Genomic DNA, 72,089 nt, shown 5'->3' with positions numbered 1-72,089 from the left:
AAGCAACATCGTCTGATTGCCTTCAATGAGCTTCTACGATTTGGCTATGGCTTCAATCTGAGGTTGGTCACCACTGCTCATTTCCTTGCCACCTTTGTTTATCACGTCGCTGTTGTAAGCAATGCCGTTGTGCTGCCTTTAGCGAGCTTCTACGATTTGATTCTGCCTTCTCTGTCACTTCTAATAGTATACTTCATCTTTTTCTTTTGATTTTTCCTTCTTCTTTATACTTTTAGATCTAGTTCATGCTCTAGTAGGAATAATTAGAGAATGCTTGTTCCATGGAAGGAAGCTTTGCGAAAATGATCGATCGAGCTCAAAATGAGGCTAAAAGAGAAATTGCATAAAAGACCGAATTGACCTTGGACCTTCATCTTTGTCTCTCTTCCCTTCTAAGCTTCTGCTCCTAACTATCTCCTCCTTCTATTCGCTCAACCTCTTCGTCAACATGAACGAGAAGGTCAACGTAACCAAGGAGCTCAAAGCCAAGCACAAGAAGGTACGTCTTCTCGTATTCGCTCTTTCCTTTTCCTTTTTCTAATTCTGTTTCGATTTCCGATTTTGATTAACATATGTCGATGATGATTATCATCGCGTATTTACTGAAATTGCCTCTGATTAATGATCACTATTAGTTGGATTTGAATTTCGAACCACTCGATGTGCTATATGTGCATATTGTAAGATTTTGAATGCGAAAGAAATTCATTATTTTGTTTGTTTGAGCTGCAAAAAAATGAGTTACTGGTGGGTTTTTGTTTTGATCTGCTTGTTCTGATGGTTGGTTGGTTTGATTGATCAATTTTTTGTGTTTAAGCATTTTGAGGGATTAGTTCTTCAGAGGTTATTTTGTTTTCATAATTTGGATGCTTCAACAGTATTCAGGCAAAGGAGAAGGCTGAACTGTTAGTTTAATATAGTTTTAGTGTACATTATAAAACTAATAATAAGAAAGTGATCTTGAAATTTATGATTTTCACAAATAGAAATATGAAGAGTTAATAACTTTGATCCATGGTGATAAACTGATAATGGTAATAGGAAGAATTCACTTTGTCTATTCCTTTGTCTTTTTAATTCTTTCTCCAATTAAATTATTGATGGTCAGTAAAGAAGAGAAACTTCATTGATAGGAAGAGAGGACTGAATTTTGATTTCTTTTCATAAAAACTAAATTCCATCAAGTTGGTTACATTTCAAAATAATCATGCAATTTCTTTTATTTTATTATTTAATTAAATATTTATTAAACTAATAAAATAAGACATATCACACACATGGGACATCATATAATAATATAATTTTTTACATTCTCCCACTTGCCTCAGGTGTCATTATTTCAATTGATGGTTTAAGAAAATATTTATCATAATGCTCATTTCTAAGCAATTACTTGCATAGCTTAATTTATCATGGTAAGAATAGAACTAACATGAGTCATAGCGGTTGTACGTCACCTAATCGACATAGTCCCTTCTATGTACTACAAAGTTAGATACATTTTTAACATGAGCCATAATAAGGAAGTATATAACATAATTAGTCCAATAATAATGTCTTCATTGTAAGACAATACCTGATTATTCTAATTCTATTATGTACATAACAAATTGAAAATACGGTAATACAGAAACATTAATTCATTTGAGCTCAAAATATCAATATTCATACAACACAAACAATTAAACATATATTGATCCTATAAACTTATAATACCTATCCTTTCAACATGACTAGTAAATGTTTTGGGTGGTAACCCTTTGGTCAAAAGGATCAGCAACCATAATATTGGTGCTAATGTGTTCTATTGACACTCTTTGTTTCTGAACTTCTTTAACGACAAAGTATTTCAATTCCATATGCTTAGCACCTTTGGAATACTTATCGTTTTTAGAAAAGAAGACTGCTGTAGAGTTATCACAATAAATTTTTAGCAGCTTAGCAATACTATCAACAATTCCAAGCCCTGAAAATAAGTTATGCAACCATTTAGCTTGAACCATGGCCTCAAAGCATGCCACAAATTCAGCTTCCATTATGGAAGTAACAATTACTGACTGCTTCACACTCTTCCATGATATTGCTCCTCCAGCCAAGAGATATAAATAACCAAAAGTGGATTTTCTTGTATATATGCAACCGGCAAAATCTGAATCTGAATATCCAATCCCTTCAAGGTGATCAAATCTCCTATAAGTAAGCATGTATTTCTTTGTCCCTTGCAGATACCTTAAAAATTTCTTTGCAGCTTTCCAATGATCTAGTCCTGGGTTACTTTGGTATATGCCAAGCATACCAACTGCAAAATTGATATTTGGCCTTGTGCAAGTCTGAGAATACATCAAACTCCCAACAACAGATGCATATGGAATTCCTTCCATTTGTTTCCATTCTAAATCATTCTTTGGACATTGCATGAGACTAAACTTGTCCCTTTTTTGAATTGGAATGGGTGATGCTGAGTATTGTGCCATTCTAAATCTCTGTAATACTTTATTAATATATGATTTTTGAAACAATCCTAATAGTCCTTGTGATCTATCTCGAAATATTTCTATTCCAATCACATAAATTACCTCACCCATATCTTTCATTTCAAAGCTATCAGAGAGATATTTCTTTGTCTCGCTGAATAGAACAAGATCATTATATGCAAGCAAAATATCATCAACATATAGAACTAAAACAATGAATTTACTCCCACTAACCTTCAAGTATATACACCGATCAACGATATTTTTTTTAATCCAAAGGACATAATGGTATCATTAAATTTGATAAACCATTGGCAGGATGCTTGTTTAAGTCCATATAGTGATTTCTTAAGTTTATACACCATTTGTTATTTTTCTTCAATGAAAAACCCTGTTGGTTGATCTATGTAAATATCTTCCTCTAAATCCCCATTAAGAAAGGCGATTTTTACATCCATTGGTATAACTCTAAGTCATAATGAGCCACCAAAGCTAAGATAATCCTTAAAGAGTCTTTTCTAGAAACTGATGAAAAAGTCTCTTTGTAATTAACGCCATCTTTTTGAGTAAAACCTTTGGCAACAAGATGAGCCTCGTAGCGTTCAAGATTGCCATGAGAATCACGCTTAGTCTTCAAGACCCATTTACACCCAATTCTCTTGCATCCCTTAGGTAATTCCACAAGACCTCATACTTTATTTTGTTCCATTGATTTAAGCTCATCTTTCATGGTGTCTAATCATTTATCAGCATTATCACCATTAATGGTTTGTGAGAAAGAAATTGGATTATTAGCAACACTCAAGTAATTTTCTGAATCTTGTAAATCAAACATAGTCATCAGAAATAGTAGATCTTCTTTCTCTTTGAGACCTTCTTAATGTCATTTCTTATGGTTGTGCTATTATCAGCTCTTCATTAACCATGGGATTAATGAGCTGAGTTCTTATTCTTCTTGATTGTTATTTAGTCCAACAACAACAAGATCAATAATTTGTTGTTCCTATTGATTGCAATCAGGCTCAATAACATTTATAATAATAACTTTAGAATTAGAAGTACAAGTTGAAGGAACTTGTATTGTTACTTCTTTAATCTCCACATTTTGTGAAGTTGTATTCCCACTGGTCTCACCATTCTCAATGAACTGTGCATTGCCAGTTTCAATTATTCATGTACTATGAGTAGGACAATAAAATCTATACTCCTTTGATTTTTCTAGATGACCAATGAAATATCCACTGATTGTTCTTGCATCTAGTTTCTTTTCTTGCGGATTATAAACTCTTATTTCTGCTTGACATCCCCAAACATGTAGATGTCTTAAATTAGGTTTTCTCCCAGTCCATAACTCAAAAGGAGTTTTAGGAACAACTTTACTAGGAACCCTATTTAACACATACATAGCAGTTTTTAAAGCATACATCCACAATGATATAGGTAAAGATGCATTACTCATTATTGTCCTAACCATTTCTATTAAAGTACAACGTCACCTTTCTGATACACCATTTTATTGAGGTGTACCTGGCATTGTGTATTGATTACATATGCCACATTTTTCAAAGAATTTAGCAAATGGACCTGGGTTTTGTCCTCTTTCATTGTATCTACCATAGTATTCACCACCTGTATCAAATCTAACAATTTCACCTTTTTATCCAACTGTCTTTAACTTCATTTATATAAAATTTTAAAGCATTAACTGCTTGAGATTTATCATAAAGTAGATAAGCATAGTCATAACGTGAATAATGATCAATAAAGGTGATAAAATATTTTTCTTTATTGAACGAATTTACATCAAAGGATCTACATATGTCAGTGTGTATAATTTCAAGAAGTTGGATATTTTTTGTGGCTCCTTTCTTTGTGTGTTTTGTTTGCTTTCCTTTAATACAATCCATAGAAATATTAAGATTAGTGAAATCCAAATTTAGAAGAATGTCATTCTTTATCAATCTGTCCATTCTTTCTTCAGAAATATGACCTAAACGTTATGCCACAAGTAAGCAGAACGTTCATTCACTAAACCACGTTTAGTGCCAACTTTATGATGCAAAGTCATAAGTGATTTAGCATATAAATCATCAAGATTAAATTTATATAAACTATCAGAAAGTATGCCAAATCCAATCATATAGTTGCGTTTAAACAAACAGAAACAACTATTACCGAAATTAAAAGAGTATCCAACAACATCAAGTAGTTTAGATAAAGAATCTAAATTCCTAGAAATACTTGGTACATAAAAATTATCTAGCAAATCTAAATGATGTCCAGTGTTGAGAATCAACCGATAAGTCCCAACAGCTTCTACTCGAGCTTTATCTTTATTTTCCACGTAGACAATATTTTCATTTAGCCTTATGGTTTGGGTTGTAAGAAATCCCTGCATCAATTTAGAAACATGAATTGTACCTCCAGAATCAATCCACCATGTATTACGAGAAACTTCAATTAAGTTTGATTCAATACATACATAAGCATATTTAAGCTTATTACCTTTCTTTTCAAACCAAGCCTTCCTCTTTGGATAATCAATTTGGAAGTGTCTATGTTTCTTGCAAAAATGACACTTGTCTTTCTTCTGGATTTTGGAAAAGGACTCAACAGTCTTTAATGGTCCTTTTTCCTTCCCTCCCCCTTTCCATGCTTCTTTTTAATTTTCTTTCCAACTTATTGATGGTTCAGGTAATGGATTGAGTGATTTTTTTTGTTTTGATTTTCTTGATTTATTATGTCTAGTTTCCTCTTGAACCACTACCAGAAACATGAGAGTTTACCACAGGAAGATACCCACGAACGAGAAATAATGGTAGCAAATTTGCATGACCGTGGTAATCACTTATAACGTCTTGTGTCTCCGTGGCCAAATCATGCGGAGGTTTTTTACATTCTTGTTTATCCATAGCCAACTTGAGTTGTACTCTCTCAGTTGCCATAGATCCAATACTCACCGTAACAAAATCAAACTTCTCCACCTCCAAATTCGGTGGAACTATCAACGAGTTTTTCCCTCCATCCCTTTCAAAAAATTTATAATCAGTTTCTACTTTTCTCAAATTTAAACCCTAGTAATAAATTTAATTTTTCAGGGTGCATGCTTACCCAGTTTGCGATCGTTGGTTTCTTCTCTCTTCTTGCCAGTGCTGTCATCTTCAATTGATAAGGTATGTATTAATTGGAATAGTATAAAAAGAGTACATGATTATAGCTCTAACTAACTGAGAATGAATGTTAAAAGTATAAAATTAATGTGAATTAAGCACTAGAATAGTATAAAATTCATGATAAAAGGAGTACATTTTTTTTAACGTGTTCTTTCTGTCAAGATACAGTTACCGTGCCTAATTCACAATATGCATTAGATGGAAACTTGGAATAGTATAAAAAGACTACTTGCTTATAGTTCTAACTAATCATATACAAACAATTTAACTCATTCTTTCCATTTTTTTTACTATGCACATTTTTTTGTCTGTAGTCTTTCTGTCAAAATGCAGCTCCAATACTTAATGCGCAATATGCATTAGTTGGAATAGTTCAAAAAGAGTACATGTTTATAGTTCTAATTCTATAAACTACCAACTATGGTTAATTGGAATATTAACTAATTTAATTACTAATTAATAATTAAATTCATGTAGGTCCAATAGTTGAAAGTAATATATTTATGTCTATTTTGTATTGTCCCTTGCTTTTAATCCATTACTCCCAGAGTCCCGGTTTTACAGTTTTGCAGATCAACCAATTAATTTCATTATTAACTCTTAGTTTTGATGGCTACCTATGCAAAAATTGTATGTATTTTAATTTATTTTGATAGGAAGGACGATTTGAATAAGGGTATATAAAGTGAATCAAAATTAATGTTTTTTTATGTTTTGTTTAAATTTACCTCTGTTTTGCTATAGTAGATACTATATTATTTGGTTTGTTAACTGTTGGAGTTAATCTATAACAAAAAATTGTAAAGGCAAAATAACATCCTCCTGAAAAATCATGTCTATTAATTTTTTAATCGTTTATTAATTTATATGAATATGATTAATTGCTTTAATTATAAAAAATTGACTAATTATGATTTTATTCATAATAAATTATGTACTATGTAGAAGACAGTGCTGGAATCCTGATGTTAGTTACTATTGGAATTATGCCAAAGTTGGATAAAGTGACACTTCTTTAGGTTAATTTTCATGGCATCATTTTGTTTTGTATATTTCTTTTAGTCAACAATGTAAGTTAATTTTAGACCTTTCTTTTTTGTTATCCCAATATGCATTTTTTCTTTTGTTGCTGGCAATAGATAAATTTTAAACTACCAATTAATATTTTGGAAAATATTATGCAACTGGCAACTGAAGGCTACAAAGTAAGTATTATACCTTAATTTTCCTGATTATCCTCGAAGGAGTCAAATCATGGCCTATGAATTTCTTAGCTTAATTCCTGACCTCTGTCTTGCTTAGCAGATTTTATTGGAGCACACAGAAACAACTGGAGTATTGATGGGGTGTATAATTCCGTGGCAGAAGTTACGTGTCATTTTTACTATTTACCTGAAAATATTTTTGCATGTGGGTTGTCTGTGTAATAAGAAATGCAGAGCTTGATAAACTTATTTTGTCTTGGTACTTTCAGGCTTTCAATTTTCTGTATCATTTTAGCAAAGTCTGATATTTATTTTGTAATAGTTTCATTTGGATCTTTTTTTAACATTAAACCCATTTAGTCTAGGATGTTTGCTTTTCAATACTAAGTATTAGTTAATTTCATATTTTTATACTATGGATAATTGTATAGGAATATGATTTTTTTTAAATATTATATGATGTAATTTTATATTAAGGAGCATTTTTATTATGATATTTTTTTTAATTTAACTTTTATCGTTAGCCACGGAGAAAAGTGTGACAAAAAAGCCTGGCCTGATCAATTGTGTCACAGAAAAGTGTGGCAAAAATAATTATTTCGTTGTGCATCCTTTTATTTTGCCACGAAAAAAAACATGTCTAAACGTGCCAAAGTTGTGGCTAACAAAATGTCTCCACGGATGTTAAAATTGTGGCTATTGGAATAAAAAATATGGCTAATTAAAAACGTGTCGCCCTCTTTAACCACAGATGTTCATTTGTTGCAAAAGCTTAATTACCTCTGTTTTGCTATAGTAGATACTATGTTATTTTGTTTGTTAACTGTTGGAGTTAATCTATAACAAAAAATTGTAAAGGCAAAATAACATCCTCCTGAAAAATCATGTCTATTAATTTTTTAATCGTTTATTAATTTATATGAATATGATTAATTGCTTTAATTATAAAAAATTGACTAATTATGATTTTTATTCATAATAAATTATGTACTATGTAGAAGACAGTGCTGGAATCCTGATGTTAGTTACTATTGGAATTCTGCCAAAGTTGGATAAAGTGACACTTCTTTAGGTTAATTTTCATGGCATCATTTTGTTTTGTATATTTCTTTTAGTCAACAATGTAAGTTAATTTTAGACCTTTCTTTTTTGTTATCCCAATATGCATTTTTTCTTTTGTTGCTGGCAATAGATAAATTTTAAACTACCAATTAATATTTTGGAAAATATTATGCAACTGGCAACTGAAGGCTACAAAGTAGTTGTAAATTACATTCGAGAAGTAAGTATTATACCTTAATTTTCCTGATTATCCTCGAAGGAGTCAAATCATGGCCTATGAATTTCTTAGCTTAATTCTTGATCTCTGTCTTGCTTAGCAGATTTTATTGGAGCACACAGAAACAACTGGAGTATTGATGGGGTGTATAATTCCGTGGCAGAAGTTACATGTCATTTTTACTATTTACCTGAAAATATTTTTGCATGTGGGTTGTCTGTGTAATAAGAAATGCAGAGCTTGATAAACTTATTTTGTCTTGGTACTTTCAGGCTTTCAATTTTCTGTATCATTTTAGCAAAGTCTGATATTTATTTTGTAATAGTTTCATTTGGATCTTTTTTTAACATTAAACCCATTTTGTAATAGTTTCAATTTTCGTTGTGCATCCTTTTATTTTGCCACGAAAAAAAACATGTCTAAACGTGCCAAAGTTGTGGCTAACAAAATGTCTCCACGGATGTTAAAATTGTGGCTATTGGAATAAAAAATATGGCTAATTAAAAACGTGTCGCCCTCTTTAACCACAGATGTTCATTTGTTGCAAAAGCTTAATTGCCACAGTTTTCTTGGAGTTTAGCCAAGGATTTTTCCGTGGCCAAACTCCTTTGTTTTTGGTAGTGAACTAACATACTATGCAACTCATGCACATTCCATTTGTCCTTCATGGTATTATAGTTCATTTGGAAAGGACCATACTCAGACGGTAACGAGTTCAAAATGAATTGCACAAGGAAATTTTCATCTACCTCCATTCCCAATGACTTAAGTCTTGATGCAATATTTGTCATTTCAATGACATGCTCATATATAGTACGAGAACTATCAAATTTTATGGTGGTCAAAGTACCCATTAATATCCCAGCAAGAGACTTATCAGTAGTTTGGGAGCGCTTCCACAAGCTTCATAAATTTTTTAGAATTATCAGACTTGAGAAGAGCTGACTTGATGTTGTTTGCTATGCTCATCCGCATGAACATAAGACTAAGTTTAATTGATTTTTCTCAACCTTTATAATGAGCTTTTTCTTCATTGCTACTAAGAACAATAATACCAGTAGGTTTTTGAACTTGAAGTGCCAAATCAAGATCCAAGACACTAAGTTGAAATTAGACTTGTTCAGACCAATCAGAAAATTCAGCCCAATATTAAACATTTGAATAGACATAGCATGCGAATGCAATGTGACAGGAAGAATTGCTGTAATTAGCACATGCTTTGTAACACCCTAATTATCCTAAGCCTTACCTCATGCCGTAAAGCAAAGGTTAATAAAAGGTTACGATAATTCTAAGGCTTATACATAAATATATATATATATATATATAAGGAATAATAATTTTAGAAGCCCGATGGAGAAAATAAGCTCAAATACCGAATTACAAAGCACGAACGTTCAAACGAAGCTACAAACTTAAGGCACAAGATAAAGGTACAAGATAACAAAATATAAGAGTATAATGATCATAAGATACTAGCACAGGACGCAGAGTTTATGTTGACTAGTTAACTATAGGTTGTGATATCACATTGTCGGTTCAACTATCAACCCGACACATCTCCATAGAGATGTCGCCCTTCGGAATCATAATGGGAACCCCCGAGATATGGTGCTCGGAACACCGTCCAAGATTTTGTGCCTGCACACTCTAGTGATCCGAAGGGATGCGAGTGGGATACTATTGCTACGGACCTCACATCTCAACGTAAGCGGGATGAACCACCGCACTTACACCGTCGCAGCTACACGACAGGTGGGATCCAACCAAACCGTCCCTACTAGGCGCATAGCGTCTCAACAATCTCAGTATAAAACAGTGATTCAGTGGTTTTCAGAAATCATTTTTCAATATATCATGAATCAATCATTCCATCCTGAGTTCTAGACTCATCTCAACCACTGCCAATTCATAATTCCCATTCTGAACTCATTAGTTCACCGCTTTCACAATTCATTCAGAACTCATCAGTTCACCACTTCCATCGGTTCACAATTCCTTATCAATAATCACCAATACCATACGCTGGCTTCTCATTCAACCAAACCCATCCTCAGTACACTAGAAACCTAAGCCTTCGTTCTCTAACTTTTACCGGAAATACCGAAATAATTCTACCCAAGACCTTCTCTATGTTTTAACATTCAAAAATAAGCCAAAAAGTCTTAGATTGGTGTCATAGAAGTTTACAAGTTTGCCGGAAAGGTGAAACAGTTAAAAAAAAAAAAGATTTTTATTGAAAAACAGAGCAGTATGCGTACGGACAGGGGTGTGCGTGCGCATGCCCAGAAAAATTTTCAAGATGTGTGCGTATGCACAGGGAGTAAAAATTTCAACTCTGTTCATCCGCACAAGGCGTGCGAACGCTCTCAACAGAGTGCACCTTCCAATGTGTGTGTGCGTACAACTTGCAAATTTCGTTGGTTGTGTGTGCGCCCAGGTTGTGCTAGCACTCTCAACAGCAAGCCTTCCCCTGTGTGTGCATGCGCACAAGGTTGTGCGTGCGCACAGGTTCAAAAACCCACAGGGTGTGCGTGCGCACACAAACCAGAAATCATAAAATTCTGTAACATTACAGAATTCATATTTTGATACCAAACTTTGAATGATTATAACTTCTTCTACAAAAATCCATTTCTTACAAACTAGGTATCCATTTAAAGATTTTTTAATGAACTTTAATTTAAAGCAAATTTCAACAAATTTTGAAAACTGAGGCTCAAGTTATGATCCGTCAAATTTCACCAAAAATCTGTTTTTACCAAAATTTCACAAGGTTCTCAATTTTCTAATTTCACAACCAAAACCATATCAACTCCATCCCACATCAGATTTTGACCATTTGTATCACAATCCACTACTCATATTATATAATTCTCAACTCCCAATTATCCATAATTTCACACTAAACCCCTTCTCATCCAACAAACTCATCAACAACATTATATCACTATCAAGCTTCAACATCAACATCATTCATTCTCAATATCAATAATCAACATTATTTAACAACATCAACAATATTACTCATCCAAATTCATCATACATCATACATCAACAACATCAATTCATCATACATCATCAATCAACCAAATTCAACAACCATATCAATCCAAACCTATCCTATGGGTCACTAGCCTAAGTGTCCAGAAATATTATATATTACTTAGAGGAAACCAAAACTATACCTTAGCCGATTCCCAATATGCCCAAAATTGAGTCCAACCAAGCTTTCAATCACCAAAAATCTACCAACTCAATATCATTTCTTACAATATCATCTTCAAGCTATACACAAGCAATATACCCAAAATGAATATCTAGGATCCACAAAATACCAAACCACAAGAATTTTGAAGCAACTCACCTTACCTAAAGGGAATAGGGGCGAAAGACAGCAATGCTCCTGTAAGGCCCACATTGGTTGGGGAGGGGAACGAAGCATGCCTTATAAGGGTGTGGATACCTCTCCCTAGCATGACGCGTTTTGACGAGTGAGTGTGGGGGGCTTCGGCTAGCATCCCTATCGTCAAAGGCAAAACCGTGAGGCCTTGTGTGCCAAAGCGGACAATATCGTGCTAGCGGGTGGTCTGGGCTGTTACAGATGGTATGTAAGGTCCACATTGGTTGGGGAGGGGAACGAAGCATGCCTTATAAGGGTGTGGATACCTCTCCCTAGCATGACGCGTTTTGACGAGTGAGTGTGGGGGGCTTCGGCTAGCATCCCTATCGTCAAAGGCAAAACCGTGAGGCCTTGTGTGCCAAAGCGGATAATATCGTGCTAGCGGGTGGTCTGGGCTGTTACAGATGGTATCAGAGCCAGAACGCGGATCGATGTGCCAGCGAGGGCGCTGGGCTCCCTTAGGGGGGTGGATTGTAAGGCCCACATTGGTTGGGGAGGGGAACGAAGCATGCCTTATAAGGGTGTGGATACCTCTCCCTAGCATGACGCGTTTTGACGAGTGAGTGTGGGGGGCTTCGGCTAGCATCCCTATCGTCAAAGGCAAAACCGTGAGGCCTTGTGTGCCAAAGCGGACAATATCGTGCTAGCGGGTGGTCTGGGCTGTTACAGATGACAACGCCACTGCCTACTACCCGGGGTTATACATCACATTTCAACATTTCCCATTATTATCCATTTAACACATTCATTCATTAATCATATATGCATTTATACTCAGCCATAATCAATAATGGCTTTGCCGTGACCCGGCAATAACTCTGCCATCTGGCTCATGGTTCAATCAAGAACCAGCCATTTATCAATAGATATAGCCCTTCGGCTCATGGCATACACAGTACTTCTACCGTCATCCTCCATATCTCATATAATCATCGTTGATCACCATTGATCATAACTTTTCCCCTTGCTTCACTCGCAAGTTACCACATCCCCTAGCTCCTTTCTCATTACTAGGCATATCATAATGATTTAATACATAAGGGTGAGATCGGAGGCTTAGAAGTATGAGATTTAGCTTTTAAAACTCAAAAATCAACTTTGGGATGAAAACAGGGCCACGCGTACGCGTACTCCACGCGCACGCGTGGATGGCCACAAGACTCATCGACGCGCAAGCGTCATACGTGCGAACGCGCAGGTTGAAAAATAGCCAAACGACGCGCAAGCGTCAGCCAAGCGTACGCGTGGGTGCTCTTGCGCCCCAGGCACAACTCTCTGGAAAATGGCTGGGCATTTGATGCAGCACATCGACGCGCTCGCGCACACTACGCGCACGCGTGGATGGTGCTTTCTCGAAGAATGGCGCGTATGCGCCAAGTGCGCCTACGCACGGGGGGTCATTCTGCTAAAAATTTTCTAAGTTAAAAGCTGCAGAATTCACATATTCAACCCCCAATCTTCCAACGAGCATAACTTTCTCATTTTAAATCGTTTTTCGCCCGTTCTTCGAACGGCATGGACATCCCGGATCCAATTTCACTTCTAAAAAGTTTGGCACAAAACGAAGATCCAGAGTCCAAGTTATGTCCCATCAAAGTATGCCCAAAAACCATGTTTTCATACAAAACCGCAAGGTGCCCTTTTCAAAACAAGCCATTTTCAACCCTTTTTAAAATCAACCAAAACATGCTAGTTTCAACCCTTTTTGAAATTAATCAAAATATACCAAAATCAACATCAAGCCTCCTCAACTCATACATTAATGCTTTGCCACGATTCACAAAACCGCCATATAACCATCTTTACCCATTTCAAACAAATGGCTAAATTACAAACACATTAACATGTCATACATCTTTCCTCATCCCAATTTCCAACAATACTATTTTCAATCAATCATCATTACACATAATCAATATTATACTCACTGTCACATGGTTTCACCCACAAATCAACCTTAATCATTCCTCAAGCATATATCACAACATACATATCTCTCATGCATTATCATACCATCAAGGCATCAATAATCATACTCACATATATGACCACATAATATATCTCAACCAAAATCAAACATACCTCATCTATACAATTTCACCCAAAATTACCAATTTCCACACTTCAACTCCTTAAACCTCATTATTCAATAACCAACCCAATCATTCATATATTCGTTATCTGAAATTCATCCAATCACTTGTGTCATCATACAATGCACACATCAACTTACCTTCCTTACCTTTTTGCGGCCTCCGGCCCAAAATTTACGGCCTCCGGCCCAAAATTTACGGCCTCCGGCCCAATTTCATAATTTAAAGGCATAAACCACAAATCAATATTCATTACCCAATACATCAAATTTTCAATACACCAAGCATTCAAGGCCACACAATTCTCAACCCAATCATTAATTCACATTACATACCAACTATGCATATTAGCACCAACCATTTACACAATCCAAACTTAATCCTAGGGGCATCTAGCCTAGGAAGTCTCATCACACCACACGGTACTTAAATGAAACTTAAACCGTACCTCTTGTAGCCAAATCAATTGAGCCTCTTCTTTGGAAGTCTCCACCAACCTTAGCCCCAAGCCTCACCAAAGCTCCTCAAGCAACACCAATCTCCCAATTGTGCACCAAAACCATCAAATGCACTAACATAACCAATATTACATACATACATCAACCTAGGGCTCATAAAAATGACAATTCACAAAGGTTGGAGGGTTTCTTATCTTTACCCACTGAAGTTTGTGATGAATATCACCCATGGCTCATACTAGAGCGCTCCTAAACAACCAAAATCACAAGGTTTCCTCAAAACCCAAACCAAATTCGAATTTGAAGAAAAAAATGAAAACTGGGCAGAGGACAGTGAATTACTTACCACAAAACTTAGATAGAATTGTAGAGGATGAGAAGAGCGACGCGTGGCCGCAAACGGCTTGTCAATCGAAGTTCCGTAGCTCAAGTTATGGTGGTTTGAAGATCAAAGAGAGTTAGGTTTTCTCTCTTCTCTTCTCTCTTCTCTATTTCAGCGCCCCAACCTCTCTTTTTAGGGTAAAATGAGCTGAAATGCTCATAACTAATATTTATATATGTTGGGTCTTGGGCCCACTTAGGCCCAGTTCACTTGTTTTTGTCCGTTGGCCCAATTTTGGACCAAAACCTTTAAGATTAGCGCTCTAAATCGCACTTCAAATATTTCTACCTCCCCTAATTATAATTCCTCATTTCTTAATCTTATTTACTCATAATCAATTTTCTCAGCTGCAGTACTAGACAGGTCTCAGCCGGTACTGCCGATCAAAATTCCACTGCGCGCTTTTACGCAGAAAACTATGTCTTCCGACTCGGAAAAATTCACTGAATCCAAATATCATATTTAAATCATCAAATTCCAATTGCCAAATATTCCAACCATATTCGCTCCTACTTAACTCATTATTTAATTAATTTCGGTTAGACCGGGTATTACATTCTACCCCATAACAGAAATTTTCGCCCTCGAAAATTCCATCCATCCCTACGAGTACGCGAGCATAGTATTCCTTTATATCAAACGCATAACAGTTCCAAGGTCCTTTTACTCTGCGCGCTTCCGTTGCCGCGCTCTGATTTCTCTATTCCTGAGGGTCTCGGTCGTTCGTTCAACGCCGACCAACAGCCTCGTTCCTTACTTTTACCGTCTCATCAACCCACACCCTATTAAATCTCAAATCATGTCATCAATAATATTGCCATCATCGTTAATCATAGCCATCATCCCACATCACTATAATCAATCAAAGCTTTCTTCGTTTTTAGAATTCAATGAGTTTGGACTAACAAGCTAACAAACTCTTAAGAATCCGCTTTCCTTTACTAATCTATAAAAGCTTTCGAGACACATCTCTTTTGTTGAAGTTACTCAGATCAAAAATCATTTTCAAAAATATAACCAACACTCCTTCAAATTCTTGAAAAAAAAAAAAACTCAACAGCACCTCCCAAAAATTGGAGTTTACCACCCGTCACAGGTTCCCGCAAACTAATCTCAGTACCGCATCAGCATTGCAGTTTAAAGGTTTCCAAACGATTCCTCTGAAACCGATCATTACAAATTTTGATCTAAATCCAAGGTCACCATGACCAAACATCATAGCAATCATCTCTCGAACACGACAACTTGCACTCAATCATCATCTAAATCTGACTACGCACCAATGATAATTTCCTCATCCGTTTCAGAACCATTAAGGCTCACAGCCGCAATTAATTCCAATTATCGAGAATCAGTATCTGTATAAGCTCACTAAACTTTTAAGTACTCAAAGCATAAAGCATTTCTAATCATACCCCACTTTTCCTTATTATTACCATACTATGCTAACGCTTTTAGCAAGCTTCCGCTATGCCACTTTGATTTCTCGTCAAGTATTAGCTCCATCACTTATTTCCTCAAGTACCCAACCACAACTTAGCATGACTGGCATTTCAAATCAACGTTTCCAAATCCATCATTTAGGACCATTTCTTATCTATGTAAATCAAAGGAACTAAAAGTCACAGGTTCAATCCGTTTTACCAAAAATCTAGAAATCAACCAACTACATAACAAACACAACACATCATTCTCAACAAAAAATCATTTACATCACAGGCATTTATCCATTTATATTAAGGCAATTCCTTACTCGGACCATCTGGTTTGCTTCTCCGTTTAATATTAAGCTCGACATTCCCAGTTTCACTGTACAGGCAGTATTATAAAATCACACACTGCCATTTAAGCCTGATTATTGCAATTACCTCAATCTTACTGCCGCAATCGGCCCACATCCTGACTCTCTCCTTGTTGGCAATTTCTTGATACATGCCCTGGTAACCCGCACTTGTAACATACGCCTAACCCCAATCGGCATGGCCTATTTGGGTGATGACTTCCACACCTCTGACAGCTCAAAACATTAGAAGCAGCAGCTGCCCGTTTTCCCTTACCATTCCTTTGGGACTCCTCACTCGTCGCAAAGTTATTCCATCCTTGGGGAAAGTGTTGTATGTATCCTCTCTCCTTAAACTCTCGATCCCTTGGTGCGAATCCTTGGTTGTGCTCTCTATGACTTCCTTCCTCTGCAACCCTCCTTTTCACACACTCTTCAGCAAGTCTACTCTTATTCACCAACTCTGAAAAAGTTCGGACCTCCATTGGTCCCACTGAACTCAAGATGTCGCTCCGGAGCCCTCCTTCATACTTAATGCATTTCCATTCCTCGAAGTCTCCCGGAGCTCCCTGACACATGCGGGAAAACCTGAATAGCTCCTCAAATTTGTCTGTATACTCAGATACGGACATAGCACCTTGCTTCAACTGTAGTAACTCCAATTCCTTGGCTGTCCTGGCGGAATTTGGAAAGTACTTCTTATAGAATTCCACCTGGAAGGCATCCCAAGTGATAGGATCATTCCCCTGTTGTAGGAGACGTCGAGCCCCTTGCCACCAATGCGATGCTTCCCCGTGAGCAGATAGGTAGCAAATTCAACACGCTGCTCTTCAGGCACCAACTGCGCTTGCAGTGCTCGCTCCATGGCCTGAAACCAAGTATCAGCTTCAGTCGGATTGGTGGTTCCCTTGAACTTAGGTGGATTAACCTTTAAGAAAGTTGCCAGTGTCATCGGGCCCTGAACTTCCCTTCCGCCATTGCCATTATTGTTTATCTGTTGCCCAAGAGCCTCCGCAGTGGCTTGCATAGCAGCAGCCATATTCTCCAATGCCGCCATAAGGTTTACCGGGTTATTCGGGTTGACTTCCGGTTCCTGCGTGCTAGTACGATCTCTCTCACGTCCCCGACCGGGTCCACGAGGCGCCATCTGGTTCCTATACACACCAAACAATCGATATCAAGTTGATCAGTCTCAATATCGGAAGTATAGTGCTTCAAAGTACCAAAGGTACACTCATGGACTTCATGCTAGATGTATCGGTTAGATACCCTAACTAGCACAAGCACAGACTCAGAGTATGCATTGAAGCATAAGCAGTTCCATCCCTCAGTTGCTTATTTTTCAGTTGCTTGGTTATAATTGAAACCATTGTTCAATTTTTGACGAAGTTAATTTAAAAGTTGGCATGCGCTATTTTAAATGAAATTTTGGAAAGCTTCCTTGTTTAGTGGAAATCGGGTCGTTTGTAACGCACCACTTATTTCCTTTACCAAATTGTAAGCAAATTTTTACTTCGGATTTTCTTTTCTAAAAAGAGTTTAACTTCCTCTTTCGTACTTGCTATGAATGTTATACACGCTTGTTTGAATATAAACTTTGAGGATTTTTGAACAAGCATTTGATTACTTTCGAGTTTTTATGAACTGCTTTTGGTTAAGTTGTGCATCTAATTATCTTTCTAAAATATTTGAGAAAATATTTTAGCTCTTAGCCAAAGTTGTGTGCATCTTGTTTTTAGAACTCTATATAATATACTTCAACATGAATTTGCATTAAGGCAAAACCGTGAGGCCTTGTGTGCCAAAGCGGACAATATCGTGCTAGCGGGTGGTCTGGACTGTTACAGATGGTATCAGAGCCAGAACCCGAATCGATGTGCCAGCGAGGGCGCTGGACTCCCTTAGGGAGGTGGATTGTAAGGCCCACATCGGTTGGGGAGGGGAACGAAGCATGCCTTATAAGGGTGTGGATACCTCTCCCTAGCATGACGCGTTTTGACGAGTGAGTGTGGGGGGCTTCGGCTAGCATCCCTATCATCAAAGGCAAAACCGTGAGGCCTTGTGTGCCAAAACGGACAATATCGTGCTAGCGGGTGGTCTGGGCTGTTACAAATAACCCCTCAAACACCAAAATATTTACTTCCTTGCCATTTTATGGATCAAAAAGGTGTTCTTCAATGTTCTTCATCACACTCAAAGTGTTCTTCGTGTTCTTCGTAAATTCTTCAAATTCTTTCTCTGTTTTAACCCGTTTTTCAATCTTTTTAGCAACCAATTTTTACCATAATTCATAATAAATTAGTAGCCACTAAAGCCCTATCTTTTCCACTTAATTTCAACACAAAATCAACCCCAATTTGAGTCCTAGGGTTCGTTTTTCTAGCTGCACTCAAGAACATATTTCATAGCTTGAATATCATCAAATTTCATCAAAATTTCATCAAACTTTCACCAAGAATAGCTCATATAAGCAATCAATTTCAAGCATAAACAAAGCATACAACAATAACACAACTCAAACACAATTAATCAAGATTAAATTTGTCAAACCCTACCTTGATTTGCTGCTCCAAATCCGGTTACTCTTTGAAGTGTTCTTAAAGCACTTTTTCCTCCTAAAACACATCAAGAACAACTTTGAATCCATAAAACCTCAACTGACCAAACCTTAATCAACATGTTAGGAAGGGATTCCTCACCTTAAACGTGCTGGAAATTGAAGATTCTTGGCTCACAAGTCAAGCTAAGCAAGAGATCTAAGGAAGAACATCAAGAAAACACATGTTTAAGCATGTTTCCTTGAAACCGAAGCAAAAGGGAGATGGTGCAGCCAACTCACCTTGATTCTAGCCTTGATAAGTCATATGGTTATTTAGAGAAATAATAGAGGATCATTTTGGTAAAATCAGAGTTTTGATTTGAGTTTTAGTTCAGAAGAAATCATGCTTTGAAGATTAAAGTATCATGAAAGTTTCTCTCTTTTCTCTCTTCTCATTTTCGGCCAAAGGGAGTAAATGACCAGCATTGGAGTGTCTTGGGAGTGTATGATGAGTTGTGATTGGTTGGCTTGAAGGTGGATTAAAATAACATTAAAATATCTCAGGTGTATAACTACTAAAACTAGATGTATCGGAACACTTGTAAAAACATCTCTAAAAATTATTTTCTGACCTACTAACATAAATGACACTAGTAACATATTTAATATGAGAATAGAACATGTATGATGAGGCATTAGCATTGCTAAAGTCATCAAAGAGTGCTAGTGCTAAGCTGCACCAGTAAACTGTGAACCCGGTTAAACCGATTCTCTGTTTTTAACTAAAACTGACCAGGTAACCTTATAATATTATTCAAGCATCTTCTAATACTTATATAGTGATAATATTATACTATTATCTCTCTCCTCTCATGAATCAAGTCCGGTTCATCAAACATAGACTATTTACAAAAACTAGAATCAAAACTCTTAACCGATACGGTTCAAAAACTAGGTTCTTCGCAATTGCGTTGTTGGGCTTATCTCCACTAAGGTCCTAAATTAAAGATAATATAATGACAATAAGGATTGAGATTCTTGATGATATAATAGAGGTTCTCCCCTTAATGATCTTCCAGAGAAATCCGTACTTTCAGAAAAGATCTCGCGTACTCGAAAATCAAGGTTGTTACAACAACAGGTTGCAAAATGCAGCCGGGGCCATGTCGTGGTTGTGTTCATCAATAATATTTTTCACTCTCCACACCTTATCATGGACATCATAGTATATTTTAAATTTCACCTTGCAGTCCGTGCGACTCTCTAGCCGCTCCTCCCTTACTCGTTCTGGCCAATCATAATGCTTGTCACTCCTCGTGCCCTAGCAATGACAGAAGAAGTCCCGTCTCACCAAAACACCATCAACCGTCCCACATCCCCCTTGCAAACACCAAACCCCCTTGTCCAGGCAAACTCCTTGTAAGCATTGTAGGCCTCCTCCTCAGAAGTGAAAACTGTATGCAAGAAGTCCTCAGCGGTAACTAACACAGGCACATTGCCGTGAACATCCCCCTGTGAGCGATGCGATTCTTTGTTAGACTCCGAGTGACTTGTTCCCATGCCAAATAAGCCAGTACTGTCGTCGTCATCAGAGGACCCTAAAGAACCACACACACCCAATGACATCTCAGATGACTCTTCATCATTATCGCTTGAGTAAAGGTCAAAATCCATTTGGCCTGAAACTGCAAAACCAGCATATATAAAAGGAAATAAACAAAGCTGAGCAGCAATCACGAACTTACAAATAAAATTAGAATTAATAGAAATAATGAAAACATAGAGAAAACATTAAATATGCACTAATGAATAGGAGATCAAACGCCACTCAAAGTCTTCTGCTCATACGATTAGGAATTCTAAATTAAAAATATAGTCCTAAGATACGAGAAAATGGTTTTCACGAACTCCAATTTAATAGTATGAGTCATAGCCATCAATATCCATGTCAATCGAAGTTAATTTCACACAACTGAATCTCTCAGAATTAATCTACCGTTGGTTATCATGTGTGGCATCCTCATAAAATTTTAGTCTGAAAATTTAAAATTGTAACTTACAATTTTTTCTCAGTTTACACTAATACAATTATATCAATATATTTATACATATATTTAAACTTTTTAACATAATAGCTTAAATTAAAACACTAATAATTTATGAAATATCATTAAATTAAATAAACGAATATACCTAATTCTTCTTCCGAGATTGCAATGTTTTGACCTTTGCTTCCAAAAGGTTTCAACTGCTTTCAGTACGACGTTTGCTAGTTCCTTAACTTTAGGGTATGAACATTAATTATTACAATGATATTGTGTTTTATTATGTTTAAATTTGTCAAAATCCTATTCCAACCGTTATATTTAAAGTAAAACATTTGAAGTAATTGTGAGGTAGAATTTTTTTTTGTTGGTCAAGAGATAGAGTTATTAGGTTAAGTGAAGGAGATGACAGATAGTAATTATGTGAGACGGAAGAATTCAAATGTGTAATTAAAGAATACAATAAGAGAGATTCATACCAGTGTTCACGAATTTCGCAGTTCGTGCAATTGCTAATTACCTCCCAAAACCGACATTACCACAAATATCACAAGGTTGAATCTGCATAGATATAATGAATGCAAACATATCAACAATGAATGAATAACAACTAATATTATAACTTGGAGAAGTAAGAAGTAAGGATAATTGCAGAAGGCAAAAGCTGAGTATTGTTAAATTTATTTTAACAGCTTGCACTTAATACTAAAAATTGTAACTTCCAGCAACCAATTGACTTTAAAGAAAAGAATATCATTAACTAACAGAGAAGTACAAATCAAGAAAATTTAAAAAACAATTACGGTGAAAAAACACAAAAAAAATAAGAGGTCCTTGAGGTGTAACTTTTACGGGCAGCCAATGCATGAGGCTCCCACTTGGCACACATCTACAGTTTTGTGGAAGAGAGACAATTTTTTGAAGGAAATGGTGGTACACAGTTGCACATAATATACACATATTTTGTGTCTCTTCAGGAAGTTTAAACACGAATTTTTTATGTTGGACACAAATTTTTAATCTATTTTTACCTTTAATATTTTATCAATTCCCCAAATCTACCCTCCTTCTCCTAACCATTCCCTTTTTCTCCTTCACTCTCACCAAGAGGCTGTCTTTTGCTTCTCTCCCATGACAACAACTCTCTCTCTTCCTCCCTCCATCCCTCCCTCCCCTATTTTTTTTTATAATAATCTATATCCGGATTATGTTACTTCTATATTTGAGTTGTTAAAAATATCGGTAGTGACTGTGTCAATCGTAAAAGAAAAGTAACAAATTGAAGTGAGGATAATGCATGTGGTGTTACTGTAATATGGTATTCATGATGGAAAAAGAAGAATGATATTCATATTTTAATTTATTTGTGATTTATATCTTGTGTTATGTATTATTACCAAACAAACCAAAAAAAAATATATGTATTCAATGTCTATGTCTATTTAAATATAATATCTATGTCTTATTTTCTTCCACCCATTAACCAAACACAGTCATATGGAACCCAAGTTCTTGGGTTGCCAAGAGATGCTAGAACTTTAGAATCTTGTAACAAAAAAAATAACTATATACTAATATTTAGTACTAGTAAAAGCCATCTAATAATCATGGGGTTTTAAAGGACAAGAAGAACACGTATATATTATGAATTATAAAATAGTAATTTCCACTGAGAACAATTGAAATAGAACTCAAGATACAAGACAATTGGTGGAGCTTTTCTTGTTCAGTGAAGCCAAAACACAAACGGAAGATGGGCATGGAATATGTTATCATGAGACATGAAATCAAACTGGTGGTTGATATTGTTATGGGAAGTTTTTTTTTTAGAAGAATTATTAAGTAGCACACAAGCAAAATATAATAGGGACTATTAAGATATGCAAGATGATGTGGATGCCCATTAAATGGGCAGTTCACTCTTTCCACAGATGAGAATTTACTTTCTCAATACTGAATGAAGTTAATTAACACTACTATTGTACGCTTATAAATAGGCATGAACTGATGCAAATACATACACAGCAATAACAATAATTACTCTCTCTTATATACTATTCTCTTCTTTCTCTCTTACAATAAGTTGCTATATATATTAGTAGATATATATAAATTAGTTTTATTAAATTAATTATATTGGTTAATATTAATATTAGAGTCTTCTATTTACATATCTTTATTTTAGTACACCTTTTATTTTACAACACGTTATCAGCACGAGACTCTGATCAAATTTTTAGGAAGGCTAAGGTAACAAATTTTTATTATGTCAAAGCTCTCTCATCTTGAATTCAATGCTCTTGATATATCTGGAAACAATTATTTATCATAGATACTAGATGCTGAAATTCATCTTGATTCAATGGATCTTGGAGATACCATTAAGGCTGAAAATAATGCATCCCAGAAGGATAAAGCCAAAGCCATGATTTTTCTTCGTCGTCATCTTGACGAGGGATTGAAAAATGAATATCTCACATTAAAAGATCCTGTAGATCTTTGGAAAGACCTTGAAGAAAGGTACAATCATCAAAAAACGGTGATACTTCATCAAGCTCGATATGAATGGACGCACTTGCGTCTACAAGATTTTAAATCTATAAATGGATATAATTCTGCAATGTTTTGAATCACCTCATGAATGAAATTATGTGGGAAAAAGATAACTGATCATGATATGTTGGAGAAAACTTTCTCAACCTTCCATGCCTCGAATGTGCTCCTACAGCAGTAGTATCGAGAAAAAGTGTTTAAAAAATATTCTGAGTTAATTTCTTGCCTTGTTGCTGAACGCAACAATGAACTACTCTTAAAGAATCATGAAGCGCGCCCAGCTGGCGCCGCCCCATTTCCTGAAGTAAATGCGACAAATTACCCCAGAAGAGGTAAATGGCAAGGTTTTAATAACAAGAAAAATTATGGAAGGAAAAAGAATTATATTCAAAAGAGAGGATCTCACCAGAAGTGGGATAAAGAAAGAAATATCGGGCAGAATAAATCAACAGAGGATAAGTGTTTCCGTTGTGGTGGAAAGGGCCATTGGTCACATACCTGTCGTACCCCAAGGCACCTAGTCGATCTTTACCAGGCATCTTTGAAAAAGGACGACAAGGGAAAAGAGTCGAATTTCGTTTCAAATGATGCTGAAAATTCCACCACTCATTATGATGTATCTGATTTCTTTGAGGATCCTGAAGGAAATATTGGTCATTTGATCAATGATGAAATAGTTTAATGTATGAGATTGTTAAGTATTCATGTAAATAAATAATGTAAATAACTTATTGTTAAGTTTTATTTTCTATGTATTTAAGTTTCAAATACAATGTATATAAATAATGAAATATTAATGTTTATAAATTTTGAAATCATTAAATGTGTCATGTTTTAAAATAAAATTTCAGTATATGACATTATTTTTATGTATAGTATTTGTTAGAAAAATAATTTCGATCAAGTATTCAATTTAACTGTGCATACTACTCATTTTATTATTATTTGTCTTTGAAGAAAATGGCAAGGATATGTAATGAAGATGTATGTCTTGCGGATAGTGCAAGTTCGCACACTATTCTCAAAAGTGATATATATTTTACCCATCTTGTGCCAAAAGAAGAATGTGTTAATACTATAATTGGCTCCGGCAATGTGATTGATGGCTCCGGAAGAGCTATAATTTTGTTTTTCAGAGGAACAAAATTCATAATAAATAATGCACTATTGTCTACCAAGTCTCGAAGAAACTTGTTGAGCTTTAAAGATATTCGCCGAAATGGATATCATATTGAGACTATGAATGAGAGAAGTCATGAGTATTTATGTATCACAACTCATGATTTAAATAAAAAGGTTATATTAGAAAAATTACCCTCACTTTCATCTGGGTTGTATTATACCAAGATTAGTGCAATTGAATCACATGCCATTATAAACCAGAAGTTTACTAGCCCAAATAAATTCATAACTTGGCACGACCGATTGGGTCATCCGGGAACAACCATGATGAGGAGAATTATTGAAAACTCCCATGGACATTCACTAAAGAACCAGAAGATTCTTAAAACTAGTGAATTTTGTTGTGCTGCATGTTCTCAGGGAAAGTTAATTTTAAGACCATCACCAGTAAAGATTGGATTTGAGTCCCCTGAATTCCTAGAAAGGATTCAAGGTGATATATGTGGACCTATTCATCTACCATGTGGATCTTTTAGATATTTTATGGTCCTAATAGACGCATCTTCGAGATGGTCACATGTGTGCTTATTATCCTCTCGCAACCTGGCGTTTGCAAGATTATTGGCTCAAAATTCGATTAAAAGCACAATTTTCAGAAAATCCAATTAAAGCAATTCGTCTTGATAATGCTGGTGAATTTACTTTCCAAGCTTTTGATGCTTATTGTATGGCTAATGGAATAAGTGTTGAACATCCAGTAGCTTATGTTCACACACAAAATGGGTTAGCAGAATCACTTATTAAAAGCCTCCAATTAATTGCTAGACCCTTACTTATGAGAACAAATCTTCCAACCTCGGTTTGGGGGCATGCTGTTTTACATGCTGCAGCACTTATTCGTTTGAGGCCAACGAGTTACCATCAATTCTCTCCTATGCAATTAGCTTTTGGCCAGCAGCCAAATGTTTCCCATTTAAGAATATTTGGGTGTGCGATATATGTTCCCATTGCACCACCTAATCGCACCAAAATGGGACCCCAAAGAAAATTAGGGATATATGTTGGATATGATTCTCCCTCTATAGTGAGGTATCTTGAGATACAAACTGGAGATGTATTTAAAGCCTGGTTTGCGGATTGTCATTTTGATGAATCAAAATTTCCAACATTAGGGGGAGAGAATAAGCTTCCTGAAAAGGAACTTAATTGGAATGTGTCATCGTTGATGCATTTAGATCCTCGATCAGGGCAATGTGAACTAGAAGTTCAAAAGATTATACATTTGCAAAGAATAGCAAATAAATTGCCTGATGCATTTTTCGATACAAAGAGGATAACCAAATCTTATATACCAGCAAAAAATGCCCCAATTCGAATTGATGTCCCAGTAGGACAAGTAGCCACTGAAGCAAATTCGTGCTAGAAGCGTGGCAGGCCTATCGGTTCCAAAGATAAAAATCCTCGAAAGAGAAAAGAGGTAAATATTATTCCTGTTGAAAAAGACATAGTAAAGACACCTGCAGTTGTCCAAAATTCTGATATAGTTTTAACGCCAGAAGACGTTCAGGTACCTGAAAATTATGAAAATGACGAGATCTCGATAAATTATGTCTTTACAGGAGAGAAATGGGACCAAAATAAGACAATTGTCAATGAAGTATTTGCATATAATGTGGCATTAAATATCATGCATGAAGGTAAGGATCTTGAGCCAAGATCAGTCGAAGAATGTCGACAAAGGAATGATTGGCCAAAATCGGAAGAAGCCATGAAGGCTGAATTAGACTCACTTGCAAAACGTGAAGTCTTTGGACCTATAGTCCGTACACCTGCAAATGTAAAGCCTGTTAGATACCGATGGGTATTTGTGAGAAAACGAAATGAGAAAAATGAAGTTGTGCGCTACAAAGCCCGACTTGTGGCACAAGGTTTTTCACAAAGGCCCGGTATAGATTATGAAGAAATGTATTTCCCTGTAGTGGATGCGATAACATTGCGTTATTTGGTCAGTTTATCTGCATATCATAAACTGCATATGCATTTAATGGATGTGGTAACAGCCTATTTATACGGCTCATTAGATCGAGATATCTATATGAAAGTCCCTGAAGGACTAAAGGTATCTAAACCATCTAATGAATATTCACAGGGGTTATACTCAGTTAAATTGCAAAGATCTTTATATGGTCTGAAGCAATCTGGATGAATGTGGTATAATCGTCTTACTGAGCATCTGGCCAAAAATGGATTCAAGAATGATGATATATGTCCGTGTGTTTTCATAAAGAAATCTGCATCTGGATTCATTATAATTGCTGTGTACGTTGATGATTTAAATATCATTGGGACTCCTGAAGAGATTCCAACAATTATAAAAACTCTAAAAGAAGAGTTTGAGATGAAATATCTTGGAAAGACTAAGTTTTGTCTCGGCCTGCAGATCGAGCATACAAAAGGTGGGATCTTTACTCATCAAACAACATACACAGAAAAGATCTTGAAAAGATTTTATATGGATAAGTCACATCCCTTGAGTACCCCAATGATCGTAAGATCTTTGGATGTGGAAAAGGATCAATTCTGTCCTAAATACGAAAATGAAGATATCCTTGGTCCTGAAGTACCATATCTTAGTGCCATTGGAGCACTAATGTATCTTGCTAATAATACGCGATCCGATATATCATTTGCTGTGAATTTACTAGCAAGATATAGTTCCTCTCCAACCAGAAGACATTGGAGTGGAATCAAACAAATCTTTCGATATCTTCATGGGACGGTTGATATGGGATTGTTTTATCCCTATGGATCCAAGTCACAATTAGTTGGCTGTGCAGATGCTGGATACTTGTCTGATCCACATAAAGGGAGATCTCAAACAGGATATCTGTTCACATATGGTGGTACAGCTATATCATGGAGGTCCACAAAACAAACGATAGCAACAACCTCCTCTAATCATGCCGAAATACTAGCGATTCATGAAGTAAGTCGCAAGTGTTTTTGGCTCAGGAGTTTGATCCAATATATTCTGTCATCATGTGGACTGATTGATCATAAGATAGCTCCAACTGTCCTGTTTGAAGATAATACAGCATGTATTGCTCAACTTAAAGGCGGATACATCAAAGGTGATAGAACAAAGCATATTTCTCCCAAATTCTTCACTCATGATCTTCAAAATCAAGGGACAATTGATGTCCAACAGATCCGCTCAAGTGACAATCTAGCAGATTTATTTACAAAGTCACTTCCAAAATCCTCCTTTGAAAAATTGGTACATGAGATTGGGATGCGCCGATTTCGAGACATCAACTGATGTCGACTAGAGGGGGAGACTGTACTCTTTTTTCCTTGATCAGGTTTTTTCCCATTGGGTTTTTCTTGACAAGGTTTTTAATGAGGCAGTCCCCATCACAAAGGATATTGTACTCTTTTTCCTTCACTAAAGTTTTTCCCATTGGATTTTCTTTAGTAAGGTTTTAATGAGGCATATTCCTAAATGGTCATCCAAGGGGGAGTGTTAAGATATGCATGATGATGTGGATGCCCATTAAATGGGCGGTTCACTCTTTCCACAGATGAGAATTTACTTTCTCAATACTGCATGAAGTTAATTAACACTACTATTGTACGCTTATAAATAGGCATGAACTGATGCAAATACATACATAGCAATAACAATAATTACTCTCTCTTATATACTATTCTCTTCTTTCTCTCTTACAATAAGTTGCTATATATATTAGTAGATATATATAAATTAGTTTTATTAAATTAATTATATTGGTTAATATTAATATTAGAGTCTTCTATTTACATATCTTCATTTTAGTACACTTTTTATTTTACAACAGGGACAATGTTGTTTATGATAAGATTATATGTTTGCAAGTGATTAGTGGCAACAAGACACTCAGAATTTTTGAGAATGTGAGTTTTTTATGAAATGGGAAGAAGATAGTGTGGAAAAGCGGCCAAATGCATGAAAATGGGAACACTTTAATATAAAGAAAGTACATTTTACTCCATTAGATTTCTACTTATTTAACTTTAGTCCCTAACCATATAGTTCAAAGGGGCAAGATGCATTTTTCTAAAGTCTAGTTAATTTGAGATGTGCTCTAGTTAGCTCGATAGAATGGCAGGTGAAATCCATCAATTTGTATAGTTCGAATTGCATGTTTTTTAAATTCTAACTGAAATTGCAAAAGTTCAACAATTCAACAGGAGATCAAGAAGCATATTTCTAAATGTTCCAGTTATGTTAAGTAAAAAATATCAGCAAAACTTCAGCTACACATATCCAATAATTTCCCTTTCACATCACGCCTGTTCTACCAAGGAATATTAATGAATTTATGTATAAGAATTCCATTCCAATAGCTAATCTATTTCAGCAAAAATGGTGTGTGGTTAATTTACAATGCAAACACGAAAAGCATAATTATGGCATCATGCCTTATGCAACAGATAACAGTGCACTATCTTATGTGAATTTGCAATGCAATGAGAAATAAGGAACATACCAGTGGTTGTAGACTGCCGATGAGAAATCGAATCAGAAGGAGATGATGACTGCGAGTTCCGATCAGGCCTCCGAAGCCAAGAGCTTGATTACGGTTTTGCTGCTGCTTTGGGATGATGCAGTTACGGCAAAGAAGCTTCTGCTCACTGCATCTCAACGCAATCCAGCCCACCTCTACCTGTTCCGCTCAGAGAAGCCCCCTGTGTCCACTGCCATCGAGTACACTCCTATGGTTTCCGTCGAACTGGTCGTGGTGGAGCAAAATCCTCTCACCATTACTCACACTCTCACAGGTAGGTTGAAGATCCGGTGCTAGTAGCTCAATTGCAGTTGTTCCAAGTCTTCTTTCCTAACACTATCAATGGATTTCTTAACCCTACCCAGCCCCAACACCCGTCCAGCCCGAAACCAGATCCACTACTGATTCTATCCTTCAAAAAAGTCTTGCCAGCCCATAAATACAAACAGAATTTCTTTCCTAAAAATTGTCAAGCCGAGCCGCAATGGAAGGTGTAAGCGCCGCTGTCCGTAAGCCTCAGCCTGCATCTAGGAGAATATCCCACATGGGACACGCGTCGCTAGATCCCCAATAGTAAAAGAATCTCTATAAAACAACATCTGTACCATAGTGTGCACCTAAATTTTTTACTATCCTACATAGTTTTACGACTATAAATTTTATACATTCTAAAAGTTAATAACTTTTAAAATTTGTATATTTATTTTTAAATATTTGTATTAATTTTTAAATTATTCTACTAAATTTATAATTTTAAAAATAAAAATACAAAAATTAATCTTTTAAAAATAATAAAAAAATGACTTATGTCTATTGACCCGTTAGTAGATAATTACTTTGTAAATATTCATTTTGGTTTTTTTTTTTTTTGTGACTACATTTTTATCTTGATTTTATCACACATAATAACAATGTATTCATTTTTAAGTATACTGAATTTAATTTAAATTTATTTTATATATTTTTTACATTAAATAACTAAATAATCTTTTATTTATTTTTATTTTTAAATAACTTACTTATTCATTATTAATTATGAACGTCAAATTACGATTTTTAATAAAAAAAAAATTAATCTCCACATACAAGCTTTTTTACTATACAAGTCTTACAAGTCCTCAATATTCTTTATCCCTAAAACGAGCCTCTTATGGCACGTATGTTTCACGCGCTTCCTTAACAGATTTTTCAATCAATCAACGTGCGAATATATAACTTCCTTTTCCGAAAGGATTTCATTTCCTTTTTTGAATTCCTTCTGTGTTTTCTTACCTTCTCTCTTCGATCTCTTTTGTGCGTTTTTCTCTCCTTTCTCCTTCGCTGTTTACGTAAGTTTTTCTCTCTGTTCTTTTTCTTCGTTTTTCTCGTTTTCCATTATTTCTGAAATCAAGCTCTAAAATTGTTTTGAAGATAATGGATGATTCAACTTCAGATTGTCGGCTGAACCAGAGCGAAGTGGATTTTGAATTTGAATCCAATGAAGTTCCTAAGATGTGGTTTAATTCCAGTTAATAATTGAATTTAAATTTGAATCTAGTTAGTAGTTTATGATTGTGTAGCTGAATAATGCGTGAACCTTATCTGTGAAATTTGCTATTCATTATTTCTTGTTTGAATTGAATCTAATGGACTAGTTCTAATGAATTTTCTGCATTTTATATCAGACGTTTGGGTGTAAATCAGGAATATTTGGGTGTATTTTCAGAAAATTTGGGTGTATTTACAGTTTATGACTTTCATCTCACTAAGGGTGAATTGTCTTATTGTTTTAGTTGAATTATTTTAGTTTCTGCTTAATGATGATTCTTGAATCTGATTTTTGTCATTTTTTATGATGGTTTTATAGTGGTATTTGCATTCTATAGTTTATGCCTGTTTTAATATGGTATATTTTGCAGCTCTTCTGTGGTGTTTGTGAGCAGTTTGTTCTCCACATACAAGTGTTTTTCTCATACAAGTCTTCTCCTCCTTTTATTGTTTTGAATCCAATCAAGTGGCTGAGGTGTGGTTCAATTCAGAAGAAAAAAATGTAACATTATTAGAGGAAATATTTTTCTGTACAAAAATGCTATTTGTATACTAAAATCAGCCACCAATATATTTGTGCATAAAAATACATGTGTGGTTTAATTTATTTTCAATGTATATTTGTATTCTTGTATATATTTTATACTGGTGGTTGACTTTGGTGGATGATTTTAGTGTACACGTAGCATAACTCATTTTTGTATTTACAGAAAATTTGGGTGTAAAATGACGATATTTGGGTGTAACACGAAGATATTTGGGTATAAAACGAAGATATTTGGGTGTATTTTTATTGTGATAAGTTTTGCATAATTCAAAACTCTTTCTCTTTCTCCTCCTCATCTTTTGCTGCTACTTCTTTTTTTTTTGCATCATCATCACCATCTTCTTCTTTTTTCCTTATTCATCTTTTCCTTCTGTTTTACCTTCTCAAGTTTCTTCTTGTTTTACTCTCTTAACAAGAATAAAAATAAAAAATCAAACAAAGAAGAAGAAGAAACACATAATGCTCCAAAATTACTTGGAAGAGGATGAACTTACATTTATTTAACTATAAGAAAGAAAGAAATAAAGAAAAGAAGAAGAAGAAAAAAAGGCAGCATTAGAGGAAACATTTTTCTATACAAAAATGCTATTGGTACACTAAAATCAGCCACTAAAATCATACACCCGTGTATTTGTGTATAAATACATGTGTGGTTTAATTTATTTTCAATGTATATTTATATTCCAATATGTATTTTATATTGGTGGCTGACTTTGGTGATTGATTTTAGTGTACACGTAGCATAACTCATTTATGTATTTGCAGCAAATTTGGGTGTAAAACGAAGATATTTGGGTGTATTTTAAGAAATTTTGGGTGTATTTTTATTCTGATAAGTTTTGCATAATTCAGAACTCTTCTTCTTCCTCCTCCTCATCTTCTGCTGGTTCTTTTTTTTTTTCATCATCATCACCATCTTCTTCTTTTTTTTTCTTATTCATCTTTTTCTTTTTGTTCTACCTTTTCAAGTTTCTTCTTATTTTACTCTCTTAACAAGAATAAAAACAAAAAAATAAAACAAAGAAGAAGAAGAATAATGCTGCAAATTACTTGAAAGATGGTGAACTTACATTCATTTAACTAAAAAAAAGAAAGAAATAAGGAAAAAAAGAAGAAAAAAATGCAGCTTTAGAGGAAACATTTTTCTGTACCAAAATACTATTTATACACTAAAATCAGCTACTAAAATCATCCACCAATGTATTTGTGTATAAATACATGTGTGGTTTAATTTATTTTCAATGTATATTTGTATTCCAGTATGTATTTTATACTGGTGACTGACTTTGGTGGTTGATTTTAGTGGACACGTAGCATAACTCATTTTTGTATTTGTAACAAATTTGGGTGTAAAACGAAGATATTTGGGTGTAACACAAAGATATTTGGATGTAAAATGAAGATATTTGGGTGTATTGTTATTCTGATAAGTTCTGCATAATTCAGAACGATAATAAGTTGTGGTTTTCATCGAGGAAGAAGAAGAAGAGTCGTTCATAATTGTAAAGGAGCGCTTTGGAAACGTGATGCGTGTGTTAACACGCTTTTGTGGGTGAGCGTAGCTTCTATTGGGTTTGGCCTAACTTGTAAGACTTGTAAGCCAAAAAAAAAATTTGTATGTGTAGCATAACTATATAAAAAAAATCCTACAAAAAGAAAAAACATGGTTGAACAAACCTGCTATTGTGCATTAATCTGCTAGGTAACAAATTTTTTTTGTTGAGCTTCTTTAAATTACATTTTTTGACATAGTCCGGGTCAGACTAAACAAACCTTAACTGGACTCGGATTCTATGGACAACCACAATCCAGACCCCCAGCCCAATTGCAGAAACTCGCACCATCTTCGTCCTCCTTCAACGGCGATTGACGACCCTTCTTCGACGACCAGACCATCGTATCCATGGCTGCCTTTGATGACTGCCGCAAAGACAGATTGATTCCAATTACAGCTGCTCTAACTGCCTCCCTCCCCATGGATCCTCTTCCCACGCTGACACTTGATGACCAACTCTACTCCTTATGCCATGTGGAAGGTGATGACACAACGATATCAATGTAGCTTCTTCCAATTACAGCTGCTCTAACTGCCTCCCTCCCCATGGATCCTCTTCCCACGCTGACACTTGATGACCAACTCTACTCCTTATGCCATGTGGAAGGTGATGACACAACGATATCAATGTAGCTTCTTCTCAGTGTGCCTTTGCAGTTCGTGATGAGAAGTCTTGATTCGTTGTGCCTGGAAGCTAAGCATATTGGGTTCAGGATCGCTGCTCCTGCTTGCTTTTTTCCTTCTTTTATTTGGAGATAATTACTCCTGGTTGTTGATGATTATTATCTTTCAGAGGTTTTTACTAGCCTTACCGGCGTGGAGGCAACAGAGAAAGGAACTAATGAAGGAGAACGAAGGAATGAACGAAACGAGCACAAAATCCAATAACGCTAACACCGTAGCCAATCTCCTTCTCCTCAAAAAAAAAAAAAAACAAAAACAAAATTCTTCCCTTTTCCCGGATCTTCACTGCATGTAACGGATCTTCGGTGCATCAGCTGCGCGGCTCAACAGCCGAGCCATCTTCCTTCCCACTTATGATTCTGCTTCCTTGCAGCCAGGCCATCTTCTCCTTCTGCCGTATGATTCTGCTACGTGTCAACATCTCTCCCTCTCTTTAAAATAACATATGTACCGTATAATTTACCTTAATATAAACAACAAAACATTTGCTTAGTGCTTACACTATTATCATGTCAAAGTAACAAATTAACATTTTTATTACCCCAAAAAAAAAATCAACATTTTACAAATAATTTCTATCAAATCTGCATTGATGGAAAGGAATAAATTATTTTCCATCTGATATGCAAAACGCAAGTGTACTTCTGCAGTTTTATGTTGACCTAACTAAGTTGCCATTGGTAAATATTGAATCCAAACATAGAGAACCAAAATTCTTGAGCATTTTTCAATTTCTTGTTCATCTCGTTGATATAAAAAACTTGGGTTGCATCCTAAAAAAATTGATCACTTGCCAGATCTCATTGACCAAAATTGATTGCCATATCCATACAATAACTATCCTAAAACAAATCTGCTTAGCCAACATTTTCCCCTACTGCTTACGAAATTGTCAATACTCAATAGGGGGACAATAATTCTCATGGATACTCCAAAAGAGATCGGCACCAAAAAACTGATTTCACTATCATTTCCTTTCCATTTTCATATGGCATTTGGGCATATGTATCTGCTAGAGGTTTGTTTTGTCCCCCTTGAATTATATGACACAAATCTTTAAGTATGAAAGAATACTTTAACGTACCTAACACCCACTACTAATGTTGATATGTGCCATCAGATCAAACTTAATGAAACCAAACCAATTGGAGCTGAGAAAGCTGAATGCTATGTAGTTCAAACGTTAGCTACTTCTGTACTTTCCAATAAAACAACTCTTTCAGCAATTCAGCTCCTCATGCAGCTAATCAACAATTTTAGGGACATACCCTTCCCTTTTGAGCTCCTCATACAGCAAATCCATTATGCCATATATATCCGTGGCACTTACGTGCAGACCATCACCAGCATGAAACTCGTGCAATTGATTCTCAATTTCAATCCAGCTACAACCAGGAGTTTTACTGACACCCTTTTGTCTCATCAACAATCTCATCCTTGCTGAATCTTCCAACATTTTTGAATTTGCATATATTTTTGATGAGATGATATAGTTCCCAGAATTTGAAGGATCCAACTCCAGAAGGAGCCGCATAACCCGTTCACCTATATCTACATTTTTCAGCCTTTGACACGCACCATGTAAAGCTCCTAATGTGACCTTATCTGGCTTTTCAGGCATTTTCTCAATGAGATCCCAAGCTTCATACAGATGACCAGCGCGCGCCAAAAGATCAACCATGCAAGAGTAGTGCTCAATTTTCGGCACTAATCCGAATAATGTGCTCATCATATCAAACAATCTATAGCCCTCATCAACCAGGCCTGCATGCACACAAGCAGAGAGCAATGCTACAAATGTTATATCATTGGGACAAGCACCACCACCCTCATCCAACATGCACTGAAATAGTGACAGTGCTTCCTTTGCTTTGCCATGAGAAGCAAGTGCGGCGATCATTGCATTCCAAGAAACTTCATTTTTCTGTGGCATGTCATTGAAAACTCTCAGTGCACTGTCTAAACTCCCACTTTTAGCATACATGTCAACCAATGCAGTAGCCACAAAGATATCATGTTGAAATCCTCTTTGTGATGCATACTCTTCAATCTGTCTCCCCAAATCCAAAGCCCCAATTGTGGCGCATGCAGACAGCACTGTAGTCAAGGTAATTTTATTTGGAACAATTCCCTCCTCCTTCATGCAATGAAATAAAGAAACTGCTTTATCTGCCATTCCATTTTGAGCATATCTGACATGTATAAATCATAGAATATATGAAAAACATAAAATTGATATATAGGAAAACCAATTCAAAAATTAAGATTCATTCATATTGAAAAATTGTCTGCAACCATTCTTAAATCTGCTATCCACCTATATAAAAATATTATCATTATATTTGTTTTCATTGCAGTCTACCAAGTTATCAAACTATGAAAAGAAATTGAACGTGAATGAGAATATAATATACAGATTACAGAATTTGCAGAGAACATAGTTAGGTACCCAGATATCAGAGCATTCCAAGTAATAGCATCTCTTCTAACCATTCCATCAAAGATCCTCCGAGCAGACTCCAAATCCCCACACTTTCCAAACATACTAATCAAAGCAGACCCAACATACGAATTCACCTCCATCCCATTATCCACAACAAACCCATCAACCCAACTCCCCAATTCCAAGTCCCCAATCTCCCCGCACGCCCCGAGCACACTCACCAAGCTCATCTCGTCCGGCACAAACCCCTCCCTCCTCATCTCCCCAAACACCTCCACAGCCTCCCTCGCAAGACCTGCCTTCACGTAGCCAGAGATCATCGAATTCCACGACACCAAATCCTTGTCAGGAATTTCATTAAACACCTTGCGTGCAGACGAAGGCTGCCCACACCTGGAGTACATCGTAATCAAGGAGTGACAGGTATGGTGATCGGAGCAGAGGCCGAGCCTGAAGGCGGAGGCATGGGCCAAAAGGCCATGGCAGAGGGCCGTTAAGTTAGCACATGAGAGGAAGACGAAGGGGAAGGTGAAGTTGTTAGGCTTAATGGACAAAGCACGCATACGGTAATAGAGTTGGAGGGCAAACGGGTAGTTGTGCCACGTGGCAGCCAGAGCGCGAATCATGATGTTGAAGGCGTAGTCATTGGGGTGAGGAGTGATGTGAGAGAAGAGGTTGAGTGCATAGGGGAAGTTGTTGAGGTGGATGAGCTTCACGAGGAGGTGGTTGGGTTTGTGGAGGTGGTTGACGATCATTTGGGCGTGGACTTGTTGGAGGATGCTGCTGCTGCTGCATTGTTTCAGGAGCTCCAGGAGATGGAATTCCACTGAGTTTGTGGCGGTGCCGATAGTAAGGTGCCGGCGGCAAAACTGCATGTGTCACCCCCACCAAGAGTTGTTTTCCTTTTACGTTCGGATACTACAAATGAACTATGCTTTGTGATATAAGGATTTACTTTGTCCAAAAAATGGATACTTCCTATGAATATATTCTGATTTGAAGATGTTCCATCTGTTAGATGATTTAATTAAATATATTCTGGTCAAATATATCAAATTATCTAACGGCTCGTAATATTATCTTTATATGAAGATGTCTTTATGAAATTCTATGTGTACATTTAATTATATAAAACAAAAAGTATATTATGAAAAAACTCATATAGGGATTTAATTTTCATGGAGGGTAACTGTCAATTATAAAAGAGTATTGTCAAAACGAAATTTCATAGTAGTTACTTAAAAATTATTTAAATATCTTAATTTGATTAAATAATCGTATAAAATTTTTTAAAAGTGTATCAAAATTAAACTCATAAATAATTATATAACAAATCAAAAAGTAAATTATTCGAAACAAAATAAAGGTAATTTATAATTTTTTTTATTTGTATACTGTTATCATATTATGAAAGCGTTGATGATTAATCTTCCTTTTATTAACATGATCAAATGTCTATTATTTTCTCTGTGTTACTAAATAATTGGCTCTTTATGATATAGAATGCAAGTTTTTTCAATTCATGCAATGAATAAGAACAAAACTAACTTTAAAAGAAGCACCAAACAATATCAAGATTCTGGAAACCAAACTGCTCTAGCTATTAGTTTACTAGTTTACTAATTCAACTGGTTCAACCGTGGTTTAACTAGAATAACTGTTTTATAATAAAATATTAAATAAAATATAAATAAACACATCAAAACATAATTATAGGCTAATATGAACTTTAAAATGTCATCCAAATTAAAAGTACTGCATCCATACCTAAAAATTACCAGCAACCCAATAACAAAAAAAAGGACAATCTCAATCACAAGGATCAAAACAACAACAATTTAACAAATTAACAAGAACAAGACCCAAATAGAAAATCCAGCAAACCAATAACAAGAAACAAGCACAATCTCAATCTCAAGGATCACAACAACAATTTAGCAAATTAGCAAATTAACAATTTGAGAAGAACACAGCAACCCAATAATCTCAAGGACAATAATAGGTACACCACAACAACAATTTAGCAAATAAACAAGAACAAGACCTGAATAGAAAATCCAGCAAATTAAATCGCAGCAACCTAACAATTTAGCAAATTAAAACAACAGCAGCCCAGGAATTTACCAAATTATCAACTTAACAAGTTCAAGAACAGAAAATCACAATAAAAACAAAAAAAATTAAAGACAACAGAACAACAACATAACAGAATCAAGAACTTGATCAACAATCCTAAACAACAGTAATAACAACAATAATTGAAGAAGAAAAATCACAGATTAACAATCCTAAACCAATTAAAACATCAATTACAGTAAAATACCTTCTAGAGCACAGAGGTGGGGGAGCACGGAGGGCTGGACGCGGCAGAACTGGAGAAGAAGTGGCCTGCACTGCCGCGGAACTAGAGAACCCGGCCTGTACCTCCGCGGAACTGGAGCCGCGGAGGGTGGAGCGTCGCGGAACTGGAGCAGAGGAGGGTGGAGCGCAGTGAAACTGGATAAGAGGAGGATGGAGCGTGGCGGAACTGGAGCAGAGAAGGGCTGTAGCGCGGTGGAACAGAGCCGACACGGCGGAACAGCGGTTGCTCGACGGAGGAACGACGCGATGAGGACGGCGGCTTCGAGCAGTGGCGGAGACGAGCGCAATGGAGACAGCGGCTTCGAGCATATGAGACGGCGGCGGTGACCCGCAGTGACACGGCGGTGGCTGGACGGAGCAAGTGATGTGATTTTTATTTTTCTTTTGCAGAGGGAGTGAAGGAGGAGAATTGGAGAGCTCGAGAAGAAGAAATTAGGTTTGCGTTAGTTTTTGTTAGGTCTAATTATTCTATTGGTTTGGCAAAATTTTCAATTAGATTTCTATATTTTTTTTTCTTTTAATTGGTCTCTTTATCAAATTTTTTTTAATTGAGTCCTTATATTTTTTTTTCTTTTATTTGAGTTTTTATACTAATTTTTTTTAGTTGGATCCCTATACAATTAAGACAATTACTACTAAAAAGGACCTAATTAAAAAAAAATTGATACAGAAACCCAATTAAAAAAAAAAAGTATAGAGACCTAATTAAAAATTTTACAAAATTATAGAAACTAATAAAATAATTAAACCTTTTTTTAAAGGGAACTATCAAAATCTTATTAAAAAATAATCCTAAAAATCTAATAATAAATAAATTTTTGAAATATTTAAAAACATAATAAAAATAATTAAATATTAAATATATATTTTAAAAAATTATTTTAGAGATTAGATTTTGATTTAATTTTTGTAAGTATTACTAAAAAAATTATTTTTATTTTTAAAATTTGATAATTTTATATCGAACAATTTTTTTTAATTTTGTTAGTATGAATAGTCGTAATTTTTTGAAAAAATAAAAGAAAAATCTAAAGATTATATTTTATTCTGAATTTTTTTGTAGATTTTTTAAATATTTATTCAAATATTGCTACAAAAATTCAGATCAAATAAGTAAATTGCTTGCTAAATAGAAAAAAATTATTTATAAAAAATATAATACTTATTAGTTATTTTTGTGGTATTTTCAAAGCATTAAAAGATGTTTTGTTAATAATATCTTTCAAAGATTTTTTTTGGTCAATGTTTGAATCTTTTAAATATCAAATTAGTAAATAACTATTTTTTTTTTATGGTGAAACACATCATTTTGTGTCAAACTGTGAAAATTGGTCGAATCCCAATTCGATTCAACTAGATAATTTGTGGCCAATTCAGCCGTCCAATAAAGATTTTTGACAAAGACAGTTATGCTTACTAGCTAAACCATTATATTTATCAATTCTCGATTTGGTCCGATCAACCAATCAGTTCAATTCAATTTTAAAACATTGAACAATATAGGTTTTTTTTAAATATATTTAGAAAGTGAATAATCAAAATGCATATCTTATATAAAGTTGCCAAGTTACCTAACCAAGTGTTAAAAATTAAATAATTAAAAAAACTCAACTAGATAAAATTGAATGAAATATTATATGCATATTCAACTACCATGTATTTGTGATAAATGTAGATGTTATTTTTTTTTTTCCAAAATGGAGGTAATTGCATTACTTTGAGAAAGTGCTACAAAATTTAATGTGAGACCAAAAAAATAGCAGTGGATTTCTCTCAATTGAAGCTATTAGTGGCTACAGTAATAACCAATAAACTAAAGAAAGGGAAATACATTAGGAAATTAGAAAATTTGTCTTCTATTCATCTCCTGATAAATCTTTCTTACTGAGTTCGAGATCTGTTGGACAGGGGTCTTCTCGTTTTCAAACACTTCTTTATTACATGCATTCCACAATGCCCAACAAAGAGCCGTGAAGATACTGAGAGCATCGTCACCTTCTCTCCCACTTCCAGCACCTAATAGTATATGGGTCCACCACTCCACAAAGGGGAAAACACTTTGCAATGATGGCACCATCTTCAAATCAACTGCTCCCCATACCTCTTGAGTAGGGCCACAGCATCGAAGACAGTGGATGATGATTTTCGGGGATAATCTACATCTGGGACACAAAGGTGGAGTCGACTGGAAACACTGGTAGATGAGGCTCAGTACAGGTAAACTTTCATGCACAGCTCTCCACAAAAAGATTTTTATCTTTGTTGATAACTGTAAGCCCCAAATTTTTCTCCAGCTTCTTGAATTTTGGATGATTGCAGGTAGTTGATTGATCAGCTCATGCGCAAAGTCATACGCAACCACATATCCAGATGTCACATCATATTGCTTCTTGGAGTTCAAGGCCCAAACCAGAGAGTCCATGCTGTTACTATTCAGCTCTATAGAGAGGATGTGGGTACTTATTTCAGGGAGAAAGATTAATTCGATAAGCTCTTTGTTCCTTCTTCTTTCTGTGGTCAATAAGTCCTTTACTCTATTAATTGTTGAAAATATATTGTTGTTGGATTGATTGCTAGGACTAATATGATATGGGTATGGGGGCGGCAACCAGGGTTCTTGCCAAACATTAACATCATCTCCTGACCCTATACTCTACAATAATCATTTTTCACCATTTTTCTACCTTCTAAGAGACTTTGCTAGCCCCAGAAAGGGTTAGTCCCTTTGTCTGCAATCAAAGAAGATTTATATCTAAAATACATATCCTTTAACATTTTGCTAAGTAGTGCATTAGGATTAACGGCCAATCTCCAAAATTGTTTTTCAAGCAGAGCCAAATTTTGTGCACGCAAGTCTTTGAAACCCGATCCTTCTTCTCTTTTGGGTCTTGTCATTTTATCCTAACTAATCCATGACATTCTCCTTACAGTGCCTCTCTGACTCCACCAAAAATGTGTTAAAATTCTGTGAATCTCATCTAAAAGTGAATTAGGTAGCTTAAAATAAGATAGAGTATTGATGAGCGGATAATTTATACCCTTTTTGGCATTGTTTTTACATAGTTTTTAGTATGTTTTAGTTACTTTTTATTATATTTTTATTAGTTTTTATGCAAAAATCACATTTCTGGACTTTACTATGAGTTTGTGTATTTTTCTGTAATTTCAGATATTTTCTGGCTGAAATTGAGGGACCTGAGCAAAAATCTGATTCAGAGGCTAAGAAAGGACTGCAGATGCTGTTAGATTCTGACCCTCCTGCACTCGAAGTAGATTTTTTGGAGCAAAAGAAGCCCAATTGGTGCGCTCTCAATTGCGTTGGAAAGTAGACATCTTGGGCTTTCCAGAAATATATAATAGTTCATACTTTTCCTGAGATTTGATAGCCCAAACTGGCGTCTAAACGCCAGCCAGAGACCATTTTCTGGCGTAAAACGCTAGAACTGGCACCAGAACTGGAGTTAAACGCCCAAATTGGCACCCAAGCTGGCGTTTAACTCTAGAAATGGCCTATGCACATGTAAAGCTCAATGCTCAGCCCAAGCACACACTAAGTGGGCCCCAGAAGTGGATTTCTGCACTATCTACACTTAATTACTTATTTTCTATAATCCTTAGTAACTAGTTTTAGTATAAATAGCACTTTTTACTATTGTATTCGCATGGTTGGAAACACTCTTTTCACTTTTATGTTACATTTTGGAGGCTGGCCATTCGGCCATGCCTAGACCTTTTTCTTTTATGTATTTTCTACGGTGGAGTTTCTACACCTCATAGATTAAGGTGCGGAGCTTTGCTGTTCTTCATGAATTAATGCAAGTACTATTGTTTCTCTTTCAATTCACGCTTACTTCTTCTCCAAGATATACTCTCGTACTTAATTCAGTTAAGTCAGAATGAAGGGGTGACCCGTGACAATCATCCATTATCTTCGTTACTCGCTTAGCCAAGATCCGCGTGCCTGACAACCACAAGCGGTCTACATGATGTTCAACGTAGTCATTGGACGACAGCCGGAGTATATTCTCTTGGGTTTCTAATACACGGACCGAGTCCGTGAGATTAGAACCTTTGTGGTATAGGCTAGAACCAATTGGCAACATTCTTGAGATCCGAAAAGTCTAAACCTTGTCTGTGGTATTCCGAGTAGGATCTGGGAAGGGATGACTGTGACGAGCTTCAAACTCGCGAATGTTGGGTGCAGTGATAGTGTGCAAAAGGATAGAGAGATCCTATTCCGACGCTAGTGAGAACCGATAGATGATTAGCCGTGCGGTAGCTGTACTTGGTATTTTTCATCCGAGACGAGAAATCCGACAGTTGATTAGCCGTGCATAAACCATACCTGGTATTTTTCATCCGAGAGGATCATACAGCTTGCCATGGAAGGGAGCACGCATGATTGGATGAAGATAATAGGAAAGCAGAGGTTCAGAAACAACAAAGCATCTCCAAACGCTTATCTGAAATTCCCACCAATGAACTACATAAGTATCTCTATTTTAATTTACGTTTTATTTATCTTTCAATTATCAAAACTCATAACCATTTGAATCCGCCTGACTAAGATTTGCGAGATGACCATAGCTTGCTTCAAGCCGACAATCTCCGTGGGATCGACATGTAAGGTATTACTTGGACGACCCAGTGCACTTGCTAGTTAGTTGTGCGGAGTTGTGAAAAGTGTAATCACAATTTCGTGCACCAAGTTTTTGGCGCCGTTACCGGAGATTGTTCGAGTTTGGACAACTGATAGTTCATCTTGTTGCTTAGATTAGGTAATTTTATTTTATGTGTAAGCTTTTTATTTTTAATTTCAAAAAAAATAATAATAATTATTTGTTCTTCAGAATTTTTAAGAATGAATTCTAGAGTTTCATGAGATATGTTGAAGCCTGGCTGGCTGTTAAGCCATGTCTAATCTTTTAAACTGAGGTTTTCACTTTCCATTGTAGAAAGGACATGTCTGTATTTGTTATGCTAAAGCTTGGCTGGCCATTTGGCTATGTCTAATTCTTTTGGACCGAAACTTTAGACTAACATTGCATGAATCCTGGAATTCTTATTAAAAAATTTGAATTTCTTTATTTTCTTTTTCCAAAATAATTTCGAAAAAAAATACAAAAAAAAATTTAATATAATCATAAAAACCAAAAATTTTGTGTTTCTTGTTTGAGTCTAGTGTCAAATTTTAAGTTTGGTGTCAACTGCATATTTTTTATTTTCTTAAAATTTTTGAATTCCATGCATATTGTTCTTCCTTGATCTTCAAGTTGTTCTTGATAATTTTCTTTGTTTAATCTTATGATTTTCTTGTTTTGTGCTTTTTGTTGTTTTTCATATGCATTTTCGAATTCATAGTGTCTAAACATTAAAAACTTCTAAGTTTGGTGTCTTGCATGTGTTTCTTTTCTTAAAAATTTTCAAAAATATGTTCTTGATGTTCATCATGATCTTCAAAGTGTTCTTGATGTTCATCTTGACATTCAAAGTGTTCTTGCATGCATTATTTCTTTTGATCTTAAATTTTTATGTCTTGTTTCATTTTGTTGTTTTTCTCTTTCTTCATTAATTCAAAAAATCAAAAATAATATCTTTTTCTTTTTTTACTCATAAATTTCGAAATTTTGGGTTGACTTAGTAAAAAAATTTTAAATTTAGTTGTTTCTTGTTAGTCAAGTCAAAATTTCAATTTAAAAATTTTATCTTTCCAAATCTTTTTCAAAAATCAAATCTTTTTCACTTTTCTTCTTAATATTTTCAAATTTCTTAAATAAATTTTCAAAATCTTTTTCTTATTTTTATCTCATATTTTCGAAAACTTTACTAACAATTAATGTTTTGATTCAAAAAATTTCAAGTTTGTTACTTTCCTGTTAAGAAAGATTCAATCTTTAAATTCTAGAATCATATCTTTTAGTTTCTTGTTAGTCAAGTCATCAACTTTAATTTTAAAAATCAAATCTTTTTAATTTCCTTTTCAATCTTTTTCAAAATAAATTTCAATCATATCTTTTTCAAAATTTAATTTCAAAATCTTTTTCTAACTTCTTATCTTTTCAAAATTTATTTTCAAATCTTTTTCAATTAACTACTTGACTTTTTATTTGATTTTAAAAGTTTACTATTTCTTATCTTTTTCAAAACCACCTAACTACTTTTCTCTCTCTCTCTAATTTTCGAAAACCACTAACCACTTTTTCAAAATCCTTTTTAATTAACTAATTGTTTTAAATTCTAATTTTATTTTATTTCTTTTAATATTTTTGAATACTAACCAATAATTAAAATAAAAATAAAAATAAAAATATTTTTCTTTTCTTTTAATTAATATTCGAATACTCTCTCTTTCTCTCTCATCTCTTTCTATTTATTTTATTTATTCACTAACACTTCTCTTCTACTCATAATTGGAACCCTCTCCCTCTCTCTGTGTTCGAATTCCTCTTATTCTCTCTACCTCATTCTTCTATTCTTATACTCACATAAAGGAATCTCTATACTGTGACATAGAGGATTCCCATTCTCTCTTTGTTCTTTTCTTTTTCATATGAGCAGGAACAAGGATAAAGACATTCTTGTTGAAGATGATCCTGAACCTGAAAGGACTCTGAAGAGGAAGCTAAAAGAAGCTAAAGCATAACACTCTAGAGAGGACCTTACAGAAATTTTCGAAAAAGAAGAAGACATGGCAGCCGAACCCAATAACAATGGTGGAGATGCAAGAAAGATGCTTGGTGACTTTACTGCACCAACTTCTGACTTCTATGGAAGAAGCATCTCAATTCTTGCAATTGAAGCAAATAATTTTGAGCTTAAGCCTCAATTAATTTCTCTAATGCAGCAGAATTACAAGTTTTATAGACTTCTATTTGAAGATCCTCATCAGTTCTTAGCTGAATTCTTGCAAATCTGTGACACTGTTAAGACCAATGGGGTTAATCCCGAGGTCTACAGACTTATGCTTTTCCCCTTTACTATAAGAGACAAAGCTAGGATATGGTTGGACTCACAACCTAAAGAAAGCCTGAACTCTTGGAAAAAGTTGGTCAATGCTTTCTTGGCCAAATTCTTTCCACCTCAAAAGATGAGCAAGCTTATAGTGGAAGTCCAAACCTTCAGACAGAAGGAAGGTGAATTCCTCTATGAAGCTTGGGAAAAATACAACCAATTGATCATAAGGTGTCCTTCTGACATGCTTTCAGAATGGATCATCTTATGTATATTCTATGATGGTCTGTCTGAATTGTCCAAAATGTCATTGGACCACTCTGCTGGTGGATCTCTTCATCTGAAGAAAATCCCTGCAGAAGCCTAGGAACTCATTGAGATGGTTGCAAATAACAAGTTCATGTACACTTTTGAAAGAAATCCTGTGAATAATGGGATGACTCAGAAGAAAGAAGTTCTTGAGATTGATACTCTGAATGCCATATTGGCTCAGAATAAAATATTGACTCAACAAGTCAATATGATTTCTCAGAATCTGACTGGAATGCAAGCTGCATCCGGCAGTACTAAAGAAGCTCCCTCTGAGGAAGAAGCTTATGACCCTGAGAATCCTGCAATGGAAGAAGTGAATTACATGGGAGAATCCTATGGAAACACTTACAATCCTTCATGGAGGAATCATCATAATTACTCATGGAAGGAACAGCAGAAGCCGAATTAAGGCTTCAATAATAATAATGGTGGGAGAAATAAGTTTGGCAATAGCAAACCTTTTCCATCATCTTCTCATCAACAAATAGAGAATTCTAAGCAGAGCCTCTCTAACTTAGCAACCATAGTCTCTGATCTATCTAAGACCACTATTAGTTTCATGACTGAAACAAGGTCCTCCATCAGAAATTTGGAGGCACAAGTGGGTCAGCTAAGTAAAAGAGTTGCTGAAATCCCTCCTAGTACTCTCCCAAGCAATACAGAAGAGAATCCAAAGAGAAAGAGCAAGGCCATCAATATACCCAAAGTGGTCGAACCAATAGAGGAGGAAGAGGCAGTGATTTCCAGTGAGGAAGACCTCAATGGACGCTCACTAACCACTAAGCAGTTCCCTTATGAGGAACCAAAGGAATCTGAGGCTCATACAGAGACCATAGAGATTCCACTGAACTTACTGTTGCCATTCATGAGCTCTGATGAGTATTCTTCCTCTGAAGAGGATGAAGATATTGTTGAAAAGCAAGTTGCTCGGTGATGAGCGGATAATTTATACACTTTTTGGCATTATTTTTAGTATGTTTTTAGTAGGATCTAGTTACTTTTAGGGATGTTGTTGTTAGTTTTTAATTAAAAATCATATTTCTGGACTTTACTATGAGTTTGTGTATTTTTCTGTGATTTCAGGTATTTTCTGGCTGAAATTGAGGGACTTGAGCAAAAATCAGATTCAGAGGTTGAAGAAGGACTGCTGATGCTGTTGGATTCTGACCTCTCTGCACTCAAAGTGGATTTTCTGGAGCTATAGAACTCCAAATGGTGCGCTCTTAACGGCGTTGGAAAGTAGACATCTAGGGCTTTCCAGCAATATATAATAGTTCATACTTTGCCCGAGTTTAGATGACGCAAAAGGGCGTTGAACGCCAGTTCTATGCTGCAGTCTGGAGTTAAACGCCAGAAATACGTCACGAACCAGAGTTGAACGCCAAAAACACGTTACAACTTGGCGTTCAACTCCAAAAGAAGCCTCTGTACGTGTAAACTTCAAGCTCAGCCCAAGCACACACCAAGTGGGCCCCGGAAGTGGATTTATACATCAATTACTTACTTCTGTAAACCCTAGTAACTAGTTTAGTATAAATAGGACTTTTTACTATTGTATTTTTATCTATCTTGGGACGTTTAGTTCTTAGATCATGGGAGCTGGCCATTCGGCCATGCCTGAACCTTTCACTTATGTATTTTTCAACGGTAGAGTTTCTGCACTCCATAGATTAAGGTGTGGAGCTCTGCTGCTCCTCATGATTTAATGCAATGTACTACTGTTTTTCTATTCAATTAAACTTATTCCGCTTCTAAGATATCCATTCGCACCCAAGAACATGATGAATGTGATGATTGTGTGACGCTCATCATCATTCTCACTTATAAACGCGTGCCTGACAAACACTTCCGTTCTACATGCAAACAAGCTAGAATGAGTATCTCTTAGATATCTAATACAGAGGACCGAGTCCGAGATATTAGAATCTTCGTGGTATAAGTTAAAACCCATGAATGGCCATTCCTGAGATCCAGAAAGTCTAAACCTTGTCTGTGGTATTCCGAGTAGGATCTGGGAAGGGATGGCTGTGACGAACTTCAAACTCGCGAGTGCTGGGCGTAGTGACAGACGCAAAAGGAGGGTGACTCCTATTCCAGTATGATCGAGAACCTCCAGATGATTAGCCGTGCCGTGACAGAGCATTTGGACCTTTTTCACAGAGAGGATGGGATGTAGCCATTGACAATGGTGATGCCCTACATAAAGCTTGCCATGGAAAGGAGTAGGATTGATTGGATGAAGACAGCAGGAAAGCAGAGATCAGAGGAACGAAAGCATCTCTATAGGCTTATCTGAAATTCTCACCAATGAATTACATAAGTACCACTATCCTATTTTATATTATATTTAATTTTCGTCCACTATAATCCCTTAATACAATTTAATCCGCCTGACTGAGATTTACAAGGTGACCATAGCTTGCTTCAGGCCGACAATCTCCGTGGGATCGACCCTTACTCACGTAAGGTTTATTACTTGGACGACCCAGTGCACTTGCTGGTTAGTTGTACGAAGTTGTGAAACAGATATAAGATCATGAACGTGTGTATTGAGTTTTTAGCGCCGTTACCAAGGAATGGAATGATCACAATTTCGCACACCAAGTTTTTGGCACCGTTGCCGGGGATTGTTCGAGTTTGGACAATTGACGGTTCATCTTGTTGCTCAGATTAGGTAACTTTATTTTAATTTTAACCTTTTTGTTTTTATTTCTTAATTCTCGAAAAATACAAAAAAATTCTTCTTTTTTCGTTTTTCCCAATTAATTTTCAAAAAAAAAAATACAAAAAAACTTACAAAATCATAAAATCAAAAAATATTTTTGTGTTTCTTGTTTGAGTCTAGAGTCAATTTTTAAGTTTGGTGTCTTGCATGTGTTTCTTTTTTCTCAAGAATTTTTGAAAATTCATCATATGTTCTTCATGATCTTCAAGTTGTTCCTGGCCAGTTTTCTTGTTTGATTTTCATATTTTCTTGTTTTGTAACTTTTCTTATTTTTCATATGCATTTTTAATTTGTTAGTGTCTAGTTATTGAAAATTTCTAAGTTTGGTGTCTTGCATGTTCTTCTTTCATTAAAAATTTTCAAAAATAAGTCTTGATGTTCATCTTGATCTTCAAAGTATTCTTGGTGTTCATCTTGACATTCATAGTGTTCTTGCATGCATTGTGTGTTTTGATTCATAATTTTTATGTTATGAGTCTTTTTCATGTTTTTCTCTTTCTTCATTAAAAATTCAAAAATAAAAAAATATCTTTTCCTTCTTTTACTCAAAATTTTCAAAAATATGATTTGATTTAGTCAAAAAGTTTTTAAAATTTAATTGTTTCTTATGAATCAAATCAAATTTTCAATTTAAAAATCTTATCTTTTCAAAATCTTTTTCAAAAATCAAATCTTTTTCATTTTACCTTCATATTTTCAAAAACTTTTTAAATTTGATTTTCAAAATCATTTTCTTATTTTATTTCTTAATTTTCAAAATCTTTACTAACATTTAATATGATTGATTGAAAAATTTCAAGTTGTTACTTGCTTATAAGAAAGATTCAATCTTTAAACTCTAGAATCATATCTTTTTAGTTTCTTGTTAGTCAAGTAATCAACTTTAAAATCAAATCTTTTTAATTTTCTTTTCAAATCTTTTTCAAATTAAAATTTCAATCATATCTTTTTCAAATTCAATTTCAAAATCTTTTCTAACTTCTTACCTTTTTAAAAAAATTGATTTTCAATTCTTATCTTTTTGTTTCAATCATATCTTTTTAAATTTCAATCATATCTTTTTCAAAAACAATTTTCAAAACTTTCTCAATCAATCTTATCTTTTTGTTTCAATCATATCTTTTTCAAAACTACCTAACTAATCCTCTCTCTCTTATTTTCGAAAATTCCCTCTCTCCTTTTTCAAAATTCCTTTTTAATTAACTAATTGTTTTAATTTTAATTTAATTTCAACTTTAATTTTCGAAATCTAACTTTCAATTTTAATTTTTATTTTGATTAAATTTCGAAATTCTCTCTCTCATCTCCTTCAATTTATTTATTCATCTACTAACACTTCTCTTCCATCCAAAAATTCGAACACCACCTCCCTCTCTGTGTTCGAATTTTCCCTCTTCTCTTCTTTACATTACATTCTTTTCTTCTTCTACTCACACAAAGGAATCTCTATACTGTGACATAGAGGATTCTATATTTTCTTTGTTATTCCCTTCTTTGTCATATGAGCAGGAGCAAGGACAAGAACATTCTTGTTGAAGCAGATCCTGAACCTGAAAGGACTCTGAAAAGGAAACTTAGAGAAGTTAAAATACAACAATCCAGAGACAACCTTACAGGAATTTTCGAACAAGAAGAGGAGATGGCAGCCGAAAATAATAATAATGCAAGGAGGATGCTTGGTGACTTTACTGCACTTAATTCCAATTTACATGGAAGAAGCATCTCAATTCCTGCCATTGGAGCAAACAATTTTGAGCTAAAACCTCAATTAGTTTCTCTGATGCAACAGAACTACAAGTTTCATGGACTTCCATCTGAAGATCTTTTTCAGTTCTTAACTGAGTTCTTACAAATCTGTGATACTGTTAAGACCAATGGGGTTGACCCCGAGGTCTACAGGTTTATGCTTTTCCCGTTTGCTGTAAGAGACAGAGCTAGAGTGTGGTTGGACTCTCAACCCAAAGATAGCCTGAACTCTTGGGATAAGCTTGTCATGGCTTTCTTAGCCAAGTTTTTTCCTCCTCAAAAGCTGAGTAAGCTTAGAGTGGATGTTCAAACCTTCAAACAAAAAGATGGTGAATCCCTCTATGAAGCTTGGAAAAGATACAAACAATTGACCAAAAAGTGTCCTTCTGACATACTTTCAGAATGGACCATTCTGGATATATTCTATGATGGTCTGTCTGAATTAGCTAAGATGTCATTGGATACTTCTGCAGGTGGATCCATTCACCTAAAGAAAATGCCTGTAGAAGCTCAAGAACTCATTGACATGGTTGCTAATAACCAGTTCATGTACACTTCTGAGAGGAATCCTGTGAGTAATGGGATGCCTCAGAAGAAGAGAGTTCTTAAAATTGATACTTTGAATACCATATTAGCTCAGAACAAAATATTGACTCAGCAAGTCAATATGATTTCTCAGAGTCTGAATGGAATGCAAGCTGCATCTAACAGTACTCAAGAGGCATCTTCTGAAGAAGAAGCTTATGATCCTGAGAACCCTGCAATAGCAGAGGTGAATTACATGGGTGAACCTTATGGAAACACCTATAATTCCTCATGGAGAAATCATCCAAATTTCTCATGGAAGGATCAACAAAAGCCTCAACAAGGCTTTAATAATGGTGGAAGAAACAGGTTTAACAATAGTAAACCTTTTCCATCATCCACTCAGCAACAGACAGAGAATTCTGAGCAGAATCCATCTAGCTTAGCAAAATTAGTCTCTGATCTATCTAAGGCCACTTTGAGTTTCATGAATGAAACAAGGTCCTCCATTAGAAATTTGGAGGCACAAGTGGGCCAGTTGAGTAAGAAGATCACTGAAACTCCTCCTAGTACTCTCCCAAGCAATACAGAAGAGAATCCAAAGAGAGAGTGCAAGGCCATTGATATAACCATCATGGCCGAACCTACAAGGGAGGGAGAGGACGTGAATCCCAGTGAGGAAGACCTCTTGGGACGTCCAGTGATCAACAAGGAGTTTCCCTTTGAGGAACCAAGGGAATCTGAGGCTCATTTAGAAACCATAGAGATTCCATTGAACCTCCTTATGCCCTTCATAAGCTCTGATGAGTATTCTTCTTCTGAAGAGAATGAGGATGTTACTGAAGAGCAAGTTGCCAAGTACCTTGGTGCAATCATGAAGCTGAATGCCAAACTATTTGGTAATGAGACTTGGGAAGACGAACCTCCCTTGCTCATCAATGAACTGAGTGATCTGGATCAACTGACATTGCCTCAGAAGAAACAGGATCCTGGAAAGTTCTTAATACCTTGTACCATAGGCACCATGACCTTTGAGAAGGCTCTATGTGACCTGGGGTCAGGAATAAACCTCATGCCACTCTCTGTAATAGAGAAACTGGGAATCTTTGAGGTACAAGCTGCTAGAATCTCATTAGAGATGGCAGACAACTCAAGAAAAAAGGCTTATGGACAAGTAGAGGACATGCTAGTAAAGGTTGAAGGCCTTTACATCCCTGCTGATTTCATAATCCTAGACACTGGAAAGGATGAGGATGAATCCATCATCCTTGGAAGACCTTTCCTAGCCACAGGCAGAGCTGTGATTGATGTGGACAGAGGAGAATTGATCCTTCAACTAAATGAGGACAACCTTGTGTTTAAAACTCAAGGATCTCTCACTGCAGAGTCAACCAGAGCCCCCACAGTCAAACTCTAAGTTTGGTGTTGGGAGGCCACAACCAAACTCTAAGTTTGGTGTTGAACTCCCATATCCAAACTCTAAGTTTGGTGTTGGGAAGTCTCAACAATGCTCTGAACATCTGTGAGGCTCCATGAGAGCTCACTGTCAAGCTATTGACATTAAAGAAGTGCTTGTTGGGAGGCAACCCAATTTTATTTAATTATTTTTAATTTTTATTTTTCTTTGTTATTTTATGTTTTCCTAGGTTCATGATCATGTGGAGTCACAAAACAATTGCAAAAATTAAAAATAGAATAAAAAATAGCAGAAGAAACAGCACACCCTGGAGGAGGGACTTATTGGCGTTCAACGCCAGAACAGAGCATGGAGCTGGCGATGAACGCCAGAAACATGCTGCATCTGGGCGCTGAACGCCCAGAACAAGCATCAATTCGGCGTTTAAACGCCAGAATTGCATGCAAAGGCATTTTACATGCCTAATTAGTGCAGGGATATAAATCCTTGACACCTCAGGATCTGTGGACTCCACAGGATCCCTACATACCTCCACTCACCTTCCCTCCTAATAATCCTATATCACCTCAATTTCTCTTCCTCATTACCTCTTCACCACTCACATCCATCCATACACATCTCTCCCTCTCCTCCATTCTTCTTCTTCTTCTTCTTCTTCTTCTTCTTCTTCTTCTTCTTCTTCTTCTTCTTCTTCTTCTTCTTCTTCTTCTTCTTCTTCTTCTTCTTCTTCTTCTTCTTCTTCTTCTTCTATTTTTTCTTCTTTTGCTCGAGGGCGAGCAACATTCTAAGTTTGGTGTGGTAAAAGCATAGCTTTTTGTTTTTTTCCATAACCATTGATGGCACCTAAGGCCAGAGAAACCTCTAGAAAGAGGAAAGGGAAGACAGAAGCTTCCACCTTCGAGTCATAGGAGATGGAGAGATTCATCTCAAGGGTCTATAGCTCAGTGGTAGAACATTTGACTGCAAATCAAGAGATCCCTGAGATACCTCAGGGGATACATTTTCCTCCACACAATTATTGGGAGCAACTAAGGGTGGAACATCAAGAGCAATCCATCATCCCTCATGAAATTAGAGAAGATCAAAGAGCTATGAGGGAGGAGCAACAAAGACAAGGAAGAGACATAAAAGAGCTCAAGGACATCATTGGTTCCTCAAGAAAAAAAGCCACCATCACTAAGGTGGACTCATTCCTTGTTCTTAAATTTCCTGTTTTTCGATTTTTATGCTTTATGTTTGTTTATGTTTGTGTCTTATTACATGATCATTAGTATTTAAGTGTCTATGCCTTAAAGTAATGAATATGAATCCATCACCTCTCTTGAATGAAAAATGTTTTAATTACAAAAGAACAAGAAGTACATGGTTTCGAATTCATCCTTGAAACTAGTTTAATTATTTTAATGTGGTGACAATACTTTTTGTTTTCTGAATGAATGCTTGAACAGTGCATATGTCTTTTGAAGTTGTTGTTTAAGAATGTTAAATATGTTGGCTCTTGAAAGAATGATGATAAGGAGAAATGTTATTTGATAATCTGAAAAATCATAAAAATGATTCTTGAAGTAAGAAAAAGCAGTGAATACAAAGCTTGCAGAAAAAAATAACGAAAAAAATAGAAAGAAAAAGAAAAAGCAAGCAGAAAAAGCCAAAAGCTCTTAAAACCAAAAGGCAAGAGCAAAAAGCCAATAACCCTTAAAACCAAAAGGCAAGGGTAAATAAAAAGGATCCCAAGGCTTTGAGCATCAGTGGATAGGAGGGCCTAAAGGAATAAAATCCTGGCCTAAGCGGCTAAACCAAGCTGTCCCTAACCATGTGCTTGTGGCGTGAAGGTGTCAAGTGAAAACTTGAGACTGAGCGGTTAAAGTCAAGGTCCAAAGCAAAAATAAGAGTGTGCTTAAGAACCCTGGACACCTCTAATTGGGGACTTTAGCAAAGTTGAGTCACAATCTGAAAAGGTTCACCCAGTTATGTGTCTGTGGCATTTATGTATCCGGTGGTAATACTGGAAAACAAAGTGCTTAGGGCCACGGCCAAGACTCATAAAGTAGCTGTGTTCAAGAATCAACATACTGAACTAGGAGAATCAATAACACTATCTGAACTCTGAGTTCCTATAGATGCCAATCATTCTGAACTTCAATGGATAAAGTGAGATGCCAAAACTATTCAAGAGGCAAAAAGCTACAAGTCCCGCTCATCTGATTGGAGCTATGTTTCATTGATAGTTTGGAATTTATAGTATATTCTCTTCTTTTTATCCTATTTGATTTCCAGTTGCTTGGGGACAAGCAACAATTTAAGTTTGGTGTTGTGATGAGCGGATAATTTATACGCTTTTTGGCATTGTTTTTAGTATATTTTTAGTAGGATCTAGTTACTTTTAGGGATGTTTTTGTTAGTTTTTAATTAAAAATCACATTTCTGGACTTTACTATGAGTTTGTGTGTTTTTCTATGATTTCAGGTATTTTCTGGCTGAAATTGAGGGACTTGAGCAAAAATCAGATTCAGAGGTTGAAGAAGGATTGCTGATACTGTTGGATTCTGACCTCCCTGCACTCAAAGTGGATTTTCTGGAGCTACAGAACTCCAAATGGCGCGCTCTTAACGGCGTTGGAAAGTAGACATCCAGGGCTTTCCAGCAATATATAATAGTTCATACTTTTCTCGAGTTTAGATGACGCAAAAGGGCGTTGAATGCCAGTTCTACGCCACAGTCTGGAGTTAAACGCCAGAAACACGTCACGAACCAGAGTTGAACGCCAAAAACATGTTACAACTTGGTGTTCAACTCCAAAAGAATCCTCTGCACGTGTAAACTTCAAGCTCAGCCCAAGCACACACCAAGTGGGCCCCGGAAGTGGATTTATGCATCAATTACTTACTTCTGTAAACCCTAGTAACTAGTTTAGTATAAATAGGACTTTTTACTATTGTATTTTTATCTATCTTGGGACGTTTAGTTCTTAGATCATGGGGGCTGGCCATTCGGCCATGCCTGAACCTTTCACTTATGTATTTTTCAACGGTAGAGTTTCTGCACTCCATAGATTAAGGTGTGGAGTTCTGCTGTTCCTCATGATTTAATGCAATGTACTACTGTTTTTCTATTCAATTCAACTTATCCCGCTTCTAAGATATCCATTCGCACCCAAGAACATGATGAATGTGATGATTATGTGACGCTCATCAGCATTCTCACTTATGAACGCGTGCCTGACAAACACTTCTGTTCTACATGCAAACAAGCTAGAATGAGTATCTCTTAGATATCTAATACAGAGGACCGAGTCCGAGATATTAGAATCTTCGTGGTATAAGTTAAAACCCATGGATGGCCATTCCTGAGATCCGGAAAGTCTAAACCTTGTATGTGGTATTCTGAGTAGGATCTGGGAAGGGATGGCTGTGACGAACTTCAAACTCACGAGTGCTGGGCGTAGTGACAGACGCAAAAGGAGGGTGACTCCTATTCCAGTATGATCGAGAACCTCTAGATGATTAGCCGTGCCGTGACAGAGCATTTGGACCTTTTTCACAGAGAGGATGTGATGTAGCCATTGACAACGGTGATGCCCTACATAAAGCTTGCCATGGAAAGGAGTAGGATTGATTGGATGAAGACAGCAGGAAAGCAGAGATCAGAGGAACGAAAGCATCTCTATATACTTATCTGAAATTCTCACCAATGAATTACATAAGTACCACTATCCTATTTTATATTATATTTAATTTTCGTCCACTATAATCTCTTAATACAATTTAATCCGCCTGACTGAGATTTACAAGGTGACCATAGCTTGCTTTAAGCCGACAATCTCTGTGGGATCGACCCTTACTCACGTAAGGTTTATTACTTGGATGACCCAGTGCACTTGCTAGTTAGTTGTACGAAGTTGTGAAACAGATATAAGATCATGAACGTGCGTATTGAGTTTTTAGCACCGTTACCAAGGAATGGAATGATCACGATTTCGCACACCACTCGGTATCTAGGAGCAATCATGAAGCTGAATGCCAAGTTATTTGATAATGAGACTTGTAGCGGATGAACCTCCATTGCTCATCAATGAACCAAATGCCTTGGTTCAACAGAAATTACCTCAGAAGAAACTGGATCCCGGAAAGCTCTTAATACCCTATACCATAGGCACCATGACCTTTGAAAAGGCTCTGTGTGACCTGGGGTCAGGAATAAACCTCATGCCACTCTCTGTAATAGAGAAACTAGGGATCTTTGAGGTACAAGTTGCAAGAATCTCACTAGAGATGACAGACAAATTAATGAAACAGGCTTATGGACTTGTAGAGGATGTCTTAGTGAAAGTTGAAGGCCTGTACATCCCTACTGAATTCATAATCCTAGACACTGGGAAGGATGAGGGTGAATCCATTATCCTTGGAAGACCCTTCCTAGCCACAGCAAGAGTTGTGATTGATGTGGACAGAGGAGAGTTAGTCCTTCAATTGAATGAGGACTACCTTGTGTTTAAGGCTCAAGGATCTTCTTCTGTAACCATGGAGAGAAAGCATGAAAAGCTTCTCTCAATACAGATTCAAACAGAGCCCCCACACTCAACTTCTAAGTTTGGTGTTGGGAGGCCACCATTAAGTTCTGAGTCTCTGTGAAGCCCTCTAAGAGCTCACTGTCAAGCTATTGACATTAAAGAAGCGCTTATTGGGAGGCAACCCAATGTTATTTAATTATATTTATATTTATAGATATTTGTTTTCCATTGTCATGTTATGTTTTCTTTAGGTAGATGATCATGTGAAGTCACAGAAACAGCTGCAGAATTAAAGCGGAATCAAAAACAGCACACCCTGGAGGACAGGCTTACTGGCGTTTATTAAGGATAGCAGAATGGGCGTTTAACGCCCAGTTTGGCAGCATTTTGGGCGTTAAACGCCAGAATTGGCAGACAAACTGGCGTTTAACACCAGAAAAGGGTGTCTGGCTGGAGACTGGTGTTAAATGCCAGAATTGGCAGACAGACTGGCGTTTAACGCCAGAAAAGGGTGTCTAGTTGGCGTTAAACGCCAAAAAAGGGCATCAGCCTGGCGTTTAACGCCAGAAAAGGTAGCAGAGATGGCGTTAAACGCCAAAAATGGCACACAGAGGACATTTAAACTCCAGAAAGGTGCAGGGACCAAAATTCCTTGACACCTCAGGATCTGTGGACCCCACAGGATCCCCACCTACCCCACCTCTCTTTCTCTCCTCTTCACACCTTTCCATAATATTCTTCCCCAAATACCCTTGACCAATCACATCAACACCTATTCCCCAAATACCCTTCACCTATCAAATCCTACCCTCTTCCCCACAATCTCTTCACCACTCATATCCATCCACTATTCCTCAAACACCCATCATAAAACCCCACCTACCTCACCATTCAAATTCAAGACATTTCCCTCCCAAACCCAACCCCCTCATACATGACTTCCCTCTCTCTCTCTTACCCTATAAATATCCCTCCTTACCACCTTCAATTTCACACATCATAAACACTTACACCCCCTTGGCCGAATTCATCACACCCCTCCATCTCCTCTATTTCTTCTTCTTCTCCTTATTTATTTCTTCTTTTGCTTGAGGATGAGCAAATCTTTTAAGTTTGGTGTGGGAAAAAGCTCTGCTTTTTCCTTTCCATAACCATTAAATGGCACCTAAGGCCAGAGAAACCTCTAGAAAGAGGAAAGGGAAGGCAATTGCTTCCACCTCTGAGTCATGGGAGATGGAGAGATTCATCTCAAAAGTCCATCAAGACCACTTCTATGAAGTTGTGGCCAAGAAAAAAGTGATCCCCGAGGTCCCCTTCATGCTCAAAAAGAGTGAATATCCGGAGATTCGACGTGAGGTTCGAAGAAGAGGTTGGGAAGCTCTCACCAACCCCATCCAACAAGTCAGAACCTTAATGGTTCAAGAGTTCTATGCTAATGCATGGATCACTAAGAACCATGATCAAAGTGTGAACCCAAACCCAAAGAATTGGCTCACAATGGTTCGGGAGAAATACTTGGATTTCAGTCCGAAAACTGTAAGGTTGGCACTCAACTTGCCAATAAAGAGAGGAGATTCTCATCCTTTCACTAGAAGAGTCAACTTTGATCAAAGGTTGGACCAAGTCCTCATGGACATATGTGTGGAAGGAGTACAATGGAAGAGAGACTCAAAAGGCAAGCCGGTTCAATTAAGAAAGCCTAACCTCAAACCCAGGGCTAGGGGATGGTTAGAGTTCATCCAACGCTCTATCATTTCTACTAGCAATCGATCTGAAGTTACTGTGGACCGGGCTATCATGATCCATAGTATCATGATTGGAGAGGAAGTAGAAGTTCATGAGATCATATCTCTAGAACTATACAAGGTGGCTGACAAGCCCTCCACTTTGGCAAGGTTAGCCTTTCCTCATCTCATCTGTCACCTATGCAATTCAGCTAGAATTGTCATAGAGGAAGACATCCTCATTGAAGAGGACAAGCCCATCACTAAAAAGAGGATAGAGCAAACAAGAGAGCCCACTCATGGACCTCAACAAGAGCATGAGGAAATCCCTCATCAAGAAATCCCTGAGATGCCTCAAGGGATGCATTTTCCTCCACACAACTATTGGAGGCAACTCAACACCTCTTTAGGAGAATTGAGTTCTAACATGGAGCAACTAAGAGTGGAGCACCAAGAGCACTCCACCATCCTCCATAAAATCAGAGAGAACCAAAAGTCCATGAGAGAGGAGCAACAAAGGCAAGGAAGAGACATAGAGGAGCTCAAGCACTCCATAGGATCTTCAAGAGGAAGAACTAGCCGCCGTCACTAAGGTGGACCCGTTCTTTAATTTCCTTGTTATTTGTTTTTCTGTTTTTTGGTTTTTATGCTTTATATTTTGTCTATGTTTTTTTCTTTATTACATGATCATTACTGTCTAGTGTCTATGTCTTAAAGCTATGAATGTTCCATGAATCCTTCACTTTTCTTAAATGAAAAATGTTTTCTGAAAAAGAAAAAGAAGTACATGAATTTCGAACTCTATCTTGAAAATAGTTTAATTATTTTGATGTGATGGAAATACTTTTTGTTTTCTGAATGAATGCTTGAACAGTGCATATTTTTTATAGTGAAGTTTATGACTGTTAAAATTGTTGGCTCTTGAAAGAATAATGAAAAAAGAGAAATGTTATTGATAATCTGAAAAATCATAAAATTAATTCTTGAAGCAAGAAAAAGCAGTGAAAAACACAAAGCTTGCAAAAAAAATGAAAAATGGCAAACAATAAGGAAAAATAAAGAAAAATAAAGAAAGAAAAAGAAAAAGCAAGCAGAAAAAGCCAATAGCTCTTTAAACCAAAAGGCAAGAGCAAAAAGCCAATAACCCTTTAAACTAAAAGGCAAGGGTAAAAAGGATCCAAGGCTTTGAGCATTAATGGATAGGAGGGCCCAAAGGAATAAAATTCTGGCCTAAGCGGCTAAATCAAGCTGTCCCTAACCATGTGCTTGTGGCGTGAAGGTGTCAAGTGAAAAGCTTGAGACTGAGCGGTTAAAGTTGTGGTCCAAAGCAAAAAGAGTGTGCTTAAGAGCTCTGGGCACCTCTAACTGGGGACTCTAGCAAAGCTGAGTCACAATCTGAAAAGGTTCACCCAGTTATGTGTCTGTGGCATTTATGTATCCGGTGGTAATACTGGAAAACAAAATGCTTAGGGTCACGGCCAAGGCTCATAAAGTAGCTGTGTTCAAGAATCAACATACTGAACTAGGAAAATCAATAACACTATCTGAATTCTGAGTTCCTATGGATGCTAATCATTCTGAACTTCATAGGATAAAGTGAGATGCCAAAACTGTTTAGAAGCAAAAAGCTACTAGTTCCGCTCATCAAATTGAAACTAATCTTCATTGATATTTTTGAAATTTGTTTTATTTTCTCTTCTTTTTATCCTATTTTGTTTTTAGTTGCTTGGGGACAAGCAACAATTTAAGTTTGGTGTTGTGATGAGCGGATAATTTATACCCTTTTGGCATTGTTTTTACATAGTTTTTAGTATGTTTTAGTTACTTTTTATTATATTTTTATTAGTTTTTATGCAAAAATCACATTTCTGGACTTTACTATGGTTTTGTGTGTTTTTATGTAATTTCAGGTATTTTCTGGCTGAAATTGAGGGACCTGAGCAAAAATCTGATTCAAAGGCTGAGAAAGGAATGCAGATGTTGTTGGATTCTGACCCTCCTGCACTCGAAGTGGATTTTCTGGAGCTACAGAAGCCCAATTGGCATGCTCTTAATTGCGTTGGAAAGTAGACATCTTGGACTTTCCATCAATATATAATAGTCCATACTTTGTTCGAGATTTGATGGCCCAAACTGGCGTCTAAACACCAGCCAGAGACCCTTTTCTGGCGTAAAACGCCAGAACTGGCACCAGAACTGGAGTTAAACGCCCAAACTAGCACCCAATCTGGCGTTTAACTCTAGAAACGGTCTATGCATGTGTAAAACTCAATGCTCAGCCTAAGCACACACCAAGTAGGCCCCGGAAGTAGATTTCTGCACTATCTGCACTTAGTTACTTATTTTCTGTAATCCTTAGTAACTAGTTTTAGTATAAATAGCACTTTTTACTATTGTATTCGCATGGTTGGAAACCCTCTTTTCAATTTTATGTTACATTTGGGAGGCTGGCCATTCAGCCATGCCTAGACCTTTTTCTCTTATATATTTTCTACGGTGGAGTTTCTACACCTCATAGATTAAGGTGCAGAGCTCTGCTGTTCTTCATGAATTAATGCAAGTACTATTATTTCTCTTTCAATTAACACTTACTTCTTCTCCAAGATATACTCTTGTACTTAATTCAGTTAAGTCAAAATGAAGGGGTGACCCGTGACAATCACCCACTATCTTCGTTACTCGCTTAGCCAAGATCCGCGTGCTTGACTACCACAAGCGGTCTACATGATGTTCAACGTAGTCATTGGATGACAGCCGGAGTATATTCTCTTGGGTTTCTAATACACGGACCGAGTCTGTGAGATTAGAACCTTCATGGTATAGGCTAGAACCAATTGGCAGTATTCCTGAGATCCGAAAAGTCTAAACATTGTCTATGGTATTCCGAGTAGGATCTGGGAAGGGATGACTGTGACGAGCTTCAAACTCGCGAATGTTGGGCGCAGTGACAGTGTGCAAAAGGATAGAGAGATCCTATTCTGACGCTAGTGAGAACCGACAGATGATTAGTCGTGCGGTAGCTGTACCTGATATTTTTCATCCGAGACGAAAAATCTGACAGTTGATTAGCCATGCAGAAACCGTACCTGGTATTTTTCATCCAAGAGGATCATACAGCTTGCCATGGAAGGAAGCACGCATGATTGGATGAAGATAATAGGAAAGCAGAGGTTCAGAAGCAACAAAGCATCTCCAAACGCTTATCTGAAATTTCCACCAATGAATTACATAAGTATCTCTATTTTAATTTACATTTTATTTATCTTTCAATTATCAAAACTCATAACCATTTGAATCCGCCTGACTAAGATTTCCAAGATGACCATAGCTTGCTTCAAGCTGACAATCTCCGTGGGATCGACCCTTACTCACGTAAGGTATTACTTGGACGACCCAGTGCACTTGCTGGTTAGTTGTGCGGAGTTGTGAAAAGTGTAATCACAATTTCGTGCACCAAGTATACACAGGGATTCGTTATCCAACAGCCTTAATAAGGACATGTCTTTCACCTGCCGATAATAGATTTCTTTTCCAAAATTATACCTTCTTTTGTACTTTGTCTTTGATCGCTCCAAAAGTGGTTTTTTAGATCTTTATACAGTTGATGGGAGGCGTAAGTATTTATCTTGGGCCCTTATATGACCAATATTCAAAAGTTTTACTAATTGATGTCTAATGTGGAGCGGAATGTTATGACAGAAAAAGACTGCTGACTTGCTTAGGTTGACTTTTTGTCCACTAACCATTTCATAGTCATAGAGTAGAGTCAAGATATTAGAACATGATTCTTCTAATGCTTTACAGAATAAAATGGAGTCATCTGCGAAGAGAATATGGTTAACATTCAAACTTCTTTTGTGAATTTGAATTCCCTAAATAACCCTATTTTGCTCTACCCTGTGTAGCAAATATGAAAGTCCTTCTGCACAAAAGAGAAAAAAATATGGTGATAGGGGGTCCCCTTAACAGATACCCCTAGTTGGCCTAAAAAAGCCAAAAGGTTGACCCTCTGTTGAGTTGAGAAATTAACTAACTCAATTGATAATGACAAATATTGATCTAATGAGTTAAACACCCAATTAACTAACCCAATTATTTTGACAACTAACCAGCAAGTGCACTGGGTTGTCCAAGTAATAAACCTTACGTGACTAAGGGTCGATCCCACGGAGATTGTCAGCTTGAAGTAGGCTATGGTCATCTTGTAAATCTCAGTCAGGCAGATTTAAATGGTTATGAGGTTTTGATAATTAAAATATAAATAGAACATAAAATAAGATAAAGATACTTATGTAATTTATTGGTGAGAATTTTAGATAAGCGTATGGAGATGCTTTGCTCCTTCTGAACCTCTGCTTTCCTATTGCTTTCATCCAATCAGGTGTACTCTCTTCCATGGCAAGCTGTATGTTGGGGGATCACCATTGTCAATGGCTACCATCCGTCCTCTCAGTGAAAATGGTCCAAATGCGCTGTCACCGCACGGCTAATCATCTGTCGGTTCTCACTCATGTTGGAATAGGATCTATTGATCCTTTTGCGTCTGTCACTACGCCCAACACTCACGAGTTTGAAGCTCGTCACAGTCATCCCATCCCAGATCCTACTCGGAATACCATGGACAAGGTTTAGACTTTCCGGATCTCAAGAATGGCCGCCAATAATTCTAGCCTATACCACGAAGGTTTTAATCTTAGATTAGAAACCCAAGAGATACACATTCAAGCTTGTTTGCGTGTAGAACGGAAGTGGTTGTCATGCACGCGTTCATAGGTGAGAATAGTGATGAGTGTCACATAATCATCACATTCATCATGTTCTTATGTGCGAATGAATATCTTAGAGAAGAAATAGACTTGAGTGAATAGAAAAACAATAGTACTTTGCATTAATTCATGAAGAACGGCAGAGCTCCACACCTTAATCTATGGGGTGTAGAAACTCTACCGTTGAAAATACATAAGTAATGAAGGTCCAGGCATGGCCGAATGGCCAGCTCCCTAAACGTGATCAAGAGATCAAAAGTGATACAATGATAGTCTCAAAAATGATCCAAAGATGTAAAATAAATCACTAAAAGTACTTTTTATACTAAACTAGTAGCTAGGGTTACAGAAAATAAGTAAATGATGCAGAAATCCACTTCCTGGCCCACTTTATGTGTGCTTGGGCTAAGAATTGAAGCTTCCATATGTAGAGACTCTTCTTGGAGTTAAATGCCAGCTTTGGTGCCAGTTTGGGCGTTTAACTCTAGCTTGTAATTCAGTTCTGGCATTTAACGCCAGAATAGGACAGGAAGTTGGCGTTTAAACGCCATTTTGTGTCATCAAAACTCGAACAAAGTATGGACTATTATATATTTCTGGAAAGCCCTAGATGTCTAATTTTTAACGCAATTGAGAGTGTGCCAATTGGGTTTCTGTAGCTCCATAAAATCCACCTCGAGTGCAAGGAGGTCAGAATCCAACAGCATCTGCAGTCCTTTTTCAGCCTCTGAATCAGATTTTTGCTCAGGTCCCTCAATTTCAGCCAGAAATACCTGAAATCACAGAAAAATGCACAAACTCATAGTAAAGTCCAGAAATGTGATTTTTGAATAAAAACTAATAAAAATATACTAAAAAGTAGCTAGATCCTACTAAAAACAACCTAAAAATAATGCCAAAAAGTGTATAAATTATCCGCTCATCACAACACCAAACTTAAATTGTTGCTTGTCCCCAAGCAACTGAAAATTAATTAGGATAAAAAGAAGAGAATATACTATGGAATAATATCAATGAAACTTAGCTCCAATTAGATGAACGAGACTAGTAGCTTTTTGCCTCTGAACAGTTTTGGCATCTCACTTTATCCTTTGAAGTTCAAAATGATTGGCGTCTATAGGAACTTAGAATTTAGATAGTTTTATTGATTCTCCTAGTTCAGTATGTTGATTCTTGAACACAGATACTTTATTAGTCTTGGCCGTGGCCCTAAGCACTTTATTTTCCAGTATTACCACCGGATACATAAATGCCACAGACACATAACTGGGTAAACCTTTTCAGATTTTGACTCAGCTTTACTAGAGTCCCCAATTAGAGGTGTCTAGGGTTCTTAAGCACACTCTTTTTGCTTTGGATCATGACTTTAACCGCTCAGTCTCAAGTTTTTCACTTGACACCTTCACACCACAAGCACATGGTTAGGGACAGCTTGGTTTAGCCGCTTAGGCCAGGATTTTATTCCTTTAGGTCCTCCTATCCATTAATGCTCAAAGCCTTGGATCCTTTTCCCCTTGCCTTTTGGTTTAAAGGGTTATTGGCTTTTTGCTCTTGCCTTTTGGTTTAAAGAGCTTTTGGCTTTTTCTGCTTGCTTTTTCTTTTTCTTTCTTTTTTTTTCGCCATTTTTTTTCGCAAGCCTTGCTTTTTCACTGCTTTTTCTTGCTTCAAGAATCAATTTTATGATTTTTCAGATTATCAAATAACATTTCTCCTTTTTCATCATTCTTTCAAGAGCCAACAATTTTAACATTCATAAACAACAAATTCAAAAATATGCACTGTTCAAGCATTCATTCAGAAAATAAAAAGTATTGTCACCACATCAAAATAATTAAACTAATTTCAAGGATGAATTTCAAATCATGTACTTCTTGTTCTTTTGTGATTAAAAACATTTTTCATTTAAGAAAGGTGATGGATTTATAGGACATTCACAGCTTTAAGGCATAGACACTAGACACTAATGATCATGTAATGAAGACACAAACATAAATAAGTATAAAGCATAGAGAACGAAAACAGAGAAAATAAATAGATAATGAGATTAAGGAACGGGTCCACCTTAGTGAGGGTGGTGTCTTCTTCCTCTTGAAGAACCAATGGTGCTCTTGAGCTCCTCTATGTCTCTTCCTTGCCTTTTTTGCTCCTCCCTCATAGCTCTTTGATCTTCTCTAATCTCATGGAGAATGATAGAGTGCTCTTGGTGCTCCACCCTTAGTTGTCCCATGTTGGAACTTAATTCTCCTAGGGAGGTATTAATTTGCTCCCAATAGTTTTGTGGAGGAAAGTGCATCCCTTGAGGTATCTCAGGGATTTCATGATGAGGAATTTCCTCATGCTCTTGTTGGGGTCCATGAGTGGGCTATCTTGTTTGCTCCATCCTTTTTTTAGTGATGGGCTTATCCTCTTCAACGAGGATGTCTCCCTCTATGACAATCCCAGCCGAATTGCAGAGGTGACAAATGAGGTGAGAAAAGGCTAACCTTGCCAAAGTGGAGGACTTGTTAGCCACCTTGTAGAGTTCTTGAGGTATAATCTCATGAACTTCCACTTCCTCCCCAATCATGATACTATGGATCATGATGGCCCGATCCATAGTTACTTTGGATCGGTTGCTAGTAGGAATGATAGAGCCTTGGATGAACTCCAACCATCCTCTAGCCACAGGCTTAAGGTCATGCCTTCTCAATTGAACCGGCTTGCCTCTTGAGTCAATTTTCCATTGAACTCCTTCCACATATATGTCCATGAGGACTTGGTCTAACATTTGATCAAAGTTGACCCTTCTAGTGTAGGGGCATGCATTTTCTCGCATCATTGGTAAGTTGAACGCCAACCTTACATTTTTCGGACTGAAATCTAAGTATTTCCCCCAAACCATTGTAAGCCAATTCTTTGGGTTTGGGTTCATACTTTGATCATGGTTCCTAGTGATCCATGTGTTTGCATAGAACTCTTAAACCATTAAGATTCCGACTTGTTGAATAGGATTGGAGAGAACTTCCCATCCTCTTCTTCTAATCTCTTGTCGGATCTCTAGATATTCGCCCTTTTTGAGCTTAAAAAAAACCTCAGGGATCACCTTTTTCTTGGCCACAACTTCATAGAAGTGGTCTTGATGGACCTTTGAGATGAATCTTTCCATCTTCCATGACTCAGAGGTGGAAGCAATTGCCTTCTCTTTCCTCTTTCTTGAGATTTCTCTGGCCTTAGGTGTCATTAATGGTTATGAAAAAACAAAAAGCAATGCTTTTACCACACCAAACTTAAAAGGTTTGCTCGTCCTCAAGCAAAAGAAGAAAAAAAGTAGTAGAAGAAGAAAAAAATGGAGGAGATGGAGGGAGATATGTGGTTCAGCCAAAGGGTAGAAGTATTGGTTGTAGTGTGTGAAAAATGAAAGAGTGGTGAGGCGTTTATATAGGGGTGGGGGAGGGTTAGGTTTCGTGTATTAGGGTTGGGTTTGGGAGGAAAAGGATTTTGAATTTGGAGGTAAGTGGGGTTTTTGGGGAAGAGTGGATGGATGTGAGTGGTGGAGAGGTGATGGGTAAAGGTGATAGAGGTGATTGGTGAAGGGTATTTGGGAAAGAGTGTTATGAAAAGTGAGAGAGAGAGAGGTGGGGTAGGTGGGGATCCTGTGGGGTGTAAACGCCCTTAGAGTGCAATCCTGGCGTTTAACGCCAGACTGCTACTTGTTTCTGGCGTTAAACGCCAAGCTGTAGCCTGTTTCTGGCGTTTAACGCCAAACTGTAGCCTGTTTCTGGCGTTTAACGCCAGCTTGATGCTCTGTTCTAGCGTTAAACGCCAGTCTGGTGCCTGTTTCTGGCGTTAAACGCCCAGAATGGTGCCAGACTAGACGTTTAACGCCCATTCTGCTACTCTTACTGGTGTTTAAACGCCAGTAAACTCTTCCTCCAGGGTGAGCTGTTTTTAATGCTATTTTTCATTCTGTTTTTGATTTTTCAGTTGTTTTTGTGAGTTCACATGATCATCAACCTAAAGAAAACATGAAATAGCAATGGAAAATAAATAGATATAATTAAATAACATTGGGTTGCCTCCCAATAAGCGCTTCTTTAATGTCAATAGCTTGACAGTGAGCTCTCATGGAGCCTCACAGATAATCAGAGCAGGGTTGGGGCCTCTCAACACCAAACTTAGAGTTTGGTTGTGGCCTCCCAACACCAAATTTAGAGTTTAGATGTGGGAGTTTTGTTTGACTCTGTACTGAGAGAAGCTTTTCATGCTTCCTCTCCATGGTTACAGAAGGAGAACCTTGAGTCTTGAATACAAGGTAGTCCTCATTCAACTGAAAGACCAACTCTCCTCTGTCAACATCAATCACAGCTTTTGCTGTGGCTAGGAAGGGTCTGCCAAGGATGATGGATTCATCCTCATCCTTCCCAGTGTCTAGGATTATGAAATTAGCAGGGATGTAAAGGCCTTCAACCTTCACTAGCACGTCCTCTACTAGTCCATAAGCCTGTTTCATTGATTTGTCTGTCATTTCTAGTGAGATTTTTGCAGCTTGTACCTCAAAGATTCCCAGTTTCTCCATTACAGAGAGTGGCATGAGGTTTATCCCTGACCCCAGGTCACACAGAGCCTTCTCAAAGGTCATGGTGCCCATGGTACAAGGTATGAAGAATTTTCTGGGATCCGGTTTCTTCTGAGGTAATGTCTGCCTCATTAATGCAATTAGTTCATTGGTGAACAAGGGGGGTTCATCCTCCCAAGTCTCAGTACCAAATAACTTGGCATTCAACTTCATGATTGCTCCTAGATATTTAGCAACTTGCTCTTCAGTGATGTCTTCATCCTCTTCAGAGGAAGAATATTCATCAGAGCTCATGAATGGCAGAAGGAAGTTTAATAGAATCTCTATGGTCTCTGTATGAGTCTCAGATTCCTTTGGTTCCTCAAAGGGAAACTCCTTTCTGTCCAGAGGACGTCCCATGAGGCTTTTCTCAATAGGACTCACGTCCTCCTCACTCTTTCCAGGTTCGGCCATGTTGGTCATGGTTATGGCCTTGCACTCTCTCTTGGGATTTTTTTTTGTATTGCTTGGGAGAGTACTAGGAGGAGTTTCAGTAATCTTCTTACTCAGCTGACCCACCTGTGCCTCCAAATTTCTAATGGAGGACCTTGTTTCATTAATGAAACTTAGTGTGGTCTTGGATAGATCAGAGACTATGGTTGCCAGGCCAGAATGGCTCTGTTCAGAATTCTCTGTCTGTTGCTGAGAAGATGATGGAAAAGGCTTGCTATTGCTAAACCTATTTCTTCAACCATTATTGTTGAAGCCTTGTTGAGGCTTCTGTTGGTCCTTCCATGAAAAATTTGGATGATTTCTCCATGAAGGATTATAGGTGTTTCCATATGGTTCTCCCATGTAATTCACCTCTGCCATTGCAGGGTTCTCAGGATCATAAGCTTCTTCTTCAAAAGATGCTTCTTTAGTACTATTGGATGCAGCTTGCAATCCATTCATACTCTGAGAAATCATATTGACTTGCTGAATCAATATTTTGTTCTGAGACAATATGGCATTCAGAGTATCAATTTCAAGAACTCCCTTCTTCTGAGGCGTCCCATTGTTCACAGGATTCCTCTCAGAGGTGTACATGAACTGGTTATTTGTAACCATTTCAATGAGTTCCTGAGCTTCTGTAGGGGTTTTCAGATGAAGAGATCCTCCTGCAGAATGGTCCAATGACATTTTTGACAACTCAGACAGACCATCATAGAATATACATATGATGATCCATTCTGGAAGCATGTCAGTAGGACACCTTTTGATCAATTGCTTATATCTTTCCCAAGCTTCATAGAGGGACTCACCTTCCTTCTGTCTGAAGGTTTGGATTTCCACTCTAAGTTTGCTCATCTTTTGAGGTAGAAAGAATTTGGCCAGGAAAGCACTGACCAACTTTTCCCAAGAGTTCAGGCTTTCCTTAGGTTATGAATCCAACCATGTTCTAGCTTTGTCTCTTACAGCAAAAGGAAAAAGCATAAGCCTGTAGACCTCGGGATCAACTCCATTGGTCTTGACAGTGTCACAGATTTGCAAGAATTCAGCTAAGAACTGATGAGGATCTTCCAATGGAAGTCCATGAAACTTGCAATTCTGTTGCATTAGAGAAACTAATTGAGGCTTAAGCTCAAAGTTGTTTGCTCCAATAGCAGGAATTGAGATGTTTCTTCCATAGAAGTTAGAAGAGGGTACAATAAAGTCACCAAGCATCTTCCTTGCATCTCCACCATTGTTATTGGGTTCGGCCATGTCTCCTTCTTTTTCGAAAATTTCTGCCCGGTCCTCTCTAGAGGGTTGTGCTTTAGCTTCTCTTAGTTTCCTCTTAAGAGTCCTTTCAGGTTCAGGATCAGCTTCAATAAGAATGCCTTTATCCCTGTTCCTACTCATATGAAAAAGAAGAGAACAGAAAAGAAGAGGAATCCTCTATGTCACAGTATAGAGATTCCTTTATGTGAGTAGAAGAAGAGAAGAATAGAAGAAGGAGAAGAGAAAAATTCGAACACAGAGAAGAGGAGGGGGTTCGAATTATGAGTAGAAGAGAAGTGTTAGTAGATAAATAAATAAATAGAAAGAGATGAGAGGGGGAAGAATTCAAAAATTAAATAAAATAAAATAAAAATATTTTTGTTTTTATTTTAAATATTAGTTATAATTTGAAATTTAAAAGAGAAATAAAATTAAATTAAATTAAAATTTAAAACAATTAGTTAATTTGAAAGGAATTTTAAGAAAGTGGTAAGGAATTTTCGAAAGTTAGAGAGAGAAAAGTAGTTAGGTGGTTTTGAAAAAGATATGATTGAAATAGAAAACTTTTTTTTTAAAATCAAACAAAAAGTTAAGTGGTTATTTGAAAAAGATTTGAAAATCAAATTTGAAAAGATAGGAAGTTAGAAAAGATTTTGAAAATTGATTTTTGAAAAAGATATGATTGAAAATCAATTTGAAAAAGATTTGAAAAAGAAATTTAAAAAGATTTTATTTTTAAAATTAAAGTTAATTACTTGACTAACAAGAAACAAAAAGATATGATTCTAAAATTTAAATATTGAACCTTTCTTACTAGGCAAGTAACAAACTTAAAATTTTTGAATCAATCACATTAATTGTTAGTAAAGATTTTGGAAAATATGAAATAAAAATAAGAAAAAGATTTTGAAAATCAATTTTTAAAATTTTTGAAAATATGAAAAAAATAAAAAAGATTTGATTTTTGAAAAAGATTTAAAAAAGATAGAATTTTTAAATTAAAAATTTGACTTGACTCATAAGAAACAACTAGATTTTTAAAACTTTTGACTAAATCAACCCAAATTTTTGAAAATTATGAGCAAAATAAGGAAAAGATATTTTTTATTTTTGAATTTTTTATGAGGAGAGAGAAAAACATAAAAATGATGCAAAATATAAAAATTCAAGATCAAAACACATGATGCATGCAAGAACACTTTGAATGTCAACATGAATATCAAGAACATATTTTTAAAAATTTTTAAGAAAAGAAACACATGCAAGACACCAAACTTAGAAATTTTCAATGTTTAGACACTAACAAATTGAAAATGCATATGAAAAACAAGAAAAGACACAAAACATGAAAATGCAAAGATCAAACAAAGAAAATCATCAAGACCAACTTGAAGATCATAAAGAACTCAATGCATGAATTTTTTTCAAAAATTTTTAAGATAATTTAAAAATATGCAATTAACATCAAACTTAAAATTTGATACTAGACTCAAACAATAAACACAAAATTTTTGGTTTTTATGATTTTATTATTTTTTGGATGTTTTTTCGAAAATTATTTTGAAAAAAGAAAAATAAGGATTTCAAAATTTTTAATAAGAATTCCAGGAATCATGCAATGTTAGTCTAAAGCTTCAGTCTAAAAAGATTAGACATGGCTAGCCAAGCTTCAGCAGGACATTACATACAACAGCCAAATTGATGGGAATCAAAAAGGCTCCTGTGATGATAGAAGCATCATCTGAAACTCTAGAATTCATTCTTAAAAATTCTGAAGACATAGAATATTTTTTTTTTGTTTTTTCGAAAATAAAAGGCTAAAAAATAAAATAAAATTACCTAATCTGAGCAACAAGATGAACCGTCAGTTGTCCAAACTCGAACAATCCCCGGCAACGGCGCCAAAAACTTGGTGCACGAAATTGTGATCTCAACTGCGCCAACAACTTGGTACGCACGATCATAATCTCAATTCTTTTTCACAACTCCACACAACTAACCAGCAAGTGCACTGGGTCGTCCAAGTAATAAACCTTACGTGAGTAAGGGTCGATCCCATGGAGATGGTCGGCTTGAAGCAAGCTATGGTCATCTTGTAAATCTTAGTCAGGCAGATTTAAATGGTTATGAGGTTTTGATAATTAAAATATAAATAGAACATAAAATAAGATAGAGATACTTATGTAATTCATTGGTGAGAATTTCAGATAAGCGTATGGAGATGCTTTGCTCCTTCTGAACCTCTGCTTTCCTATTGCTTTCATCCAATCAGGCGTACTCCCTTCCATGGCAAGCTGTATGTTGGGGGATCACCGTTGTCAATGGCTACCGTCCGTCCTCTCAGTGAAAATGGTCCAAATGCGCTGTCACCGTGGTGCACGAATTGTAAATCACACTTTTTACAACTCGTACCACTAACCAGCAAGTGCACTGGGTCGTCCAAGTAATACCTTACGTGAGTAAGGGTCGATCCCACGGAGATTGTTGGCTTGAAGCAATCTATGGTTATCTTGTAACTCTTAGTCAGGAAAACAATAAAATAATTCACTTATCAAATTTGATTGCAAGGAATAAAAGGGCAGAACACAAATTATACTTGTATGCACTGATGGAGAATATGTTGGAGTTTTGGACATGCTTTGTCTTCTGAAATTCTGCTTTCCTCTATTTTCTGATTCACGCACGCACGTCCTCCTATGGCAAGCTGTGTGTTGGTGGATCACCGTTGTCAATGGCTACCATCCATCCTTCCAGTGAAAAGGGTCCAAATGCGCTGTCACCGCACGGCTAATCATCTGCAGGTTCTCAATCGTACTGGAATAGAATTTACTATCCTTTTGTGTCTGTCACTACGCCCAGCACTCGCGAGTTTGAAGCTCGTCACAGTCATTCAATCCCTGAATCCTACTCGGAATACCACAGACAAGGTTTAGACTTTCCGGATTCTCTTGAATGCTGCCATCAAT

General features: G+C 36.4%; 1 protein-coding gene and 2 non-coding genes across 5 annotated transcripts; 1 reads left to right on the top strand and 2 right to left on the bottom strand.

Annotated features, from left to right (window-relative positions):
- Positions 1 to 33,876: 33,876 nt before the first annotated feature.
- LOC112741873 (pentatricopeptide repeat-containing protein At2g34400) lies at positions 33,877 to 38,660 on the bottom strand. 3 transcript variants are annotated; one of them, XM_025791040.3, is made up of 3 exons: positions 38,133 to 38,660; positions 35,816 to 36,727; positions 33,877 to 35,558 (listed from the first exon to the last, which is right to left on the bottom strand). In XM_025791040.3, exons 2-3 carry the CDS (start codon positions 36,682 to 36,684, stop codon positions 34,610 to 34,612), a joined length of 1,818 nt encoding a protein of 605 aa, XP_025646825.1. In that variant the 5' UTR covers positions 36,685 to 36,727; positions 38,133 to 38,660; the 3' UTR covers positions 33,877 to 34,609. The 3 variants fall into 3 exon arrangements, with proteins under 3 accessions (XP_025646825.1, XP_025646826.1, XP_072070102.1); XM_025791041.2 differs by having other exon boundaries at positions 35,816 to 36,738; positions 38,133 to 38,615; XM_072214001.1 differs by having other exon boundaries at positions 35,816 to 36,820; positions 38,133 to 38,582.
- An 11,533-nt stretch (positions 38,661 to 50,193) lies between these two features.
- On the bottom strand, positions 50,194 to 50,297 carry LOC112746201 (small nucleolar RNA R71). The gene has a single exon (XR_003174096.1). It is a non-coding gene; the product is annotated as a small nucleolar RNA R71 (small nucleolar RNA).
- Positions 50,298 to 68,616: 18,319 nt separating this feature from the next.
- On the top strand, positions 68,617 to 68,724 carry LOC112745655 (small nucleolar RNA R71). The gene has a single exon (XR_003173572.1). It is a non-coding gene; the product is annotated as a small nucleolar RNA R71 (small nucleolar RNA).
- The last annotated feature ends 3,365 nt before the right edge of the window (positions 68,725 to 72,089 follow it).

This window comes from Arachis hypogaea, chromosome 14 (genome assembly GCF_003086295.3).
Source record: "Arachis hypogaea cultivar Tifrunner chromosome 14, arahy.Tifrunner.gnm2.J5K5, whole genome shotgun sequence".
Classification (NCBI taxonomy): domain Eukaryota; kingdom Viridiplantae; phylum Streptophyta; class Magnoliopsida; order Fabales; family Fabaceae; genus Arachis; species Arachis hypogaea.
The sequence above is the reverse complement of the archived record's forward strand: the minus strand, read 5'-3'. Positions and strand labels throughout refer to the sequence as shown.

What these genes read in the sequence shown, in the direction of transcription:
- LOC112741873 (XM_025791040.3), bottom strand. Translation starts at nt 36,684, where the DNA reads ATGCAGTTTTGCCGCCGGCACCTTACTATCGGCACCGCCACAAACTCA. An exon ending in TGGAATGCTCTGATATCTGG is followed by an intron (nt 35,559 to 35,815) that starts GTACCTAACTAT and finishes TATACATGTCAG; the next exon opens with ATATGCTCAAAATGGAATGG.